Source organism: Fulmarus glacialis, unplaced genomic scaffold, assembly GCF_000690835.1.
Source record: "Fulmarus glacialis isolate BGI_N327 unplaced genomic scaffold, ASM69083v1 scaffold975, whole genome shotgun sequence".
NCBI lineage: Eukaryota > Metazoa > Chordata > Aves > Procellariiformes > Procellariidae > Fulmarus > Fulmarus glacialis.
In genome coordinates, this window is record NW_009210994.1 from 1 (window position 1) to 55,327 (window position 55,327).

Consider the following 55,327-nt stretch of genomic DNA (forward strand, 5'->3'; position numbering starts at 1 on the left):
TTAATGATTCTGTGATTCTATGATTGAAACTGTAAGACTGATCACCTCTTTCACTGATACACAAAGTAACTTAAACATGACTTGACTAAAACAGAAAATATAGGTATAAAAAGAAATAATTGAAAGACAAAATTCTTTCTGGGTTTTCTTTGTTTTATTTCAAACATACTTTGTAAACAACGTTTTCTTAATTGTAATAGTCACCTTGGTCCCTCCTCCAAGCTGCAGTGGCTCTGTGTAAGCACAGCTAAAAATTATTGCTAGAATTACTAAAATCTTGCAGATAGAAGTCCAAATGGCTAAGATTGTTACTCTGTGTTGTCTGAGTTTGTGTAAAGGAGAAATCAACTTAAATTTCCTCCCTTAGTGGGGAAGCAAATGCTCAGACTTTATGTGAATTATTGAGGGACATTACATTTTTTGAGGATATCAAAAAGCGCTCCTTTTGTTCACACCTTGTGCATTTGAGACCCATAAAGGCATTTTTGTAAAAAGCAGTCTCTCAGAAAACAGTTCTTTTTGTTTGAAACAGCATGAGACTACATAAGTAATAGTTGTAATCTCTTTGTTCAGTATGGTATTTTCTCCTGTTCTGAAGTGTTTTGAGGAGATTAAAGAAATGACAAGCGCAGAGCAGGAAAAATTACTCCATTTTATGGGATTATACCCATCTGCCCTCTAATACTAAGATACACTTTTTTCCTGATAATGACATTAAAAAAGATATGCCAGGTTCCCCTCAAATCTATCATCAGATCCTTTTCAAACAAACAAATGCATTAACTGACAGGTGACTTTTAATCTATTGATTAAATTTTTCTTCGCTACCACAATGAGCCTGCTGCTGTCACCAAGCTAATCTCGAGTAAGAACACAGTGAGAGAAAAAGCAGCTACCATGCCTTTTCTGAAAGGGTGTCACTTCTCATCTGGCTAGTGTTCTGTTCCCTTCTCTACCACCCTTGAATTCTGCATCTATTTTGGCTAGAAATTAGCCTATTTTTAGTAGCAGGTGTGTGAGGATTTGCTTAGATGGCAGATACCAGAAATGGAAGAGAGCTCCTCTTCTTGCCAGTACACAGGCAAATATCATGGACTATGTTCTAAAGCTTTGCCCCTTCCTGATTTTGCTGTACGTATTTTAAATAGGAATACAAAATTGTTAAACTAGCTGTGTTGGTCATACTGAAAGGTTCTGCTAGACTAACACAATATGAAGAGTGAATGCCAAGCAATGACTGTAAGACTAATGAAGGCATGTAATGGTTTCCTAAAAAACTCTTTTATCTCTAATGCTTTTAAGTTCAGGGATCACAGTAAAATTGAAGAATCCTTTATAGTTTTGTCCTACTTTTCCGATCTCACACGAAATAGAGTGTGATTTAATTTATCAATGTGCCTAGTAATAGAGACTTCTTTTCCTCCTTTCCATTAGTAGGCATGGATTTAACAATTACTGTAATTTGCCTTTTGCCAAGATAATAAATAATTTTAACCCTGTTTCCTAAATCAACCCTTTAGCACATTTTATTGGTTGTGTCAGCATTTTATTCTGTAATGAATTAATATTCTACAGTAGGAAACAAAAATAACTAAGGAAACTTACGAAGCACTGTTAGCTGGGTGCCCTGTCCAAAGTACAGTGGTGAGTTTGCACAATATTTTGAAGAAGTACCAGAATTGTCTGCCACTAGAAGCTCTCAACTGCACATAAAGCCTGTATGATATCATGATATATTTTACCTTTCATGAGGTCACAAACAGAGGGAACTTTTATGCTCTCATCTGTGTTAGAAAATATTGTCCTTTTGCAGAAGAATATGCTGAAACAGATGGTATATTACTCCAAGACATACTATATGTAGTGAATCCAGTCTATCTAGGAAGTAGCTCTTTCCATCTCTATCTGTGTCCTGTTCTTAGTCGTAGTTTCAGAATTCAATGAGACACCTTTTGTAAATAAAAGCAGAAACAATAAATCTGTCCCCTTTCTGCCATCACTAAGCTGTGCTAAAGAAGAGTTCAGTTTCTGGAACTCACCCATCCTGCACCTATTTGCCCTGACTTCCCTGTTGCCCAGTTTTCATAGGAAAGTTTTCTTTTTGTCTTAAAAAAAAAATTCCACTGTCATGTATTTGTTAAAAGTGTAGGCTTCTTTTCCTTACCTAGTATTGTTACCTGGATCCCAGGACCAAATTGCTGAATATTTATAGCAATACTACAGAGACTATCTCAAATATACCCCTCCCCATAACAAAAATGGGAGGGAGAAATACAAACATCCTATGTGAAAAATCCAGGAAGGAGAAGTGTCATTCTAGGAGACAGTCCCAGGGACTGATGCTCACAGGAGACATTGCAGGACTGCTGATAGTGCTAACAAGTAGGCCACAGAATCCACTTCCCAAAAAGAAGTGGTGTAAATGCTGTTTTACTGGAAACTAGCCTGGACAACATCCTAAGGAGTATCCTATTGGGTATGTTGTCAAAAGGATAATATGGGAGTGGGAGGGTAGATACAGTAGACATTCTTGTAGCCTCTTTCCTAGAAGTCACTTGCCTGACATGGTACTTTCTCCTAGCAAGAAGAGTGTTTGTAGACATGTTGAAATTACTATTTTTTCTTATGATGATATTGTATTCATTTCTCCTCATCACTCAACCAGAGAGAATCTTCCAAGGCCGCATGTGGGAGAAGAAAGACATTCCATGAAGCAATATGGTTGGCATGTGGCTGCTCATTTCTGCTGATTTCTGTTCAGAGGATGTTTTGCTTGAGACTGTCCTGTAATGGTGAAAATATTTATGGAACATTGATGGACTGAGCAAAATGGTTTTTTCTACACACACAAGCTGCAATGAAGCTAGGCTAGAAACCCTCCCATGTGAAGACAAACAGGAATGCTGCCAGGATTTCGTTACTGACTGCTGCCAGTCTTCTACAGTATTAGACATTCTTTGTCTGGAGGAGCTCTTGTCTCAAATATTTCTCTAACTTAGATGGTTAGCATAAGTCAACATTGGCCTTCCTAGTCATGCCACACCAGGCTGATCTCTTTGACTTTCTCCATATCTGCAGTCAATTAGCATTTGTTACCTGGGTGACAATCACCTTTTTTTTTTATGTGGGTGACTTCTGGGTATCAGGAGGCGAGGATTCTCTATGTGTTGTCCACCTGTTCTTGCTGGGTACACTACTCAGAAGTATGATCTCAGAGTAAGCTTTAGAGTTTATCCCTTCTCAGGGAGTTTTTTTTTTAAAGGTCTCCCAAAGGAATGCATCACTGTCTCACCGGTATTCCCACAATGGTTGAGCCTAATACAAAACCAGGTTTTTCTTCAGGTCTACCACCAGTGGCTGAGGACAAACTTTTGAAAATGCAAGAGTCTGTGCTTGTACACACAACTTTAGAAAATAGATGGTCTTTGCTATGTTGCATGTCTCTGTATTGCAGAGACATCTGGAAAGATAGAAGGGCTTCTGTACCTCTGTATGCAGAGTTGTACTGTGTTATTTGTCTCCTATGACCCACTACCAGTCACCAAGCCAATCTTGTATTTATATCTAATGAGAAACAGGAAGGGGAGATGGCTGTGATATAGGCTGAAGCCTAGGGACGCACTGATAGGGTATAAGCATATAATACAGATGCTAAATACTAGTAGGAGGCTAAGCAGCACAGATGCAGTAACAAGGGAGAGTGCAGAGTTGTTGTCATGGGGTGATTTAGGGGTGAGGTAGTCACGAGATGAAAACACCACTCAATCACATAGAATCTAAAATGTATTTACTAAGTAGGCTGGGTATAGTGGGTGGATAGCAATTTCTATTTTAAAATTTCTGGCGTGTACACACACACACACACACTCTGTACAGCAAACACATCAATCAAGCCCCCCAGTGCAGCTGTGGCCAGCACCCTGGACTCAGGTGAACAGGCCACTCACTCCAACTGATTGAGGTGTTTAAGTCCAGGCTGGTCACCTGGATTTTAATGTGGACCTCAGGCCAGTCTTCTACAGTATTAGGCATTCTTTGTCTGGAGGAGCTCTTGTCTCAAATATTTCTCTAACTTAGATGGTTAGCATAAGTCAACATTGGCCTTCCTAGTCATGCCACACCAGGCTGATCTCTTTGACTTTCTCCATATCTGCAGTCAATTAGCATTTGTTACCTGGGTGACAATCACCTTCTAGTCTTCCACTGTGTATGTAACAAGGATGTCAATTTTGATGGATGTAGTCTGGAACTCTCAGGTAAGCGTCTCCAACAGTTGTCAGTGCTTTGTTTCTCAGCACATCCTGGAATCACCTGATAAGTGAGAAAAGGACAGATGTAGTCAAAGTCTCATTCAATCTTAGTGACACTTTAAGGCGGGCATGATTCTGTGATACTTTCTGTGCTATAAGCGAAGAGTAACTCAGTCTTCATGGCTTATTTAGGACTTGGCTTCTGTGATGAAAAAGGTAGCAGTGAGGCCCTTCTGTAACAGCAGTGGGGATTACATTTCATAATAAATGAATGGGGAAGCTGTGCTGGTGTGTAGATGCTTCCATACTTCCCAGTTGCCAACATGCATGATATTGCAGGCAATACCAAAAAAGACTAAAAACTTCTAGTTTTTTCCCTTCCTCTGCCCCCAGTAAATGTATGACTGTAAAACCACAGGATCACCCCTTCTGCCCTCCACCCCATTTTTCTTTTCTTCATTTAGTCTAAGACCTGTCTTCACAGATTCTGAACTGCTGTGGCACAAAAACTATTGACAAGGTTGGTATGAAACGCAGGAAGCCTATTTTTCCTAACGCTGACAAAATGTACCGCTGTCCATCTAAATAGTGCTGTGCAGTAGGCATGGGTTGGTTGATGTCCCAAATACTCTAAGATGGCTATAAGTGAAAGGTAAGTTCTAACTATTTTATTGCGGTTACTGAATCCAATAGCCCAATAGTGGTGAGGCTGCTGCAGCTCCCTTTCCCTAGGTCCATCCACTAGCAAGGCTAAGTGTGTATTCCCAATAGCCATACAAACACACACACAATACAAATATATACGTATGCACACAGCCAGCCACACAAGTCAATATAGACAGAACACTCCGCAAACACAGATGGCACTAACAGACCTGGACATAGGAGCCCCTGAGGCCTGCAGCCCCACGGCACTTCCTGGTACAGACTCCCTCACTCATGCACAACCCCTCATGCACTCCTTGGCATGCGCGCACACACACTCTGGATCCCAGTTACTGGCCTTAGTCTACCCAGCAACTGGCCCTGAACTCCCTGGTCCTCCAGTTACCTCACACACCCACTGGGACCTACACTTATACATTATGGATCTTCCAGAAACTAGCCTTAGACATGCAGTCTGCTTGCTAGCTGGCCCTGGATGCTCACGCTTCGAGTCGCTGGTACTGCAGTGTGCAAGCCTCTGAAGCCTGCAGCCCCACTCCAGTTGTTGGTACACAGTGTAAGTACTGGATGAGCCTTCTACTGTTCTCATAACAGATAAGCTATTCCTGTAAGGATTGTCAGTGAATGTTCTTTAATGCGAGTTCCTTATGATACTACACATCACTGAAAGTTGTGTTGTAGGACATTATTGCTACAAAAAAAACAAATTAAAAAAACAACTCATGCTTCGTGAATGGAAAAGAAGCTAAAACTTTATTCCTAATTGAAGGAGCTGGGCCCTCAGCCTCTGAGCATTAAGAAGGTGTTAGTTTTAAAGGTATGATACTATATGATATGATATGATACAGTATGATGTGGAAGTACAGAGAAAAACCCATCAGTGATTACAACAAAGTGGGAAGAACAGGAGGGGGGACAGAGAACCACCAAGAAATAATATTCAGAAGTTCTTAGACAGAAGCATAGATCCTTTGCTATGGAAAGGTAATTTGCTGTGTTTCTGCTGATGTGATGAAGAGGATTCTTCATTTATTCTCTATAACTTGCCACCAGCCTAATTGAAAACAAAACAGAATAAACAAATTTTAAAAAAAAGAAAGAAAAAGGAACAAATACAATAATCTAGGAAATAGTAGACCATATTTATCAGTGTCCCAACTGTTGTGTCTTCTGAGAGCATTAACAGAAATGACCATGTCGTATCTCCATGCTTTCTCCCCTTTTTGTACCAAGGAAGTGTCTTAACCAATACAAATTATTTACTTACGTACTGAACTAATATCTTTACACACAACTTTGTGTGTTAGATGACTAATCTGGTGGCCGCCTATAATGGAGTGACTGCATCAGTGGACAAGGGAAGAGCTACAGACATCATCTACCTGGACTTCTGTAAGGCCTTTGCTACGGTCACCCATAACATTCTTGCCACTAAATTGGAGAGATATGGGTTTAATGGATGGACTGTTACACGGGTAAGGAATTGGCTGGATGACTGTGCCCAAAGAGTTACAGTCAATGGCTCAATGTCCAAGTGGAAACCAGTAATGAGTGGTGTTCCTCAAGAGTCCATACTGGGACTGATAACATTTAATACCTTCATTGATAGTGGGATTGAGTGCACCTTCATCAAGTTTGCAGATGACACCAAGCTGAGTGGTGCAGCTGATATGCTTGAGGGAAGGGATGCCATCCAGATGGACCTGGACAGACTTGAGGAGTGGGCCCATATGAACATCATAAAGTTCAAGGCACCTGGGTTGGGGCAATCACCAGGATCAGTAGAGACTGGGGAATGAATGGCTTGAGAGCAGCCCTGTGGAGAAGGACTTGGGGATACTGGTGGATGAAAAATTGCATGTTAGCCAGCCATGTGCACTTGCAGCCCAGACAGCCAATTGTATCCTGGGCTGCACCAAGAGAAGTGTGGCCAGCAGGTTGAGGGAGGTGATTCTGCCCCTCTGTTCTGCTTCGGTGATACCCCACCTGGAGTACTGCATCCAGCTCTGGGGTGCCCAGGACAAGAAAGACATGGACCTATTATAGCGGAGCCAAAGGAAGGCCACAAAAATGGTCAGGGGGATGGAACACCTCTCCTATGAAGAAAGGCTGAGAGAGTTGGGGTTGTTCAGTCTGGAGAAGAGAAGCCTCTGAGGATACCTTCTTGTGGCCTTTCAATATACAAGGGGGCTCATAAGGAAGATAGAGGGAAACTTTTTATGGGGGCCTGTAGTGACAGGACTAGGGGCAATTGGGTTTTAAATTAATACAGGGTAGCTTTAGATTAGCTATAAGGAAGAAATTTTTTACGATAAGGGTGGTGAGAATCTGGAGCAGATTGCCCAGAGAAGTTGTGGATGCCCCATCCCTGGAAGTGTTCGAAGTCAGGTTGGACAGGGCTTTGAGCAACCTGATCTACTGAAAGATGTCTCTGCTTATGGCAGTGGGGCTGGACTAGATGATCTTTAAAGGTTCCTTCCAACACAAACCATTCTGTGATTCTATGTTTGTGATCCAATAAAGTACAATCCTACTCCCTCTAGTATCCTTGAAAACAGACAGAAAAACATAATTGGGATTGTGTTCATACTTGCCCTCAACTCTACCAGGTCACTTTTCAAATATATCTCCCAGTCCTGCTTTTAAAGGAACAAGTGCCGAGATTTCCACTAGCCTCACTGAGAATATCTTTCAGCCATATGAGAAACTTACTGATAAACAGTATTTCCTGGTAGTTAGTTAAACTTCTCCCATTTGTTCAGATTTATCCCATTGTTCTTAGTAAATCTTTGGAAATCTGATATTTCCCTTCTTTACTTTCTGGAGAAGTTGTCCTTAATTCTCATCTTTTTCCATGTGTTTAAAGAGTATTTTGAGAAGGAATTGCTCTGCTAGATAGCATTTATTTTATTTGAGTTCTGGAAAAACAATAATGGAAATTTCATCACTTGTGATTTTCCAAACTGGCCTGCACAAAGCCCAGCAGAGCATGTGCAGAACAACCCCATAGCTGAGAACAGATTTAGTCTGTATCCACTGATCCTTGTACTAGTGAGTAAGCTCAACCTTCAAGTGGCCCCAAGCCTACCTTAGCTGTCCGCACCAGACTGCTCACGAAAACTGCATAGAGGAAAGCTTTGCCACAGAGAATGAGGTAAGTGAGCTTCAGAGAATTTCCATACCACAAGTAGGACGCTGCAAATCAAACATCATTTGTGTATTGATTTATCATCATCACGAGAGACTAGATCTAATGTAGCTTTAATCAAATAAGAACCCTTGAAAGCTTTAGCTGAGCGACACAAAGAAACTAAAGCCAAATGAATGGCTCTGTTGACAGGAGATAGCAGGGGATGGGAAAGAACACTGTGATTCAAAGAACCAGAAGTGAAGGCAAGTCTAGGAAGGAGAGAGATTGGCTTTATGCTAAGAAAGTATGTCCTGATTGGAAATGGAACAACCATCGTGTTGCCACTTCTACTGAAAAACTATGCTGTTCGTGTGAATCCCCTTTTAGGAACTCAAATTAAGCTAAATCACAAGATATTAATTTTTTTCGCTCATTATTGTCAGTGGCCTTGTGAGTGCTGCTGGTACATCAGGGAAGTTTTACGTAGCTCAGAATAACATGGTATCTAGAATTTTTATTCTTATAGATTTTTTGTTCTTAAGGAATTGCAGTTGTATTGAGACACCAGCCAGATCTTGGCTCAGCCTTAAGATTCCTGAAGCATTAAAGTTGGTGAAAAACAAGAGTGTGTAAATATATATATAAAGAAAAGAAACATAATTTTTAATATGGGTATCCTTGTGGTTTGGAGGGGAATGTGACTTGTAATGAGAAGTATTCTGAATTTGATATTAAGAAATATTCAGAATTCCAGATTCTGAATCTTGATGTCATAATCACTTGACTAAGTATAAATTTTTTCTTTCATGGCTGAGCAAGCAGCTTCCCAACAGAAGGCAGTGTTAATGAAGGAGATGATAAAAAGAGCAAATTACATTCTATAGGAAGGTTCCACAATTTCTTCTGTTATTTCAAAAGGGAATCATAAAGAAGAGCTAAAAAAAACCCAAAAAAACCCACAGCTACATACAGCATGCACATACAACCCTCCCAAAGTCTTTTTTTTTTTTTTTTTTTATAATCTAACATACAAACCACTTAGATGAGGAAGTACAAGTTATTCTTGTAGTAGAAATCTCACACAGCTTGTACTTAGCGTCAGTAAAACTGGAATTAAAATACATACAAGATATTTGCCTGTGAGAAGACACACATACCTTCCGTGAGTGCACAACCTGAAAGACAAAAATGAACTGAAAGTCATGTTTCTCTTCAATACAAACAGAACACAAATTTTAGAAGTTTCAGTTTACAATATACTGCCTGATTCATTTTACTGTACTATATATTTTACTATACTACAGAGATTTCTCAGTGAAAATCTGAAGAAATCTTTGAAAAACTATGGATGTATAATGATAATGTAGATACAGAGGCCCAGGAATATGAAGACATATGCAAATACCTACGTATCTACATATATATTTGTGCCATAACAACACCCTGTATACAAGTTGTATATATTTGTTTTTCACATCATAACCCACACCCTTTTTCTAGTTTGTACAGCATGGTGATATGCATTTTTTACTCACCAGCATCACCGTAGATTAATTTGTGTATTGATTCCAGTGTGTCATTCTTAAAAAAATTGGCAACACACTCAAAACGGTTTAAAGGGTTGAACCATTCCTGGGCTGAGATCCTCAGGCGGCTGGTCAATGAATAGGTACTCCCATTCCGTGTGGAAAACTCATCTGTCCCCAAACCTTCTGTCCTCTTAGCACCATTCACCTTCCAGACCAGATTCAGGTGGTCAGGGTAGAAACCAGAAGCCAGGCATACCAGCGTGGCCTTGCTCTTCTGTTGGATCTCTTGCTTTGACGGGGAAAAGATGGCCACAGCTGGAGGTATGATTTCATCGTTCTTCCCTGAAACAGAAAGCAATATGGCCCGGAACCTCCATTACTGTCTTCAAACAGAAACCCCTTAAAATTGTACTGTATTTGTGCTGTGTGACTCTGGCCTTTTAACAACTCTCTATTAGACAATTAGTATCTATTAGATAGGTAGACACCAGGAAACTGAAAGCATTTGTCTTCACTCATTGCACAGAAACATAAAAGGTCTGGGTACAGAAATGCACGAGTGTTTGAATTTCTAGCATCGTCTCTGTCAGAAGAATAGGAAAGCTGAAAAGAAGCTGAGCAAAAAGGTAGGCAGAAAAGTACCCAGTAGTGCTATAACGCCTGTATTTGTAATACTGTACTAATAGGTAAGAGTCTGTGTTATAAAGCACAAGTATCTTCAATTGACTGCATTACATTCCTGGAGATGTAGTAAGACATAATGGTTATTGCAGTGTTCAGAATTATAGTGCCATGTGGTACCCTATCTGCACACCCCTCAGCCCCCCATCTAAGAGTGACTTGAAAGGAAGGAGCTAATCTTTCTCACTGTCTGAAGTGAAGAACACTTTAGGTAGGTAACTTGCATCTGCCTGGGACAAGTTTTGCTTTAGGTCTTAACTTGCCATCCTTTTTCAAGACTATGAAATATCTCTTTATGTTATTTATTATTTAGGTTATCCTAGGTATGAGAAGCCTTCATCCTAGACTATACATCTTCCCAAAATGATGCAAGCTTCTATATACTCACAAACCAAAATATGTCCCCTGTCCTAGTTTAATACCTACATATAAGACTAAAGACAACAGACTTCTACAGTCAAAAGGAAGTACAAGGCAACAATGAGATATTACTTAAAAGCTAGGCAGTGACCCTAAAAGCCACCATTTTTTTCCATATACTTTATTAGAGTGTCTTTTTTACTCATCTAGTATGATAAATCCACCGGGTCTGCAGAGTGCACCTGGAAACAGAAATGCAGAGAGAACTATGGACCCAAAGAGAAAACTTTTACTTTTTTCGGTGTGAAGGCACTATAAATTGTAGATGTTCTTCCTGATCACTCCTTCCTTTCTAGAGTGGAGAGAATTAGCAGAATTAGCAGAAACTTATACCTTGCATAGATCTTGACCCCTAAGCCCTAGTGTTTAATTTCAACTGTTAGCCTTAATCATGATTGTCAGTGCTTACTCTACAAAGATCCCTGGGGTGCTTCTGTGAAAATGTGTGAGCTTGTACAGACTTCAGAAGAGGTAACTAGATAGTAATGGAGATAACTTCCTAGAAGGTTTGGAACTGCTTTGCTTTCCTTCCAGTGGACATGAGGAGAGGTTGATCACTTTTACTGCTCCTTTCTAGTACTTGGCTTTATGAATTTTTTTCCTATCCTAAAAGTATCTCTGACATAAGTTCATTGTCTCATAGCCTAAACGGCTAGTGAGTGAAGACGTGGAAACAGATAGGGAGGACCCAAAAGAAAAATAAGAGCAATTTAACAGACGGAAACAAAAAAAGACAGAGAGGAAGGCCGGTGGAAAAGGCAGACAGAAAGAATGATAAAACTACTGGAAAGACAAAGAAAGCTAGAGAATGAGCATGCCTGAAATGAAAAAAGGAGATTGGTACAAGCAAGAGCAGAGACAATCAGAAAAAAGTGTTGTCAACAGCCCATTCTGTTCTGATCTTCCACAGTATTCATGGCAGACACTGGCACAATGCTTAATCACTTCCATGCATAAACTCATGCATTCCCTGTCACACATTTTTAACCCACCTAAGAGAAAAAGTACCACAGTTCTTCCATTCCTATCACGGCAAGGTCAGTTTCATGATTTCTTGTTATGTCTCACTCCTACTCTCATTTTAAAATCATCTGTGTATATGCTAGATACCATTAATGCAACAGAAATTTTCAAGTGTCCTCCACACTGAGCACTTGGGTTAATCACAGCTACTTACTTATAACTGTGAGCACAGCGACAACTCCAAAGGTACGTAGCACAGTTAAAAAGCACAGCTGTACAAGATCAGACTATAACCTGCAGTGTCATTATGCTCTTCTTGCCAGCCACTTAGTTCCTTAAAATGGTACTGTTTAAAGGAGCAGGCACCAATGTGTATTTCTATCAGATGTGGCAGCAGCAGATGGAAAAGGTTATTTTGCCCTGTGATTCCAAAATGCCTTGATATAGGTGATGTTAAGTCCTTTCCTGGGAGGGGAGAAGGTAGAGAAAGCAAATGGGGAAAAAGAGAAAGAATAGAGGAGAAAAGTGCACTGAGAGAAAAACAATATAGACCTTTTTGGGAATTAGAAGTCATGAAAAGGACTGTTAGAGGAAGCCAGTGTCCCAAAGCAACTTCAGGCAGCCTGCCCACCATCTATGGAGAGGGGAGAAAAGTACCAGCAAGACTACTCTGTCCCTGCCTGATTCAGCAGGTACAAGAACCCAAACTCTACCTCTGCAACATTGGTTTTGATTGTTACATAGAAGAACTGTAAAAACTTGCAAACCGAAGAAGGATATTTCATTCCCAACCTCTGTAATGTTTTCTTGGAGAATGGGAGGAAACAGAATTATTTCTTCCTTTTAAAAAAAACCTAGTAGGGGAAGATAGAGCCAATGGACACAAGGATCTCAAAATTCGTGCCTGCAAATCCTACACTTCTATATTAGCACATCTCATTTTAATAAGCAACCAATAAAGCATTAATCCTGTCCTCATGGCTGTATGAAAAATGATCATTATTCTGCTGTTAATTAAGAATGCTCTTGTCCCCTAAACCAGTATCACATATATCACGGAGATCTGACTTCTGTCTTACCTAGGACTTTGAGTTTTGTCCCGCTGCCAAAGTACAGTCTTTCATTATTCACACTGTTTTGCAGCTGCAGGAAAACCTCTCCTCTACTCTCTGTGCTCTGAGCCAAACCTGTGGACTAACCTTCCCTTCATGCGGTACCAGCAAAAGAAGAAACACAAAGTATATTAATTTATGGTCCCCTAAAAAAAAAAGGAAGGTCTGTAAGGAAACACCACCACATCTGTGTTTCCAACCAGATGAGATCAATCTCAGAAATACCTCTTCCAGATTCCTTTTGCTTCAGGCTTAGGTGAATAGGTTGTTGCAGCTTTCACCATTTCTTTAGAGGACATTTATCTATTTATCTAGGTGTGCTATTAGAAAATATTCCCATATGCAGACAGAGTAATTTTCTGTGCTTATTTTCAACTGAACAGCCTCATTTCCTTATTTTACTCATTTCCTTTCAACATCATGAATATTCTTCTCTTGTAAAATAACTGTCCTTTTTTTTTTACAAAATAACTTGTAATATATAACACAGGACCCTGGTCCACTATCCCCATTGTAGCAGTTCCTAAACATCCCTCCCTTTCTCCTTCCCTGGAAAGAAGTTTTTGCTTTTAATGCCTCTGGTCTCTTAGCTATGATTATTAAAGTTAGCTGCATAATTGACTATGGTCAATGACACAAAAAATGTGCTAATCACTGAATTTTTCGTATAGAGATTGAATTTTATCCCTTGTAATCATTTTACTCTGCAGCAGAATGGTGTGATACACCATTCTTCTGACTCCAGGAGCAATACAATGAGAAGAAGAGATTACCATTATTTGTCAGAGTCTTAGAAGCAGCATGGTTTTCCCCTGGATTTGGAGAGAGTCCAAATCCAGAAGTGTGACCCAGAGAGAAACATTCCCTGAGAGCTACTTTTATTTGAAATGAACCGCATATTCTGTTTCTGTGGTTTTCAGTGGCCTTTTAGCCTCTATTCTGAAATAGTAAGACCATTGTCCTAAATGATCTTTTTATCACCATCCTGACAAGCCTGTTTTGTGGAGAGATACTTGCTGTGCTGGGGAGAGTTGTTTTCTATAAAAACAAGGAATTAAACAGCTGCAGAGAGCTGTTAGTATTCTTTATGATAAAGTTGGGTATTTATTTGTGGCTTCTAATTTGTCAATTAAAAATGCTAGTACATTTATTTGTCTTTCGCAGTTATCTGAGATAACACATGCTTTAGTTTACCCTGAAAAGATCCAAAGTAATTTAAGTTTGTAGAGTCTTGATTTTATTTTCTAGACCTGTCCAAAGTATAACTGTAACTCAGTTCTTTCCAGACAGATAGCCTTTCATGGACTTGTCCTTAATCACCTGTAGCCCCAGGAGAACTAGCATTAGGGAGAATAGTTATACTTTTGGGGAATAGTGATTTTTGCAGATGTCGATTTATTAAGACAATATATTTATGACATGCACATATTTTTAACCCATTCCTCATCCTAATTCTTTCTATGGACAGCTTTTTATTCACTGAAAATGCATTCATTCAGTTCTCCAAAGTGAAATGTGTGTCCCTACCTAGAATACTAAACTTAGCCTATTCTCCAAAGTAGACTGGGTTACTAGCACATCAGGAAAACACCAATTTAATCATGAAAGGGAGAATAAGGTTGAAGTGAAGTTCTCTAAAGAGAAGACTTGGAATTTGAAATTATTTAAAAGAGAAAACAAAAATTTCTTACCCATTACTGTAAGTCTTGTGCCATCGCCGAAAATCATGTTATTGATGGTCACGGTGACAAAGTGTTGTATCATAAGCTAAGAAAAGGGATGCACTGCAGTTTTACTTCAGTAAGCAGAAGCTTAAGCAATGTTTACTGTACCTGGAATCCCAAAGATCCCTCAATCTCTGTCTGAAGTGCTGTGGCAGAACACCAGCTTGAAATCCCATTGTATAATCTGTAGCATTTATAAAAGCATTCCCCAGAGTTTTTTGGTACTTATTTTTGTTGTCTACATTTCACAAGTTGTTTTACAACCTTTCTCTAATCTCCATGTTATCTCATTGATATTACCTGCTGTTCTTGTTTTGCAGATGTAGAAACCATGCAGACGTACCCAAAGTGGTAGAGGCTGTCATTGTCTAGAAATATAATTCATGTACAACTACAGCTTCCTTAATGTCAGTCTTGTACTCTAAGCATTGTGAAGCCTTCCTTCCTGTAACTTGTGGAGTTAATAATCAAATAATACTTGCTTTGTTGTTGTCATAGTCACATGCCTTTCATATAGGTGGTTTGCCTTTGTGGCACTGAACTAAAACAAATCCATTGGTTTTCCCTTCAATGGCAGGCCAGCCATCTTGAATAGTCCTTCAGGATCCCATTTAGTTTTCTGGTAGGTTAAAAGTAATCCACACAAGGAGAGTCCAGAGTCCAGAGACCAGCTGGCTGGTCTCAAGCAAACCCTTGATATCCATTAGGAAGAACTGCAGTGAGACAGTGTGGAGAAGGGTTAGAGAAAACCTTTGTGCTTACAAGCATGAGTCAGTCAGTGGACACTGGAGACTTATTTAAGAGAGAAAACCCAAACACATTTTATGCAGTGCCTCTGAGAGACACATGCTTCGTGTCAGAATTCTTTTTCTTACACATTTATCACATTAATAAAGACCGAAACACTATCACATCAGAAAAAAAAAATTAATTCTTTTCTTCACATACTCTGATAGGTTTTAGGTGCATCTGCAGTCAATCTGGTTTGCTGAAAATTATTTCAATGTCTCAAAATCTCCTGGCTTGTTTTCCAGAAAGGGCAGGCTCAGTTCTCAGATGATGAAAGCAAATCCTAGCATACTAGGTCTGTCAAGAAAAAACAAGACAGAACATGCCCGCTGTGCTGCAGAATTCTCTGTAGCTGTCTTAACACACTCTCCCATAAGGCTTATGCACATACGGGTTTTTGTAAAGGCCTCGTGGGGAATGTATCATTGTGGATCACCTGTCCCCACAACGATACAACCTCGTACAAAAACAATCCCACCTATGGCTCTGCTGTCCCATTTTTGTCACCCAGTCACCATGAAAGATTGCCATGGGAACCACAGGCCACATCCTTCCTCTGCCATTGCTGTTTCTCTGTGGTGGTCTGATTACCTTTTAGTGTATCCATTACCCCTGAATTTATAATCCTGACATTTTTTTCCTATAGACAAAAAAGTAATATTTTTTTTCTTTTATTATCTGGTTTTAAATGCACTTATTTTTCAATTGGTAACTTCATGACATTGTTCATGCTGCTTGCCTTCTCACCCTCTTTTTCTTCTGCCCCAGGATCATAAACAGACCTCAAGCCCACAGTAACTGGTTTGCACTGAGAGCGATTTGCTTGCTACAGACTGGTGTTTCTGTTTGTAGCCTGGCCTGATTGTGAATATCCTCTTTGGTCTGTGCTGCACTTGTCGTGGTTGCTCTGAAAGGGAGGGAAGTAGGATGCTGATCTCTTAAGTTTGTATTCCTCTGACTGCCCTGTTACAAGAAGCAGAAGTACAAGCTTCTCCCAGGTGCCTGTGACCCTGACTATGAAAAGGCTTCAGCTACAAATAAGAGCGTGCCTTCATTTTGGAGACTGTCTGAAGGGAGTGAGGACTGGCAGTGACAGGTAACAGGATACTTTTATCTCCCTCCTTTACACATAACTAAATGGAGACACAAACCAGTATTTTTCTTTCCCCCATAGGTTTGTCCAGGTACGATGTCACTCCCAAGAGGGAAAGATCTGTGCCAGTGAGACTGTGTGTACCAGCACACATTGAGGCAATACAGGGAAAGGCAGGCACGTGAACAAACCAGTTTAGGTTTGGGGCATACGCAGCCCATACTGGCCTAGTCTTCTCACATAACAGGTCAACACATAGTCAGCAACATGACCAAGTACCTGCAGTAAACATGTTGTTCATATTGCTCTTTAATGGTTTCACTTCAATCTGTCTTGATATAAAAAATAGACTTTAAGTGCAGGACACAATACTTCGAAACAAGGTAATTCTGCTAGGAAAATCACAAATTATTTTTTCTTCTTTTCAGATATCACAGAAGAACTCATAGTTTCTTACACAGCCTGTTCAGATGGGAAGAGCTGTTAGTGTCCTAGGGAAGGGAATGAGAAACACAGACGATGCTGAAACATTTAGGACCAAGACATAGGACTACAGAAGGCAAGATATTGGACAGGTGATCTCAGGGGCCCCTGCAGTATCCTCTCTTCTACAACAACAAAACTGTGTGTTTAAGTCACTAATTATGGGAATTACTGCAGACATTTGTCTTTGTTTAGACTGAAATCTTTTTAAAAATACATTTAGTATTTTATTTGTCTGGCTCTGCCTAAATAATAACACTAACAGTGGGCTATTATTTGCCCACCTTGGTCTTAGTCTCCCTCTGATCTCAGCACTGTTTATTCAGGGTCTAAAACCATTCTACTAAAATTAATTTAAGATTATTCTGTCTCTTTCTCCAGTCTCCAGCTCCATTAGTGTCCTTACTGTCACTAACAGACTGTCTCCCATATGGTGTCTTTCGTTTAAAAACAAGCAAATCACCTCTGTATTAATTTTGAAGGGGTGTGTCTATGTGGTGTTAACATTTCCTCAGGGCATGTTCATAAGGCAATTTCCAAGACATGCCAGCAGAGACCAGTCTTGTCCCACTTTAATGTTCATCTGTAACCTGTCAAAAGGAAAGGCCTTGTAGGCCATGAATTCAAATGAGTAAGAGGGAGAGACAAGAGGAAAGACAGTGCCTCGATTTTTATTTCCATGTCTCTTACAGGAGACTTCATGGGCTAAGCTTGAAAATATGCAAGCAAGCGACATTTAGGGACATATTTTCTAACAAGGTATCATTTTAGTGGGAGAATTTCACAGGAGAGTAATGATTGTATCACTTACATCAGTCCTGGATTCTTCTTTAGAGTTTACAGAAGGAGCCACGAAGAAGAATCTACAAAGAAGCAGGCAGAACTACAGAGATGCCCTGAGCTTTACAGATTTGTTTTAGGGACACTAGGAAGTTCTTTTCATAAACATCAGTACTTTTGACCGTGAACCCCTAAAATTAAGCAACAGCCCCTTTTCAGGTCATATCTGTGTACTAAGAGGGAAGGAGAGGATGTGTAAAATCACATCCTGTGGTGGGTTTACCTTGGCTGGCTGCCAGGTGCCCACCAAGCCCCTCTACCACTCCACCTCCTCAGTGCAGGAGGGAGGGTGGGGGGAGAGAAAATAAGATGAAAAAGAACTCATGGGTCAAGCTAAAGGCAGTTTAATAAAGAAAAAGCAAAGGCCGCGTGCAGAAGCAAAGGAAAACAAAAAGATTTTTTCTCTGCTTCACATCAGCAGGTGATATTCAGCCACTTGCTGGGAGGTAGCACCTCAGTACACGTAGTGGTACTCTGGAAGATAAATACCTTAATAACGAATGTCCCCTCTCCTCCTCCTTTCTCCTAGCTTTTTATTGCTGAGCATGACATCATATGGTATGGAATATCCCTTTGGTCAGATTGGGTCAGCTGTTCTGGCTGTGTCCCCTCCCAACCTCTTGCCCAGCCCCAGCCTTTGGAGCAGGGGCAGGGCGGGGGCGGGTGGGCAGTGGTTGGAGAGACAGCCTTGATACTATGCAAGCACTGCTCAACAGTAGCCAAAAAACTGGTATCTTATCAACATCTTTCTAGCTACAAAGTACAGCACTATGAGGGCTGCTATTGGGAAAGTTAATTCCATCCCAGCCAGACCCAATACACATCCCTATGCAGATAGTGATGCTATACCATCCTATGTATGTATATTTCCTTCCCTTTGTTTCCCTTCCAGCCTGTGTTTACTCAAGCTTCTTGTTAGAGGCCATTTGATTTGGCCCAAGTTGTTCCACTGAAGAACAATATTGCTTCCCAAATATTCATCTTCTGCTCCCAATCCAATGCCTGTATTGGATGATTAACAAAAGGTTTTATGTCCTGTTATTTCTGTTCTGAGTCAGTTCTTGTCTCACAGGAAGCTTGAGAAACAGCAGCTGTGGTGGGAAACATCTTCTGTTTAACATTCATTAATGATCTGGATGATGGGCCAGCAACTTTGCAGACAACACCAAACTGGGAGGATTGGCTGGTACACCACAGGGTCATGCTGCCATCCAAAGGGACCTCAACAGGCTGGAGAAATGGGCCAACAATAACCTCATGAAGTTCAACAAGGGGAAGTGCAAAGTCCTACACCTGGGCAGGAATAATCCCATGAATCAATATATGCTGGGGGCAACCCAGCTGGAAAGCAGCATGGCAGAAAAGGACCTGGGGCTCCCGGTGGACAGCAAGTTGAACATGAGCCTGCAATGTGCCTTTACTGCAAAGAAGGCGAATGGTATCCTGGGCTGCATTAAAATATTGCCAGCAGGTCGAGAGAGGTGATCCTTCCTCTCTACTCAACTCTGGTGAGGCCACACTTGGAGTCCTGTGTCCGGTTCTGGGCTCCCCAGTACAAGAGAGACATGGACATACTGGAGAGAGTCCAGCAAAGGGCCACAAAGATGATTAAGGGACTAGAGCACCACACATAGGAAGAGAGGCTGAGAGAGCTGGGACTGTTTAGCCTAGAGAGAGGCGGCTTAGGAGGGATCTGATTAACGTATATAAGTACCTGAAGGGAGAGTCCAAAGAGGAAGGAGACAGGCTTTTTTCAGTGGTGCCCAGTGACAGGACCAGAGACAATGGACACAAACTGAAATGCAGGAGGTTCCTTTTGAACACAAGGAATCACTTTTTTACTGTGAGGGTGATTGAGCATTGGAATAGGTTGCCTAGGGAGGTTGTGGAGTCTCCATGCTTAGAGGTATTCAAAAGCTGCCTAGACACAGTCTTAGGCCACTGGCTCTAGGTGGCCCTGCTTGAGCAGGGGGTTTGGGCAAGGTGACATTCAGAGGATCCTTCTAACCTCAACATTCTGTGATTCTCCGACTCTCTGATTCTATGAAACCCTCCCAGTAGTTGCAGGATGACCACATCACATAGTATAGCATCATTATCTGCATAGAGATATGACTTTACACATCCTCCTTCCACCATCTTATCTTTTAAGTAGCCAATATAACCTCTAGACTGCAGGTAGCCTATTATTGACAAAGTGCTATTCATTACGAATATACAGCTATTTACACAGATGTGCCTGAGATGCCACTGCTGAGCATCTAAAACAAGTACCTTTGACTATGGTTTATGTAGCTATAGCTCTCTTGCCACCTTTTACAGCAGGAGATGAAGGAGAACAGTGACAGGACCAGAGACAATGGACACAAACTGAAATGCAGGAGGTTCCTTTTGAACACAAGGAATCACTTTTTTACTGTGAGGGTGATTGAGCATTGGAATAGGTTGCCTAGGGAGGTTGTGGAGTCTCCATGCTTAGAGGTATTCAAAAGCTGCCTAGACACAGTCTTAGGCCACTGGCTCTAGGTGGCCCTGCTTGAGCAGGGGGTTTGGGCAAGGTGACATTCAGAGGATCCTTCTAACCTCAACATTCTGTGATTCTCCGACTCTCTGATTCTATGAAACCCTCCCAGTAGTTGCAGGATGACCACATCACATAGTATAGCATCATTATCTGCATAGAGATATGACTTTACACATCCTCCTTCCACCATCTTATCTTTTAAGTAGCCAATATAACCTCTAGACTGCAGGTAGCCTATTATTGACAAAGTGCTATTCATTACGAATATACAGCTATTTACACAGATGTGCCTGAGATGCCACTGCTGAGCATCTAAAACAAGTACCTTTGACTATGGTTTATGTAGCTATAGCTCTCTTGCCACCTTTTACAGCAGGAGATGAAGGAGAATAAATATGAGGCGGGGAGTGCGATAAGGAGAGTAGCTCTTTCATGAGAAACTTCTTAGAATAGCTGCTTTTTGTGCAGTGCCACTTCAAGCTGGCAAAGTAGTACTGCACAGGAGAAAATTGTACCTCAGAGCTGGAACAGGGAACTGTGACTGCAGAACTTCAAGATGGCAATGACCATTAGAGATCTCTGTGGTTTTTTACTACCACCTGGAATTTTCACAGCTCAATAGCCAGCTCATTAGTCTGCTGAATGTTGAAGTCTACTGATAAGTTTGTTTTCACAAACCGGCCAACTCCCCCCAGTTTTTTTGTTCAGTATGATGTCATATGGAATGGAATATCCCTTTGGCCAGTTTGGATCAGCTGTGCTGGCTGTGTCCCCTCCCACCTTCTTGTACACCTCCAGCCTCCTTGCTGACAGGGCAGTATGAAAAGCTGAAAAGTCCTTGACTTAGTGTAAGCACTGCTCAGCAACATCAGTGTGTTATCAATATTATTCTCATCCTAAATCCAAAGCACAGTACTATACCAGCTACTAAGAAGAAAATTAACTCTATCCTAGCTGAAACCAGGACAGGATCTTTTACAGGACCTGCTCTCAGCTGATTCCTGCTCCTTGCTCTCAGCAGCTATTCTCATCACCTCCACTCCTTTTTTGGTGTAATCAAATAGTCTGTTTCACTTCAGCATACCCAGTTTTGCCACATCAGTGAGCAGTATAGTACATTTGCTCCCTATGATAGTTATGTGCTTCATATGCTATGTCTTCCATATGAGCATATGAGACAAACAATTTGTTGGTGCTCAATATTATGCAGAATGTCAAAGACATGACCTAAAAACAGAAGCCCAAAGTACACAAATGGCCATACTTTCTTAAAGATACCTTTTACTCTTTTATGTGCTGTTTCCCTTTCTTTGAAGAAAAGGTAAGTCTTAGGTTATGCGATAAAAGTCAGGAGCACAGACAGGCAATGGTAGGTGGGGGAACGCTAATAATACCCTGCCTTCACTTTTCCCAGGCCTGTCACAGAAGAGCAATTAGTTCATCAAAAGCTCGTCTCTGCAAGCAATGAAGACAGAGGCAAAATGGGAGGCAATTTCTGCCTTCAGCTGTCCCTTACAAGGGGAGCACCAGGTGATGGCAGCTTTTTGTGGTTGCCTTTCCCTGCCCATGAGGTTTTTTGCCATGAAGAGATGCCTTGGTCCAGCTCAGAACTGTATGCATTTCTGTGGCAAGGAAGAGAGGGATCCTGCAATTAAGTGGTGTTTGGAACAGATAAATGAAAGTGCTGCAGGGCACACTGTTTCTTGTAAAGCTGCCAGAGGGCTGTCCCTTCCACAATGGAAGGTATGCCTGGTCCCCTGGGCATGTTTCCTCCCACCTGTACTGGTGCCATCCTCCTATGTCCATAATCAGAGGCTGCGCTCTCCTCCCACACCAACCAATCTCTCATTGGGCACCTCTGTCTTTGGGTGGCTCATCAGTATGTGGAAGAACCTTGAATTCTCCTTCTGCTTTATACTCTTTTCTTGGTGCTATGGTGGGGTCCATGGGGAACTAGTGGCCCAGAACATGTCTGTGCACCAATCCCAGGAAGTATCTGCTGCCTTTCACTAACCACATCAGCAGTGCCTCAATTCTTAAAGCTGATCTATGGTTTGTATTTCTGAAGGCTTTTTGTCTTTGAAGCTAGATGCTGCTGCACTGCTTTGTCTGTGCCTCTTCCCTCCAAAAAGTCCTGGCTCTATTCCCCCAGTTTTTCCTTGTCTTTCTTCTGCTCTTCCTCTGCCCCTCTCCAATCTGCCTCACTCACATTTTTCAGAGACTCCATCTCTCACTCAGACAAGGCGGGGATTTTATCTTAGTGCTCAACCCCCTCACTGTACCGTGTGATCACTCGCAGCACAGAAATACGTGGCTGCATCCTTGGATGTCACATTCTTGATAGTCATCACTGAGTGATCATTATTGTCTCTGTTTATCTCAAACTTGGCCTCACTGTAACCTTCCTCGTAAGAATTCTGCATCCATGTAGAAGTACTGGCTACTAACTTCAGACCATTTCTTGGAGGCTGCTGGTACCAGAACATATAGGCAAGTGTGGTATAATTCTGGTAGCAGGCGATGTCCACAGTATCTCCAGCTCTCTTAAGCATTTCTTCTGGCCACTGTGTGATGAGGTTTCCAACCCCAGCACCTGCATGAGTGAGAGAGAAAAAAGAGAGAGGGAGGAGAAGAAGTACAAATGGCGGCCAAAAAGGGTCCTTTACCTCACACCAGTCCTGCATGGCCTGGATGAGAGCTGTGCTGCAGATGGGTCTGTTGTTTCTCACCAGGTAAAAGAGCAAGCAAAACAGTCAGCATGGCCCGTCAGTTGTCCCAGAACAATGTGTTAGTGCTCAGTGAGTTAAGTGAGAAGAGGCTAGAGAGACTGATGCCCCTCCCCTTGTTCTGATTTTTCCATCAGGCTTGGGTAGAGAAGAGACAGTCCAATCTGATCCTTTTCTCGCTAGTACTTTGAATTAAATATACATACTTAGTTTCAATTATCTTCTTCAGTAATCCTGATACTGCATCTTCCAAACAATAAGCAATATTACTATTTTTCTCTTTTTCTTCCCATTTTGTTGATATCCCCCCTCCCATATTTTCCTGAAGCTCTAGAGAAAGTCATATCTTCCCTTGACCTTTATATATTTGTAGAAAAGGCATGTTCTGTCTGTGAGCCTGGTGATATTGTACTTTCTCTGGGCCTAATGCTGAGTCCCTAGGGTCATACCAGGATTCAGACCAGCATGAATCTCAAAAATTTTGGTAGTGAATTTGCCCTATCTCACTTTTTTAATCCTGCTTTTTTAAGAAGTTATTAGAAATTACCTGAGAAGCTATAGCTTCATCCCAGACAGGAAAGAAAATATATTCTATATGATGTATAAAAGTTTTGTATGATCTCCAGTGTCATGGACACTTAGCATATGAGAAGTAAGGTTTTTGACCATGAGTCCTGTTCAGTCCCTGCCAGTCCTTGCCACTGCAGGTTTTGTCACAAGAAATTATTCCTTACCTGTGCTCCAGTGAGGTTGAGCCTTGTGCTGGATGTATTACAGTTTCAGTGACTTGTCAAGGAATTCTAGACAATACAGAATTTTTTTTTAATTACCTTCCATATCTTTTACATTTTTCTTTGAATTTTTGTGCTGCTTTCAAAGTCCATACAGCAGTTAGCAAATTAGTTTGATCAAATTTAATATGCCTTTATAGTCTTTTATGGTTTTGACAAAGATTATGCTGACAAAGAAGATGCATATTTTTAGCATTTACTCCCCAGAAACTATTGTTCTTTTTTATCTTTCATGCAAGTCTTGTCTTGATTTTGCTTGTTCTCCATCTGAATTTATTGACATTTTGCCCTTTCACCTTACTGCTAGGATGGGACACCTTGAGATAGTGCCACGGGCCATGTTGAGACAGTTCCATGGTACACTGCTGTTTTGATGAATGTCCTAAAATGACCCTTACATATCTTGTGCATGGAGACGCTACAGGATTTTTAGTTTAATTATTGTCTGTCTGCTGGACCTCTTAAAAACCTTTTCTTCCAGTTGTAATCAGACCTCAAGTCCTGGAGAGAGAAACTATTTCAGAGACTTGATGGGAAATGGAACAGACTATGGAGACTGTGGAAATTAATTCTAAGATTACGCTGTGTAAGAACTCTGAGACAAAGCAAAATCATTTCAGTGCAGCTGGGCTGCACATTCTTCTCTAGTCATTAGAGAATTTATTACTCATTCCGCGATGAAGATTTTTATTCAGAGTAACTTTTCTCTCTCAGGAAACAGAAAGGATTGCACACTCTCTGAAAGAAGGAAGTATCTGGAAGATAAAACTCAGGACCTCTAGTGTGTCTCTCAGGAATTGCGTAAGATGTTGCTGCCTTCTGAAGAGTAGCTAGATTGACAGGTCTTTTGTTTTTCACTTCAAAACATCTAATTATTTCAGTCTATTTTCTTTTAAGATTAAAGAAGGAACAAGCAAAAACAAGAAAGTACCAAGATAAAGGCAGGTATGGTTGAGCTTCCCAAATAAGACCCTGAACTACTGGATTTGGCAAAGAACAGATGAAGGAAAATAGAGGAATAGTTATAAAAGGGGCCAGTCACAGGTAAACAGGTTGCTGGTGAGTATGCTTGTCTGGATATGCCTTATGCCTTCTTAGCTCAGTGTATCTGTGTCTGTCCTGGTTCCGGCTAGTACAGAGTTAGCTTTCTTCCCAGTAGCTTGGGCGGTGTGCTGTGTTTCGGGTTTGGTATGAGAAGAGCGTTGATGGCCTATTGATGCTTTGGTTGTTGCTGAGTGATGCTTGCACTGGGGACTTTCTGTTTCTCTTTTCGGCCTCCCATGCCCCGCCAAGTGCAGGGGAAGCTGTGTCGGGGGGAGCCTAGTTGGGGTGTTTGACCCAGCTGGCCAATGGGGTATTAACATCATGCTCAGTATAAAAACTAGTTGGTGGGGGGGCTCAGCCCGTTTGTGACACGCATTCAGTGGTCAGTGAGCAGTTGCATTGTGCATTGCCTGCTTTGTTTATTCTGTTATTGTTGTTGTTATCATTGTTATTATTGTTCTATTTCATTTTATTTCAATTATTAAACTGTTTTTATCTCAACCCACCAGTTTTCCTGCTTGTGCCCTCCTGATTCTCTCCCCCATCCCACCAGAGACGGGGGGGTGAGCGAGCGGCTGTGTGGTGTTTAGTTGCTGGCTGGGGTTAAACCACAACAATGTCTTATTAAATTCCGTTTCTAAGTATTTCCCTGAGGGAGGGACTGTCTATTCTGTGCGCATGTGTTTTGTGTAAGGAGGTCTAAGTGCTGGGACCTGGAGTCACACCACAGTTACCAGCTACTGGAGAGTGCGTGATCTTAAGCACCAGAAACTGGAGTACAACCACAGGTAAGAGTGGCTATGTGTTCATCATGCCAGCAGCTGGGGCAAGGGACGGTATGTGAGTGTGTGTGATCATTAGTGAATATGAAGCCAGACTAGCTGGCAAGTAAATGAAGTGACTTGGGTTCCAGGTGTATCTCTAATGGCAAGACCAGTGGGAGGTGGCAACCAGAGGGAGCAGGGGAGTCCCAGACACCTATTGGAGAGGGGGTTGTGTGGGGTGCACGTGCACGTACCAGCTATTGGACTGGGACTGCAGGACTTGGGGGCTCATAGGTCCAGGTGCCGGCAAATGTGGTGACTGCGATCCAGGGGCAGCTACTGGGCAGTCTCAGTGTCTAAGCACAGCTATGGAAAGGATGCACATTGTACATATGTATACATACATTTCCCGCTATTGAACCTTCATCCAGTTCAGCCAGAGAGGGACACAAAATGAGGCCATTGGTGCTGTTTCTATTTGTGTGAGTGGTGGGTGCGTCTGTCAGCATTGATCTGTGTGGTCGGCTGTATATATATGTATACAGGCATTGTATATATGTGTGTCTACTGGGAATACAATCTCAGCCTTGCTACCGGTTGGTCAGGGGGCATGGAACTGTGGCAGCCTCCCCCTGTCAGGCTACCAGATTCATCCCAGCCTAGCAGTGAGCCTCAGGAAAAGCAGTGAGATCTCCTCCTTAGGGGAAAAAGAGACTGTAGAAGAAAAGCGACAATGAGGAAAGGGCTGAAGTACCCTGTCTACATGGAAGAGAACCAAAGGAACAAGGAAAGGCTTGTACTGGAGAGTGTTTAACAAAATTTGGAAACAATAAGAACTAGCTTAGCAGAGATTTGTGCTGGATTTGGAAACTAATGTCATGAAACAAAGCATCAAGCAAAGATTGGCCTTCCAATCCAGAATGATAGAGAAAAATGACCATTGCAACACAAGGAAGGCACTGGCAGCCCATTTTCTGAGGCTTAGGACTTAAGGCCAGTACTGGGACTGTGTCCAGGTCAACGGTGACTGTGTGCAATTACCATCAGATGGCTTCTTTAGTCTTAGCGGATTTAAGGCATCTCAGGCTGGTTTCTTTCAGTAGCCTACACTGGTACAGAAAGTTTCTCTAAAGCCACCTGTTTGCAGACAATTCTTAGAGTAATCCTTCCTCCTCAGGGTTGTCATCCCAGATCCCTTGCCAGTCAGACTTGTGCTACTCCTTTCACACCTCTCATCCGCAACCAGTCCATCCTAATTCCATTTCTAATCCAGCTGTGCCTGCTTGTCTGGTGCAAGTTCCCCTTCCTCATGCATTCTATTTCGTTGTGCCAGCCTCACTGGCTGCCACCACTAAACTCCTTCCCCAGCTTTTTCAGACCACCTGACTTTCCACCTCACCACCTTTACACTTTTTCCAGTCCCTCTTTGACCTCCCTTTTCTTTCCCAAACTCTCCATCCCGTATTCTCACAGCAAAGAGGCAGTTTCTAGGTTTGGAGGTGTTAAAATTGCCCAGTAGAGGCCCAGTTTACACAGGCTTGGGGTGCACAGACCCTTCAGGGGAGTTTTTTCTGGCTGCTCTCTACAGATCGTGTGCTGGATGAGGTGGATTAAATAAATACTTTAAAATCTCATCTCCCCCATCTGCTATGTCCTTGCAGTGCTCTTCCTTTCCTTTCTGGTCCAGCCATTTGCTGAAGATTCCTGGGACAGAGTTTGTTTCTCCCTCAAAGGCTGAGGCTGTGTATCTGCTTCTGGCTCCATGTAGGATCACTGTTCTTCTCATGTTTCCTGCCCTTCTCCCCAGTACCATGATCTCTCCTTACTTTGTTATTCCCCCAGTGTCTCCGGCCCACAGTCCTCCAGGACCCCTCCCTAGTTCCTGAGCTCAGACACTCTGAAACAAGGCACGACTTTCATTCTTCCCAAAAAAAGAGAACTTAACAAAAACCAGAATAGCAGCAGGGTAAACATAAATATGCAGCTAGCGCTGCCCCTCCCCTCCCTTCCACTCCCCATCCTTCCTTTCTTAACCGATCTTGTTCCATGCTTTACACTGCTATGAGGTCATGGGCCTTTTCCCCACCTGTTTGCTATTGTTTTTCTTTCCCATCCCTGCTAGATCTTGGTGGACCCAATCCAATCCACCTGCCTCAGATGTCCCTGAGGAAGTGAAGGGGAAAGCTGATGATCATTGGTCACAGCTGTTGCCCATGGCATGATTGCTCTGTGCCTGTGGTCTCGATTGCTGTTTGACCCACCACCATAGCCAAAATGACCACCATCAAAGCTGTCACAGTACCAGTGAGATGATAACTTCACCATTGACAGGAGCAAAATGGGACTCCGCTCCACTGCTGCAGGAACCTCCTCCCTAGGGACCTGCTCCCTCTCCTCCCTTTCTCAGTAAGAGGGCCAGGAGTAAAGAAAAGGAGGTGCGTGGCTCAGCAGACTTCCTAGATAGTTGCACAGTTCCCTAGCCCCTTGCTTGCTAGACCAGCAGCTCTAGGGGACTGCTCCCAGCACACACACCTAAACCAGAACAGAAGGGAACGTTCAGGAGGAGCTGGTGTAAGGCTGCAGGAAACCCCACTTGTATATGGTGGTCATCAGTCCCCAGAGCAAATATCTGTAAGGCTCTTTACGTAAGACTTTTATTTGTGCTATTATCTTCTTAAAAGGAGTGATAGGGCAGGAGGCTAGTGGCCAAGGAGCCAGCCAGTCATCACTAGGCTGCAATGGTTTCTTCGATTCAGTCAACATAATTGCAGACCTTGGTGTAGACACTGGGATAACCTTTCAGAGCACACTCAGTTCCCCATCACACGATTCCCTGGAGTTTTCCAATGCATACAGCTGGGCCACCTGAGTCACCCTGGAGAGAAAAATTTAGAAGCATGAGCTGATCTCACCTAGAAAGGTTTGACCTGGTACAAAGAATCCAGGGAATGCAAAGTGAAGTGCAGCAAGTCTTGATATGGGAGCACAGAAAGATAGCACCCCTTATTTGCTGACCTCCCCTACCTCCAACAATTCACTGCTACTGCACTCAGTGCGCAGCAGATGTGGCTTGGACCTGCTAGTTTGGGTGAAGTCCACCCTGTATCAAAACTCTGCTGGCAGGATATGGTGTCAGAACAGAAAACCTGGAGATAAGGAAGCTTAAGCACCCTGCCAAGCTCTGACATATACTGTGCAGCCTGAGGCACCCTGGGGCATGTGACCCAGGGCTCTGTGCAAATATTAATGCTTACCTGATGAGTCTTTCCCATCATCCAGGAATCCTACACAGATCATGTTGCTGGTGATCTGGCCTGGGTAAGCCTCTTGCTACTTTTGGTTACTCAGAACTGGAGCTCTCAGTCACTGGAGAACCTTAGAGAAATTGGCTGCCGGGACAGCAGTGAAAATTAGGTTTCATCATGGGACTCAGCACTGTCAGTGAACAGAAAGACCTCTAGACGTATATGCAAGAGCCATCCAGCAAAGCAACCCTTGACCTGCATGAGCAAAGGCGAAAGGTGTTGATTGAGGAACACTTGCAGGACAGTTTGGGGAACTCACGAGCAGAACATGGAAAGGCTGCAAAGCAGGAGTGAAATGTACATGGAACTCATGAACCTCCTGGTAGAGCAGGAGAAGTGTGACGAGAAGTGTGACAAGAAGTGTGACATGCACTGATACTCACAGCCACTGCTCAGTGTGTTTCCTCACCCTGAAAAAGGCACTCAGGACCCTCCTTGGCACAGGAGATGGGCAGAGCTGTGGGTTGAATGTCAGCACTGTAGTCAATGGTGGTTGCTAGCTTGATCAACATAATGTCGTTATCAAGGCTTCTTGAATCATATCTAGGATGGTGAATGATTAATGCACTCCTGACTAGTTCACTGTCTTCCTTCAAATCAATGTTGTACTCTCCCATCCTCAATTGTGTATAAGTGCAAAATTACCAGCAGAGAAGACCAGCAGTTAACCATGGGTAGAACAACTTGGTGCCACATGGGGGCACTTGGAATAGAGTCAGGGAGAGTTGCCCTAATCAAAGGTGTCACAGAGCTCTGGGAGATTTAGGATTTCATGAAAGACAGAGTCTGGAGAGCCTTGCTAATTGGGCAACTGGCAACTGTGGCAATGGTGCGAGCATAGATGGAGCACTTCACACACCTAGAGCAATGCTTAGAAAAGGAAGATTACATTTCGTATTGCAGAGGAGCATGAGCCTTGATCTGTGTTCTCTCTGCAGAGGTATGCCCTGAACTCAGGACAAGAAAGATCCATGGAGAAAGTCTGGAGGAATGAAAAAGAAATAAATGGTAATGGTAAGCCACAAGAACATGCAAATGTGCACAGAAAGGCATGTTAGGATATACAGAAAAGGATGCCAAGAGTGCAGGAATATTGGAAAGATCATGTAATGCAGTAAGACAGAGGGTAGTGTTTCTCCTTTGGTTTCAGATACACCACGCATTGCCACGTTGGATTCTCTTCTTTTGCTAGGCACCAAATTCCAAATCTGGTGGCTTTGCAAGATTTGACAAGAATCCAGATACACAACCAAAACAATACTTATGATTTCTGGCAGTGAGCAGCTGACAGGACCCACTGGTTGTTGATGAGTGAACTGCTACAGAAGTGATACCCAACATTCAAGGACACTGGTAGGGAACTGAATGCTCTGGGCAGTTGGAGTCCCCCACAATCTTGTCATCATCAGCATCCCCAGGAAAAGCAACTGAGAGAAAGAGGATTGAGTTTCACAGCACCAGGTCTGAATCCATTCTCTTAAAGTGTAGCAGCAGCCAATAAGCTACAGAGGAATTAGCAAGCGCCAAAAGAATTTGTAACTTCAGAAGTCTTCACAGCAACTCCTGAAATATCCTTGTGAGTTCTTTCTGCACACTGAAACATGAGGCTTTGTCTTTACCACACTGAGTCAGGAAGAGAACAGAAGAACAGAAGCTGCCAAGGAACTTCACAAATGAAATGTGTGCAGCCTTCACACTGCCACCTTCACTTCCGTGGCACTTTTGGAACAGGATGCAACAGTTGTGTCATGGTGGAAAGCACATGGTACACATTTGTGTAGGCTGAGAAATGGAAAATGGCAAATGCAGTTGAGAGAGTCAGCAAAATACTAATTTGCTGTGGGGGGAGCCAGGGATGAGCAAGAGAGGAAGGAAGCCCTGGTAGTGAAGAAATCAGAGACAACATGAAGGCTCTGCAGAGTTGGAGGCTGATGTTATAGCAGAATGTAAGAAAGAACATGTAAGGTATTTGTTGAAACTACCAGAACAGTGTCTCCAATCATTTTTGATCACACATCCCATCAGTAAAATATTTTTGAGCCTGCACCCCCAGTATATGTCTATTTAGTAATTGGTAACTATATGCATAGACTACTGAAGTTCTAATGCTTTCTTCCCACATGCCAGTGCATCGTCTTGTACACACCCGGGCATGCATGCACCCCACTTTGGAGACCACTGCAGTGGAACATCGTAAACCAGGATAGAGTCTCTGACCGGCGATTACAGATGCAAAGAGCAGAAAATGCAAAACTCTTCCCCAGACACTCTCCTGGCCTCCAGCAACTGGGGACTCAATGTTCTTAGGTCAGATGGGGTATCTTTCAACCAGCTCCTCCGAGGCAGGGGAAAGAGAATCAATGGTGCCTCCACCACCAAGATCTGGAAGATGTACAGGGACTAGCCTCAGAAACTCCTCTGCTTTATGCTCGCACCTCGAATACTGTGTTCAGTTTTGGGCCCCTCACTACAAGAAGGACATTGAGGTGCTGGAGCGTGTCCAGAGAAGGGCAATGAAGCCGGTGAAGGGCCTGGAGCACAAGTCTTATGAGGAGCAACTAAGGGAACTGGGACTGCTTAGTCTGGAGACGAGGAGGCTCAGGGGAGACCTTATCGCATTCTACAACTACCTGAAAGGAGGTTGTGGCGAGGTGGGGGTTGGTCTCTTCTGCCAAGTAACTAGCGATAGGATGAGAGGAAATGGCCTCAAGTTACGCCAAGGGAGGTTTAGATTGGACATTAGGAAAAATTTCTTTACTGAAAGAGTGGTCAGGCATTGGAACAGGCTGCCCAGGGAAGTGGTTGACTCATCATCCCTGGAAGTATTTAAAAGACGTGTAGATGAGGCGCTTAGGGACATGGTTTAGTGGGCATGGTGGTGTTGGATTAATGGTTGGACTTGATGATCTTAGAGGTCTTTTCCAACCTTAATGATTCTATGATTCTATGATTCTATGATCTTAGGCACCACAGCCTCCCTTGGCCACTCTCCTCTCCAGATGCTTGGATTCTGTGCTTTGGACGAGGAAGAAAGAGAAGGGCAGGGAAAAATATCTATCAAGGCAACTGGAGAATTTACAGGACCCAGGGAAATTTCGCTCAAAGGCTGGAGAAGGAAATGTGCATCACAATCAGTTGCTCTCTCGGTCAGATTTAAAGATTTATCCAAGCAATATAGGAACCAGCTATAGGGGAAGGAAAGCAGAGTGGATCTCTACCTGGGGAGCCTTTCTGAGAGATCCTAGTGCCTGAACACAAAAGGAGTCATCTGGAAAGAGATGCTCTGAGGATTCTTTATGTTGCCTAGGAAAACTAGGTATTTTACTCCCCTAGCCAGACCCTTCCAGAACTAGGAACCATTAGAGCAAATGTTCCCATAATTTAAGCCCTATCCTCGCTTCCCATCTCAGCCTGAACAAGAACAGCACAGCAGCACTGTCAGATAAACCCAGCTTCAAACACACATCTTTGCCAGGCCAGCCCTGACCTGACCCCTCTCATCCTGCTCAAAAGGGGCTGAGCTGCTCCCAGGACTCCCCGTCTATGCTCCAGCAAATGAAGGGATGATTTTGGGTAACACTCCAAACTTTCTTGCAGGACTTTGGCAGCCCTGACTATCCCTCTCTGGGTCATGGGAAACAGCCTGGCAGATGGCTGAGAATCCAGAAGGCTCTGCACTTCTCTTTGGTCTCTTACTGGGATATAGTAGCAGTGAACTGTCCAACACCAGGAGGTTCCTGGGAACAATGGAGGTCAGATGGGGTGCCTTTCAACCTCATAGCCCTCAATGGATTTTTTCTTCCACAAATGTGTCCCTTCACTTTTTGAGGCCATGTAAACCTTTTGCATCCACAAAAACCTGTGGAAAGCTTTCCTGAAAGAGGATGAATTGTCCTTTGCTTGTTTTGAACCTGCCAAACCCCCTGGCTTTGATTGCTACCCCCTAATTCTTGTACAGGAAGAGACAGCAAGCAATCCATCCTTCCCCAGTCTCCCCAGGCCACTCATAATTTTAGACATCCCTGTCATGTCCTACCTCTTCTGTCTCTCTAGGAGACTGAGAGTCCAAGTCTCTGACATGGATGGAAATAGCAGAAAAGCAGAATGCTGTGCCCTAGGGGAAAGAGAAACGTGGGCAGAGAGGACAGGGCAAGAGGCTGTAACAGAATGTTTGCTCAGGTGTGGACAGCTGGAGTATCAGAAGCTTTGGAGAATGTACCAGCTGCTGCCAAGCAGGACAGACTTGGGAAGAGCGAATCAGTGGTCCCTCCGCCACCAAGGTCTGTGAGATGTACAAGAACTAGCCTCAGAAACTCCTCTGCTCTATGCTCCTGGGAGGCTTTACCACTGGCAGCCCACGATCTTGCCAGGTTTCCCTTTCCCAGGATCTTGCATCAGCCTGGACAACCGTATTTACTTTATCTGAGTCCAGTGGTGATACAGCTGACTGAAATACTTGAACTAGGAACATGGATTTCTAGAAATGCAAGCTGCCACTGCTTGTCCGTTGCTAATATCTAACACAGTTGCCCTCCATTCACCAATCCTCCTCCTTTCCGTGCCCCGGGAGCCGCCAGCATTCTGCTGCAGCATCATTGCATTAAATGAGAGACTTCTTTGCAGCTGGAGATGTACCCCCCAGAGTGTATTTTTTTGAAAGACCCTGAAAAAAAACACCTTACAATGGGTCTGTGGAATGTTCAGCAGCATTGAGCAGAAGAGGGTATTTACATTTCAAGCAGAGATTCATCATCTCAAAGAAAGGAAGGAGGTGCGGGAGGAGGTGTTCCAATGTCAACCTGAATGCAAAGGAGGTCTGTTCATCCTTCACAGCTCTCACTGAAAGGCCTGGAAGGCTGTTCTGAAGCAGCCAATCTGCTGGATGACCTCGAGGTGTGCATCACAAACACCCGGTTTGCCTTCATTTGGGATCGGTTTGCTCCATGAGCTGCCCTGCTGGCTCACACCCTGGCGTTCTGGGATTCACGGGAGCCTCTAGAAGGGGCCCTGAGAGGCAGATAGGAGAATGGGAGGGACACACCTCTAGTGAGATATGTTCACTAGATGTCTGCCATCAAGGACTTTGGAACACAAGGACTATGACCCAGGACTTTTGCCGTGAGCTCTGGCAGTAATCTAGGAAGAGGTCAGTAGTGTCCTCTTGTTGATTTAAGCAAGTAGCATAGAGTCTCAGAGAGACCTTTTTCTTCAAGGAGATTACCAGCCAGCCCTATATGATGCCTTTCCTGCTGTTAAGAATAACTGATCAGTTAAGATCAGAGTAGGTTAGATAAGTTACAAGGGAAAACAAAAAAGTACCAACATAAGGGCAGGTATGGTCGAGCTTCCCAATTTGGATTTTTTTTTACTGGATTTTCCTGACATTTAGGTGGATACTAAACCAGATATTAAACCCTGTGAAAAGAAGGAACAGGAAGATGTCCTTCATAGCCTAGGTGTTACCTAATAGGTTAGTAGAGCTATATCTCAGGAAAAAAATTGTTTTAAAATATCTCATGACAGCCTGTCTCTGTGCCAATGGCGTGCTTTGGATAAAGAAATCATGAATCCACAGGGACATCAAATTATACACTATTCTAGATTAGGAATTGCTCTTTCTCAGCTTAGTTATGATGGAATTAGATAGCTTTGGTAACTTTTGCCATGCTTAGTACTATTACGGATCTTTCTCTTTTCTACAGGAAGCCTCTAATCCTTATTTGTTTCTCAGGATAAAACATGTTTGCAAGAAAACCATGCACTGATACAAGTTTAAAGCCCAAGACAAGTCATGCAGGTCCTTGGTGGAGTCCCTGGCCTCAAACTTGTCCTTTAGCATGAAGGAAAATTTCCACCTGGACAGTGCCACTGCGTGTGCCAGTCCTCCAGGGCTCTCAAAATTTGGTCAAGAAACGGAGGAGAAAGATTATTCCTATTTAGTCTGTCATGCCATTTCAGCATCTCAAAGCATATGACTTCTGTTTACAGTCACTTGAGGCTATCCCATGTCTTTCAGGAGCTAACATGATGAAGTTGGCAGCTGCTTGGAAAACGATTATTCATCAACGTATTCAGCTTTAGCAAACTCATCGTCGTGACAGAAATTATCACTCTTTCAGAGAAGGATTTCAGAAGATCTCGTTTATTTGTGTTCACAGTATTTTTTTTCATATACATTACATCCATAAACATCAATGTTATACTGCAATTCTTCTGAGGCAAAAATGAGTCTCTACAGAACATTCCAAAGCTAAATTAAAAACATGGTTCAGTACTTAGGCCGATATTACATATAGATTAGATGAGAGAAACGCTTTCAAAGAGATATGGTGCGCATTCCCACATTTGAACAATTTAACTTGGGAGGTGGGGGGCACAGAGTAGTTTTTTCATACTCACTTATTGAAATTGCTTTTGAATAATTTTATTTGGGAAAACACTGTGTTCTCTATGATAAAAATACACATGTTACTCAAGAAAAGGAATTTGCTAAAATAAACTTAACAACACTGGGCGGTTTTGGGTTTTTTTCCCAAAATAAATGTATAGCATCTTACTGTCCATTACCAACAATATTCAACTTCCGGTAAAAAATATGCATTTTTAAGAATGACACCATAAGTGCAGAGGAATCGCAAAGGGGTTTGAGGGTTGTTCTCAACAGGTCCTGTGCACAAGAATGAGGCAGGCAAACAACTACACATCTTCCAAACCCCAAATGTATTTTTAAATTGAAGGCTGCCCTCTGAAATAATTTAAAATTGCTCGCTATTAAGATAGGTTTAGGAAAGTTTTTAAGAAAGGACTCTATTAGGAAAGGTCTCTATTAGGAAAGGTTTATGATTAACTGATATGTTATTTGTACTTTCTACCAGTGCCTATTAATACCCACATTTGGATGTTCAAATTTTCCACTGTGTACTTTTTGTCTGGAGAAATCCTTGGACTAGAGATAAGGCCATTTCAAAAAATGTATTTCTAGCAGCTCACACTTCCAGTCCACAGGCTGGGCTTGAGGCTGTTTCAAGATCATGAACTACATACTGTTTGTCACCTTTGTTGGCGTGGCTGGTGAGCATATTTATTACCTTTATTTCTGTAATTCATAAGGAAGCTCATTTTCTGAGCAGATTTGCAAGGTATCCATTGTGGGAAAGTGAAGTCCAGTTTCAACTTGCAAAAGTTTTAAGGCAGAGCACTGCAACTTCCTTTGACTGCTGTCTGTTCATAATAGCTTGTTTCACAAAATGGGGAATGAATACCTTCATAAGGCGTCTTAACCCAGGAATACTGAAATGTGTCCATAGCTTCAAAAAAACCCTCTCTCTTCATACGGACTATGAAGTATAAAGATGAAACCTCTGGCCCAAGATCCTAAACCTGCAGTAAATTTTTGGACTGTGGGCAAGTGCTTGCCCACGACTGCTACTGTGAGTTTTTAATAGAAGTAGAGCCTACAACTAAGGCTCACATGTTGACATATGCCACTTCTTATCTCCCAGTTGCCTTCCCCATCAGTGCTCCTGCTGATGATGATGATGACAAGATCGTGGGAGGCTACACCTGTGCAGCGAACTCTGTCCCCTATCAGGTGTCCCTGAATTCTGGGTATCACTTCTGTGGAGGTTCCCTCATCAACAGCCAGTGGGTCCTGTCAGCTGCTCACTGCTACAAGTCGTAAGTGGGAAAAAATATATTCTTCCATAACCTACTTCTTTCTTACAGTTCACTTCTAGCAGGGACTCTGAGCTGTGAGATCCAAATATGTAAGTGACTCCATTCTGACAGGAGACAACCAAGGAATGGGCGGCTCATTCAGGAAGATGGGCTGAGGCATCATAAGGGGTTTTCCCCTTCTGCAAATGTTTCTGTGAACGCAGAGCACTTTCTGCAATGACAATGTGATAATCTAGCAATGAGTTACAGGCTGTGATTTCTTATAAATTGCATTAATCTTGCTAAAACTTAGTCACTGGAGAATAGGAAGAGGAATGGGGTCAGAGTTATAGCAGTTTGCCTTTTTCCAGAATGTTTGTATAAAGCACTGTTACATATTCAACTTGTCTCAGCTCAACAAAATAAACATGCAGAAATTCACCACCTCTCCTGGGAGTGGGTAAATCTCAGTGTGGATCCCCGGGACTTACTGCAGGACAAGAAAGATAACCTGCATGAAAACAGCTACTACGATAGCGATGTTGAAGCGAGTGCATACGGTGACGGGGAGGTTCCTCATAACCTGTTGGTAGCAATAAAGCATAGGCCATTCTTTCTCTTTTCCAGTCGCATGCTAGTGCAGCTGGGGAAACATAACCTAGCGCTCACAGAATCGACACAGAAGTCTATTAGTTCAGCTAAAGTCATCCGCCACCCTGGCTACAGCTCCGCAACACTGGACAATGACATTATGCTCATCAAGCTTGCCGAACCAGCCCAGCTCAACCAAGCTGTCCAAACAGTTCCTCTGCCTACCAGCTGTGTGACTGCAGGCACCACATGCCTCATCTCTGGCTGGGGCAACACACTCAGCAATGCCAGTGAGTACTCTGTGGGAATGTACAGCATCATGAGGGCCCGGGAGATGCTCTAAGACTTCACAATTAACTCCAAACAGTACAGGGTAAAGCACAGAGAAGTGCTTTACTGTGGGACAGGCCTTTTTGAGTGATCAGTCTGTGTAGGACAGTAACCATTTAACTGCTTTAAAGGCAAGCCTTTATAAAGTCCTTCCTCTTGTTCTGTTATGCACATGGAATCACTTAAGTCATCCATGTGCTGTTCACCAGGATGTTCACACTGCCATAAATTTTGTGGCCTGGCGCTATCAGCTGTACAGTGCCAAGCACTCGCAATTTAACTGATGTCAACAGAGTTGTCGGTTCTCTGAGACCAAGATCAAAATCTGTGATTGTGGAGCTAAAATTACTACAAGAGAGCTCCATTCTCTTACACCAGTGGTCAGAGGTGTGGATGCTGACTGGTCGTCTAATCCACCGACGACAACTAAACCTGCACCAGAGGAGAGGATGGTTTTCCTGAGGCACATGTGCTACAAGAGTAGCTCTTAGCTCCACACTTGCCAGTTGATGATTTTCTAGGTATCAAAAAAGTTAACGTGGCTGCAGTGTAGAACAGTGGACCATGGATAGAATCTGTTCCATCTAAACAAAAGGAATCCATGCTGTGATTACTATTCAGAGGAAAAATGACAACTGCTAAAACAGGATGTTCAGTAATTGATTACTTTTCTGCTAAGAAAGATCTTCTCCGGGTTCTGAAATGAACTCAGAGGTGTCATCAACCATCTCTCCCTATTTTCTTGTAGATCTGTATCCAGATACCTTGCAGTGCCTGAAGGCTCCTGTACTCTCCTCAAGAGAGTGCGCCAAAGCCTACCCTGGGAAAATTACCAAGAACATGATATGTGTAGGATTCATGGAGGGAGGGAAAGACTCCTGCCAGGTAAAACATCTGCCTTTCTTTTCCCATATGTTTCTCTCCTGCCTTTTGCTAGTAGAAGAGGGCATCATATTAGAGAATCTGCTTTGCTCACTGCACTGGCATGTCTGAATGTTGTTTTTTTGAACAACAGCAGAGGCTTTGGATGAAAGTTGCTTAGTGAATGAGCCTAGGTTTTTTCCACAGTTAGTCTTTGCCCCTTTTTTGAGATAGCGCATACCTCTGCCTTAATTCTCCACAAGCAGACTATACCACCTCCTACACCTTAGGCTACTGAAAATGGAGGAGTGCTGCACCAGAGAGTCAATAGTAATCACAGGGACTTTAGAGCTTAGGACACAAACGTTAGTTTTGGACTCACTGAAAATGAAGTAGCCAGTACACCAAGATCCAGGCAGTCTGGAAAATGAACATAGCTGACAATTGCTCTGCATTTTACATGTGCCTAGCTCCATGAAAATATTTGGCAGAATAGCGTTTAAGACATACATATCCTAAGTGTTTGCCAAGGACCGCATCTGTCAAAAATAGGCAGCTTACTCATGCTTACTCATGCTTACTCATGCTTACTCATGCTGTGGTGTCCTTGGAACTAAAGTAAGGCACAGTAGCATCAGGTGTAGAGTGGTAATCAGAAATGACTTTTGTAGAACTTCTGTGTAGAAAAAGCCCAATGGAGCTTGACTCAAATGTCAGTGATTTCCGGGATCTCTGGCTTATCACTTACACTGATACCATTTGCTGAATTTCTGTATCCTTTATGTGCACAGGGGGATTCCGGCGGTCCAGTAGTCTGCAATGGGCAGCTCCAGGGCATTGTTTCCTGGGGTATTGGATGTGCGCAGAAAGGCTATCCCGGGGTTTACACTAAGGTTTGCAATTATGTCTCCTGGATCGAAGCAATTATGTCTGCCAACTGAGACACTCTTGTTCTATGTGACCTGCTTTTTCTCCTCGTCATTTTTGTCTGTTTTGGGACTGGATATACAAAAATTATCAAAAAAAATAAAGACTTTCAAGCACCCCTTCTTTGTGCAGCGTTTCTCTGGGTACTTCCACAGGCTATCTTATGGAGGACAGAGGCAGGGAATGTCACTCTGGGGAAAATATTTAATATTTGTAGGGTCTCTCAATTAGCAGGATCTTGGAACATTTTGCAGACTCATCTTCGGGAGTCTTTCTGTCAGTTACAGGCAGCCATTTCGGGAGCAGAACATCTTTTCTGTTTATCAGTGTGTACTCAGGTGCTACAAAAGTGCCTAAAACAGATGAGAGAATGCGCTGAATCACACAGGCATCATAGTCCTACTGTAGAAAACAGCAGGCAGCAACACAAGCGCTCCCCATCGCCCCCACTCCTACCTCCAACAAGATGACTGAACATTTCCCTCCCTGAAAGCTCTACTTGGGGAATGAAACAACCTCTTGCTAAGGCTTGTTCTCTTCACGTACCACTGCCACTGGGGCTGCTGTGTATACTTTTTTGCTCAGTTAACTGGTCGTACTGGGCTTGCTTATTTTTCCTGGAAGAGTCAAAAGTACAGAGATGTTCCTGGCTTCTGGTTTTAACTCCTCCTAACCCCAACTGGCACTGGGGTTGAAAGTCCATGAAAAAGCTGCCAAAGTTGCCAATAGACTGTGTAGGTGTCTCCTAAAAAAGAAAAGGGAACTAGACAGTTTGAGTAAAATAAAAGGAGAGAAAAATCAAAGAATAGGCGAAGTGGGGAGAAATTTACAAGAAATCTGATGCTGGAGGAAAGGGAGGGAGAGGAGAAGAGCAGGGCATGAAGGAACAAGTGCCATTTGCCTACAGAGAAGTTTGTGTCTGGCTCTCTCAGATGTTTTGTCACTGAAATATCTCTTAGGAGAGTAATATGTGCCTGAGTCATTGAGATAGGCACAACATACGAACAGGATCAGACTGTAGCTTTGTGTCCCATTGCTCTGGAAGCACTTGCTGAATTTCTTCTCTGCATCTGCCCTTTTCCAGAAAAAGCCCTGAGCTGTAGCCTGGCATCCTTTCCTTCATCCTGTTTTCACCAAGAGACAGAGTTCTTATCCCGGAGCAGTTGAAAGTCACAGGATCTCCCTCCCTGACCACTGTGAGTGGAGCGTGGTTGATATCTTTGCCTGGTATGTCAGGGAAAAGAAGAAGAAAATGTTGGAGGACAGAGGAGAGGATGCGATGAAAAGATGACGAGATGAAAATGGAGGGAAATAAATACTTCTGTCGTCAGACTGAGTGCATTCTCAAATATGACAGCCAAGGATGTTGAGAAGAGCAGTCTGGAAACAGTCCCAGTCCTCTGTCACTATCCCCCCGATGTGTCAAGGTCTCCAGTGGGTGAAGAAGAAATTCTACTTTCCAGATTATAGGCTATACTTGATTTTCAAATTGTTGGAATATCCTCACAGGATCTCCCCTCTTACACAGCTGGAACATCACTAATGCCTGCGGTGGACAGTGCGATGAAGTGGTCGCTGACAAAGTTGTTCCCTCCTTTGTGCTGTCTAATAAGAGCAGCAATCTGCAGAGCACTGAGATGTGGATACTGTTTTTCTTTCTCTCGCTCTGCTGACATTTCCACATACTTTTACCACACAGCTCTGCACAGCAGGAGCGAGAGGATTACAGAGCTGTGAGCCCTGGCTGGAGCCTGAGGGTCAACAGGACAAAGTGCCCTATACTTTATTTTTTCCCAGGAAAAAGTCCAGTGGGATCAAATGCAATGTATTTGAATGCATATATGAAGGCATGAAAACCTTGCACCAACCTGGCATGGCAGGAAGGGAAGTAACCAAGTGGCAGCAGCACTTAACTAAAAGGTTCCAAAGGTGAGACAGAGCTAAAACCCTCAGTCAGTCCAACTTCTCCAAAGAGGCACAACACTCGGAAGAAACGTTAAGATGAGAACTGGGCAACAAATTATGCTGGTTTGTGTAAAAGTTTACATGTCTCTTGGGGAAGGGTGGAGGGGAGGATCTGTGACTCAGAGATGACGCTGTTCTAGAATAAGAAGGAATAGCTCCTGACAAAATGACAGCAGGAAAAACGGAAGTGAGAAAAATTATCAGTTTTTCAAGAAGCGGGGATTGCAACACCTTTTTTAGCCTGTGGGTCACAGCTGAGATGTCTGCTGTTTGATGTATTTGGAAAAGGAGGTAACAAGATTTCCGAGGAGATCTCAAATTATCCCAGATAAATCTAAATACCACCGCAAAAAAGGGGGAGAATTCCGGAGAGAAAATAAATAGCAGAAGAAGGGAGCAAAACATATTAAGATCCAAAAAAAGGGAAGAAAAAAAAAAAGAAGAAAAAAGTGACACAGAGATAAAATCTGCTAAAGGAGCAATAAGGTCATTAATGAACAAGCTTGTCTCCAGACAGCTGGTGTGAATTGATCAGTGGAGTCTGAGAGCACACGTGGATCTATTTATTCTGTGGGCATATGTCTGTAACTGGGAGACTTTAGCCTGATAAAATAGCTTTGATATAATAGACTCCTGAGACATCTCACTCTTGGGGCCACCTGGGTTTGTGCTTGGATGACTGCAGTCTCTGTTACTGGGAAGGGCTTCATGCACAGTCTATTAGCTGCATGCTATAGCTATGCAGGTATTACACAGCTGCATGATATGGAGAAAGACATCCCTAGCTGAATAGAATGTTCTGGTCTCTCTTGAGTTTCTTATATGCTTCATGTTGAAGTTTTCCTTCTGTCTGTCTCCAGAAAAGTGGGAATAGTTATCTTCCTCTCAAAAATTGCTAACGGTTTCCTCAATCACGTGGTGCTTAACAAAAAAGGGAAACAGAGAAAGCATTGTGATGTACATGCGATGTGCTGGCAGTATCAGCACAAACATAGGCAGCACAGAAATTCTGTGTGTTTCTGCTGAGACACAAAGAGACACAAAGTGTGTGAACCTGGTTACTTTGCTTCAGTGAGCAGGTGAGGTGCTGGAAGAAGCTGGGATCCTCCACCCTCGTACAATGAACAGGCATGGGTGTCTTCCTGCACCCTTCCCTCCCTTGCATGAAGGGATGGACCTGATCCCCTGCAGCCTGCAAGGTGTCAGTGCTGCCAACGAACTGAGGTTTGCATCATGGTCAGCATGCTGAACTCTGCCATGCCCTTTGCGCCAAGTAAAAGAGGTGGTTTAGGGCTGCATTACCATCTTTCCCTCCAGCATCAGCTCAGTTTCACTGCCTCCTGCACATCTGCAGGTTCTTCCCCTCCACAAAACGTCCTCAGTTTTTCCAATGGTTCTGGATGGTTCCAGGAAGTGCAGCTGGCCTTGGGCGCTCTGCAGGTCCTAGCTTCTGCACAGAGACAATACCTATGCAGATCCCTGACAATCAGGTACTCATTTGCCTTTGGAAATAACCCTGTCTCATCACTCCCCACTCTGCTCTCTACAGAAAAAGAGAGAAGGCTGCATCTTGTGATCGTGTGAGGAAAATTATAGTTGAACCCATACTCTCCCAAACTGATTCTGCAGGGACCCCTGGCCTCAACTCTGTGGGCAATGGCCGGCTGACCATACCGAGAAGGAAGAGGCAGAATCTCCCCAGCCATCAGATCACTTTCTGTACAGAGAGATTTGTGCTCAGCTTCTTCAGCATCTGAATCAATGTGTATCTTAGCACAGTAATATGGGCCAGAGTCATTCACTGAGGCAAAATCTATTGAAAAGGACAAGCGATAGTCCATACTCCCACAGCTCTTGAAGTGATTCTGGAATTCGGCCTCAAACTCTGCCTTTTCCCCTTGCACTGAAAACACTAGCAGCTGCAGCATGGTATCCTTTCTTTGAGCCTGCTTATACCACAGCATGTAGGAGCATGTGGTTCCCATCTGGAAACTGCTGAGAGTCACAGCTCCTCCCTCTTTGATGACTGCATGTGGAGACTGTTGAAGGGCCTACCCTGTCAGGAGAGGAAAAAAAAAAAAGAAAAAAAAAGAAGCGGGAGGCTAGGCAGAAGGTGAAATGATTTGAGGAGGAAGGGGATGAAAAAAAACCCACAAAATCTAGAAGGGCTAAGGGATGGGATGGGATGGGTTTAAAAGCTATGGGCAAGTTTCTCATCTGTCTATGAATCACCAGCAGAAAAAGCTGAATATGTTAGAAACGTTTCAAATGGGGAGGAAATCAGAAAAAAATACGAGTCAGCAATGGAAATCTGCCTGTGGTGGCAGCACAAGCAGCACAGGGACAGAGACGTGTGAGGAGGAAACGCTGCGGAAGGAAGAGATGCATGACATTGGGGGTGGGCAGGGCAATGTGAAAGCACCTGAAATGTGAGAAAGTAGTTGGCTGGCTGGGAAATAACACTCACATACAGCAGTGGGTGGTATGAACCCTGCACAGCTGTCTTTATATGTGTGTATATGTGTGCGTGCAACCACAGGAGCATAATGGGGCTGGATGGGAGCCTGAGTTTGAGGCAGGGCAGGGGGGATGCTGTGGAGTTTTCCTTTCTTCCTTCCGCATCAGCTGAGATCTCCCGAAAAGAGTTATTATGCAAAGAAGACAGATATGGGGCGTGGATTTTGCTTCTCTGTCCCACATCTGACACTCCATTCCAGACTCCCTGGAACTTCACAGGCTCTGACCCCACAAGTCGCACTGTGGGATCGTCTCTGCTCAGCCCAAAGCTATTCATGCTGTTGCCCCAGGCACAGAGCAGGCTGCTGACATAATGATCCTGGTGTGCGTCGTAGCTTGACAAAGAGGATTTGAACAAATGCACCTTCCTCCTCCAAAGAGAGATCTGAAGGGAGAAAAAAACTGCCCTTGGCCTTCCACTGGGAGTGAGAATGATTATTCGGGGGTGAGGGTAGTGGGAAGAAGCTGGGCAGGAATTCCCCCTCAAGGACACAGAACAAGGTTACATCTAATGCCTGCCTCCTCCTTGTGGGTTATTTGTGGTACAACAGGAGACTTTCTTTCCCTCACATGGATCGCATCCACTTCAAAACATCCAGTGCTCTTGATGGTACGTAACATAAAAAGCAGTGTGCTGCTGGAAAGACTTGCATAGCTTAACATGGTGAGCATGTCCACGAAGCCTTGTTTCATCAAGACACAGCCACATCCATTCACCTGCATCCTTCCCGGATGACTCAGTCCTTGGGCTGATGCCTCCCTTTTCCCTAGAAGCTTTCTCATTCTTTCAGTCTGGCTCAGGGCTCTGGAGGCACTGTGATATGCAGCTTTACAAGCATAGTGCTCTGTGGTCCTGTTCATGGGTGAAAGGATGAGGAGGAACTTGAAAGCAGCTGTTCAAAAGTTCTTTCGCTTCTGGGTTCTCATAGGTGAAAGATGTGTGCGCTGACAGACCTCCCGGCTTGCACAGAAACGTCTCCTGCGTGCAAAGCGCCATCTGGGCCAACACATGGAACCTGTTACTGTGGGTTTTGATGCTCATACTTTCCTGTAGCTCCCTGGATGGCTGAAAGCAAATATGTGAGCTGGAGGAAAGACCTGTGTCACTGCCCACCATTCTGTCTTTTCTGGGAGGACAGACAATCCATGGCATTGTATGAATGAGGGAAGGGGGAGGACTGGAAGAGGGGAGAGGGTAGTGTTTTGCAGGGAGGTCAGAAGGAGGCAGGGCATTGAAACAGAGACTTTGGATCTGCCACATGGAAGAGTTGGTTCTTGCCTGGAGACTAAGTGGGACATCGTGTGCTGTGCTTGCAGAGCCACAGAAGGAGGCCTCGCTGGCCCAAATCCCACTTTCCTAGGGGTGGAGAACCTGCCTGGTCTGTTTCTTTTCCTGATGTGCCTACTCTTGGTCACAGGGAGAGCTGGTGGCCCCTGCGCACCTCTTCACGGTATGTCACTAAGCCCAAAGTGATTTAGGAGCCTCCTCAGTAGCTTAGGAGCCTAGGGCTCAAGTAAAACATCCTGTGCTCCCAGGAAGTCACTTGGGAGAGCAAAGCCAACAACCTGCCCCATAACAGGAGCTTCTGCGCTCATCAGGGGTTTACCCACTGAGTGTCTGAAAACTGCACCACAGAGGGTGTCTGGCATTACTGCTTACCCCTGGCGTCCCCAAAGAGGGAATCCAAGGAGCCATCACACTCAATACAGGGACACCGAGTCCTAGGGACAATCGAGTCCTAGCTCCATGTATCTCTGGGGACTGGCTCTGTGTAATCTGGTTCATATCATTCAGAGGGTGGGTCTGGGGAAAGGTCAAGATCTTCCATGCTCTAGGGAAACATGGGGCGCACAACTCCCCATCCCCTCCACCCCCACCCATCACCCTTTCCATTGCATGGCAAGAGCTTCCATGGGGGGAGTCCAAAAGCTTTCAGAACAATGGCGGAACCAGAAAGGTGACCATGGGCAGGCAGCATGCAGCTGTGGCACCTCTCCTCTCCTTGGGCTGGGGGTGTGAGTTGGTGGTGGGAGACCTGCTTTGCTCCCTGTGTTCCTTTTCAGAATTTCTATGTATGTGCTGTGAACCTGGATTTCACATCCTCTTCGTGCTGAGAAGAAAACAAACTTGCCCCCTCCTCCCACCAGGCTGAGCACTCTGCATAGGGTCATGAAGTGGGGCTAGGGCCTCTCTACCAAGCCCGGGTGAAAACACACACAGCTCAGGGCAGTGGTGGGGTGGGCTGAGGTGAATCTCTGTCTCTGGGCAATGCGCAAAGAGTAATGAACCTGTGTGTGGGCGGGTGCAGACCAGAGACACAGAAGGAGCCAGGAGGTAGAGAGAGAGTCTCCTCGAGGACCTCACTCTCCCCTCTTCTCAGGGCAGGGCTGGGCCCAAAGCTGAGGACTCGAACTGGGACAGGGGGAGCTTGAGACACAGTGAAGTCCTAGCTGTTGCATCCAGATTCCAGAAATATCCAAGAAAGTAGAATAAAAAGCCTGTGGTCTAGGTGTCTGGGTGTGGGGAGAGGATGAGGGGAAGGGGCAAGGGTGGCTATTCGGCTTCAAAACCCCTGGGACGCTTCAGTAGGCTCTTGGTTAGCTCTATCCTGAGCCCACTGGGAACCTCTTAGATGAGATCCAAGGCAAGAGGGTGTCCATCTGGGCGGGAATGTGGGGCTGGGAGTCTGGCTGCCTGGGTTCCTTGAGAGGCAGTCTTGTGTTGCCACTGGAGCTGCGGGCAGAAAAATTAACCCCTTATATCTGCTATGTAAAATTGCACAAAAGGGTTCAGGCATCCTGAACCACCCTATTTGCACCCCTGTGATTCTTCCTCGGGGAAAAATGTGGAGGCCTCTGTCTCGGTAATATTTCTGGTTTCTCTCCTGGCAGGGATTATGGGATTATTTCCCAGTCTATGTGAGTACCACAAAGACCCTCTCATCCAAACATTCCCCCATTCTTCTTGAAAGCTGTACCGCACTGGGGAATACACCAAAGGCTCACAGAGGTGCTTGTGGAGGGTGGTATCCAAGGGTTTCCAGTCTGCCTTCTGCTCAGGTAAGGGTTGGCTCTAGAATTGGAGCAGGTCTCTCAGGGCCTGTGGACCAGGGCAGTTCGGAAAGTTCCCCAGATGCAAACCAGGCCCTGTCCCAGGGCTGCCTCACTCCTCTGGCAAAGGATTTGTCCCTCTGCCTCAGCAGAATTTCCCCATCCCAGCTTGTGCCCATCATCTTTCAGTCCTTTCCTGGGCACCTCCAAGAAGAGTCTGTTACTAACCCGCCCTCAGCTTCCGCCGGGGAATGAGAAGCTGCAGCTAATGCTCCCCTGCCCTCTCATCTTCTGGCCGGACAAACCCAGAACACTCAACCTCTCCCCACCTGCCCTGTGTTCCAGTGCTCACCAAGCTTACTCTTCGAGGTCCAAGACCTCTGATAGACATCTCCCTTGTCCTCAGGACACAAGGTAGTTCCAGTCCACAGCTGTGGCCTCCCCAGTGTGGAGCAGGGTGGGGGAATGATCCCCTCCTGGCCCTGACAGCTCCATTCTGGCTAGTAGAGCCAAAGGAATGATGGTTTATTGCCACAGAGCACCTTGCTGACTGGGGGTAGTCTGTTCTCTCCTGAGGTCCTTCTCTCCTGAGGTGCTCCCTGATTCATTCGTCCTAAGCTTGTCCAGTGAATGGGGTAGGTCCATCCAAAGGTACCTCTTGAGATCCTACAGTCTAACACTTCCTGCTCAACCAGAGTTAGGCAAAGTAGGTTATCCAGGACCGTATCCAGTTGGGTTTGGAATATCTTCAAGGGTGGAGATGGCCCAACCTCTCTGGGCAGCCTGTTCCCAGTAAAACAACAGTAAAAATGTGTTTTCTTACGGTCAGATGGAATTTCATGCGCTTTAATTTGTGCCAATTGCCTCTTGTCCTGTCACTAGGCCCCACTGAGAAGAGTCTGGTTCCCTCATCTTCATCCACACCTCCCTTCCGGTATTTATACACATTGGTAAGATCCCACCTGAGCCTTGCCTTCTCCAGGGTAAGAGGTCCCGGCTCTCTTTGCCTGTTGTCATATGAAAGATGATGCAGTCCCTTCATCAGCTTTGTGTTCCTGTGTAAGCCCACTCCAGCAAGTCCATATCTTTCTTTTACTGGGGAGCCCAGAGCTTGGGCCAGCACTCCAGATGTGGCCTCACCAGTGCTGAGAGGGGAGGATGGATCACCTCCCTTAACCTGCTGGCAACACCCTTGCTAACGCAGTCCAGGACACCATTGTTGGCTTTTTTTTTTTTTGCTGAGCCCCGGGTGACCGGCGAGGCACCTGTAGTCTCGGAAACTACAGCGTGAGCAATCCCAGGACACCCTTGAATCTCGTAGACACATGAGCACACACAGGAATGCTCAGTCCTGGGATCCCTTGCCACATGCAACTCCAGGTTGGCCTTGGACTTCCAGCTGGTGGAGAAGGAAAAGGCTGTGTGAACTATTCCACATCCTGCTCACCCATGAGTTAGTGTAACAGACTGAAAGGGAGAGGAAATGGAAGAGGATGTAGGGAATAGGAGGGGGACAGGTGTGAAAGAGGACAGAGAAGACAGGGGAGGGGACAGAGAGAGAGTAGAGGAGGAAAGTGAGAGGCAGTCTATGGATGGCAGAGAAATGAGGCAAGGCAGTGAGTACAAGAAGAGAGGGTCAAAAGGTGATTTAGAGATGGGAAAGAATAGGAAAGAAATTAGAGACCAGGCAGAAGACAGACAGATGATACCACCACTTCCCTTAAGTAGATAGAGCTGGAGGGCAAGACGAGAAAATGGGGTACTGCCAAATACAGGGCTGTGTGTGTGCTGGAGGCAGATCCCTGTTTGCATGGCAAGGTTTGTGCTATGCTACTCCAGCTTTTGAGTCATTGTGGGTCTTGCTCAGCACAGAAATATGTGCCTGAGTCATTGAGTAGGGCATGATCTATCGCCACAGACAAGCGATTGCCCTTAGTCCCATTACTCTGGAAGTGGTTTCTGAATTCCTTCTCAATCACTGCCATACCACCTTCCACTGAATATGCAACCAACTGCAGAGTGGCATCCTTCCCTGTGGGCAACTTGTACCAGTACATGGTCGAGAATGCATTCCCCTTTTGGGAACAGTTCAGAGTCACAGAGTCTCCCACTCGGACAACTGTGTCTGGCGACTGCTGAAGTGCCTGGCCTGGAAAGAGAAGGGAAGAGATGTGAGGAGTGAAACGTGTTGAAAGGGACACGAAAACACTTCCTTGAAGTATGGCATGGGATGGGGTGGCATAAGGATGTCAGCAAGCTATGGGACAGTGTCCCGTTTCTCTGAAAGAGACACATAAGAGAAAAAAAAACACCACAAGCCAGCTTCAAATACAATAGTAAATTTGTTTTGAAAAATAATGACTTAGTACTCTCAATTGAAGTATTAAAATGGGACAGAAGAAACAAATTTGTGGATCTGTAGAGTTTTCTGAGTTAAGAGGTTGAGGAAAAGCTCACCTTTTTCATTGCCCATCCTTCCCCTGGGAAGTCTTGGGGTATGGGGCACTGCCAGCAACCGGGCACACAGCTGAGGCAGCAGTGGCTCCAGTGGAGCTGTTCAAGCAGAGGGGAAGCTCACCTACCCATATGGGCCAGGATGGCCACAAGGAACCAGTAGAGAACCATGGAGAAAGGCCACCTCCTTCCAGCAACCTGCCCGTGGTGGCAGCACAAGCACAGAGATGTGTGAAGAGGAAAGGTTGAGAGAGGAAGAGACACATCTCTGTGGGTGGGCAGGGTAGTGAGAGCGAGCCTGAAATGTGAGAAGGCAGTTGGCTGGCTGGGAACAGTGGGGAATGACACCTGCATGCAGCCATGAGGTGCATGTACCCTGCTCCACTGCTTTCCTGCTGTGTGTGTTTATGCGTAGGTGGGAGATAAGTGTTATCACAGGAGCGTGATTGGGATGTGAGGCAGTGAGTGTGTGCGCACAGCACAGAGATGCACAAAGAGGCACCAAATGAAAGGAAGAGAAAGAGAGCTCAGGAAAGCATGTTTGTGTCTGTCCCCTCAGTTGAGTCTCCTTTATAGACACTCTCAGACTCACAGACTCCTAACCCTGCAAGTTGCAATGTGGAATTTTCTCTGCTTATCCCAGTGCTGCTTGTCGTGTTGCCCAGGTATGGGAAAGGCTGCTGACCTGTCATCCTGGTGTCTGTTGTAGCATGACAGAGAGGAGTTCTGTAACTGTTCTCTTCCTCCAAAGGCAGATATCAAGGAGAGAAAAGGCTGCCTTTGGCTCAGCACTGGGACTGCCTCTTGGGAGACTGCACCACGGAGTGATTTCTGAGGAGAAGGGTATTCACCGTGCGATATGCTGGTACAGAATTACCTCCTCCATGCCAGAGAAGAGCTAATAGTCTCCTTTTTGTAGCATTCTGCAAAGGAGCAGCAGGACGAGGATGGACAAACATAGAGAAAAATCCTGTCTTCTTCTCTACATGGTGCACAGCCTTGTTCACCAAAACAAGGGTGTGGGAAACCACTGCAGGCAGGAAGTGAGGCTTGCAGTTTGCATACACTGACACGCTCTCTGTGTGTCAGAGGCCTGAACAGAGCCTTTACATGTCTGTGCCGTACTGTGGGCCCAGCAATGCACAGCAGTGGAAGGCTGACCCATACAAGAGAGCAAGTGATCCAGCTGCTCAAGGCTGTCATGGGCTTTACAGTGAAATTGTTCCCCTGTGTCCTTTTAGCAGAAGGGTGCAGCAATGTTTCCAGCTCCCAGACACTCTGTTGCAGTTCCAAGTGTGTCCTATTGCATTCATTTCCACAAACCGCCTACAGAAGAATCAGGAATGACCCCAGTTTCCTCAAAAGAAAAGGGAGAAAAGAACAAAGAGATGTTGTGCGGGCAACAGGAAGAAACCCCACAACACCCCCAGCACTCCAGCTGCGAGGAGGCTGTGCTTGATGTGTCCGTGGGAAAGACCTCCATTTCCCATGGGGTTCCCTGGGGTGTGCAGGTAGTAGGGAAGTGCATTGGGAGCCTTGCAGAACACATGGTATTCGAGGAGTTAGTGATCTCGGACAGGCCATGCCTGCTCTCTTGGGCCTTGTGCTTAGGGCTTGAGAAGCCCCTATGTTAGCATCAGAAACTGCGGTATAGGAACCTGCTGGAGTGCCCCATGCTGGCCTGGGCCGCGCAATGGGTATGTTATAACAGAGGTAACACTCTAACCTGTCAGGAGACTTTCTGTTAGCTGCACAGCTTGCTAACATAATCTGTAATTTATATAATATCTTTGGGAAACGTAAAATGTGTGGGGATCAAAGGGTGGAAGGTAGTGATCCTAGGAGACCACTGTGCATGGAGGAGTTAGTGATCCACATAACAGTTAACCTGAGCAGGCGCAGGCCTGTGCTGTGCTGTGCTGCTTATGCAATGCGGCCTTCAGGCCTGTGCTGTGCTTGACATATCCCTTGGCCACAGGATAACCTCAGACAGGTCATTGTAACGGAGGAGCACGTGGGCAGTTCCCACTTGTACCGGCTATTACTCCACCTGTCTGGCCTTCTCTTTATCTAAAGGTGCGCCAAAAACTTCTCATGCGAACATCCTTTCTGTTTGACATTGAGAATGACGAGCAGGGTGGGCTGGCGTTAAATGAGTTAAATTCAGTGTGTGGGGAGCAGACTGAAGAGAGACAGAAAGAAGGTGGGGAGAGAAAGGGAGGCAGAGAGGGGAAGAAGGGTTGACGGAAGTGAATATAATGTAAATGAGAGTTAAAGAGGGAGGCAAGGAGGAGTGGGGTGGCAAGGAGAGAAAGCAGTACAAATAAACTCACAGAGTCTGAGAAGAGGCGGAAAGCTAGGAAGCAGAGGAGGTAATGAGTGGAAAGGGATCATCCTGCCTTGTGCAGCACCGACGAGGAGGAAAGCAGATCCCTTTTGTGCAGGGGGAGGTTTGCGCTCAGCTCCCTCAGCAGCCTAGCCACTGTGTTTCACTCTCAGCACAGTAATACGTGCCAGAGTCATTAAGAAAGGCATGCTCTATCAAGAGGGTCATCTTGTCTCCTTGTATCTTACTGCTTTTGAAATGGCTTTGGAAATCCTCCTCAACCTTTTCTTCACTACCTGAGAATGCAGAAGCCACTAGGATCAGCCTGGAGTCCTTCCCCAAAGGCAGCTTGTACCAGTACATAGCTGTGCTGGAGGATTTCATCTTGGAACAGCTCAGATTCACAGACTGGCCTTGTCGTATCACTGTGTCTGGGGACTGTTCCAGAGCCGATGCTGGAAGGGAAAAGGAGGAGCATTGAGGAGGAGGAAAAAAATGGAAGAACATGAACTAGACACTGTGGGTTGGTAGAGAAGAGGATGAGAAGGAACAGGACAGGCTAGGGAGCAGCGGAAGGGATGGGACAGCATGTGAGTTTCCAATCTCTCTCCAACAGGCAAGAAACATTTCTGGGCAGTTTGTGTCCAAAAAAGGAACCATTTAGGAGCTGTGCAGAGAATGAAAAATAGACAGCCATTGTAGGAGATTCAGAGATACCTGCCCACTCATTTATTGCCCATCCTCAGCACACGAAGCTTTGGGAATGGAGCACTGCCAGCAACTGGCTACGCAGGTGGGTAAGCAGCAGTGGAATTGATGTAGGTGCTCAGGGGTGAGTTGAGTTCACTTACCCATAGGGGCCAGCATGGCCACAAAGAACCAGCAGGGAACCATGGGGAAAGAGCCTCTGTCCTTTCAGGGACCTGCCTTTTGTAGCTGCCCGGAGATAGGTGAAGAGGAACCACTGAGTGAGGATGAGACATATTGGGGTTGGGCAGGACATGAAATCTGAGAAAGCATTGGCTGGCTGGGAACACCGGGGAATGACGCACACAATCACAGGAAAGGATAAACCCTGCAGAAACATGGGGCAGAAGGGGATTGCATGGACAGAACTGTGCTGATGTTGCATGGGAGCCTGAGTGTGTGCAAGACAGAGGAATGCTGAGGGTTCTACTTCTCCTTCTGAAGTCCTTGAGAGATAGAGGAACGAGGTACGAAGGACACACATAGGTCCCTTGCATTTTCCCATGCATTTTCCCTCTCTCCCCCAGCCATGGCTCGTTCATTTTTTATTTCCCCCCGCCCCAGCTGTGTGAGGGCTCTTTTTCTCTATGTAGTACTGTGACCACAACAATTAATGTCAGTGAGAGGCAGGAGCAGGAAAGACACCGCAACACTCTAAGCATTCTGCATGCTGAGGGCTCTCACGGGCTTTGCAGTGAAGATCTTTGCCCTTTCTCTGAAGAGCAAAACAATGCCTGCAGCTTCCAACTGCTCTCCTGCAGAGAACTGTGAATCCCACTGTGGTTAGTTTCTCTTAATCTCTGCAGCAGAGTTGGGAATGTTCAGTCCCAGTGCTGGGCATGTCTGGTTGCTGGCTGCTGGGTGCTGGGTCCTGGACTCTGGGCATGACTGGTTGCTAGGCATGTCTGGGTGCTAGGCAAGTCTGGGCGCTGGGGGTGCTGAGCAGCGGCAATGTCCATGTGCTTGGCACTGGGGGTGCTGGGTGTTGGTGCTGGGGTTGCTGGGGGTGCTAGGAGCAGGCCTGACCGGATGCTGAGAGATGGGCACTGCAGATGCTGGATGCTGGGTGATGGGTGCTGGGCACTGGGGGTGCTGGCTGGTGGGCATGTCTGTGTGCTGAATGCTGGGCGCTTGGGGAGCTGGGTGCTGAGTGGGGGCATGTCTGGGTGCTGGGCATGTCTGGGGGCTGGGTACTGGGCACTGGCGGTGATGGGCACTGGAGGTGCTGTGTGCTGGGCATGTCCGGATGCTGGGTATTGGGCGGTGGGGGTGCTGGGTGGTGGGCATGTCTGCGTGCTGGGCATGTGCGTGTGATGTGTGCTGGGTGGTGGGTGCTGGGGGTGCTGCCTGCTGGGCATGTTTGGGTGCTGGGTACTGGGCACTGGAGTGATGGGTGCTGGGCACTTGGGGCAGTGGGTTGTGGGCGCCAAGGAAGTTACCTGCTAGGCATGTCCAGGAGCTGGGCATGTCCAGGTGCTGGGTACTGGGCACTGGCGGTGGTGGGCACTGGGGGTGCTGTGTGCTGGACATGTCCGGGTGCTGGTCATGTCCATGTGGTGGATGCTGGGCTCTGGGGGTACTGAGCTGAGTGCTGGGTGTGCTGGGTTTTGGGAATGTCCAGGTGCTGGGCATGTCCAAGTTCTGGGTGTGTGCTGGATGCTGGGCGTGCTGGTTTGTTGGCATGTCCGGGTGCTGGGCGGTGGTGTTCCTGGGTTCTGGGCATGTCTGGGTTTGGGTGCTGGGCCGTGGGGGTACTGGGTGCTGGGGGTCCTGGGTTTCGGGCACTGGGGGTGCTTGCTGCTGGGTATGTCCAGATGCTGGGCATGTCCTGGTGCTGGTACTGGGAGCTGGGCGTGTCCAGATTGGGCGGTGGTGTTCCTGGGTTCTGGGCATGTCTGGGTTTGGGTGCTGGGCCGTGGGGGTACTGGGTGCTGGGGGTCCTGGGTTTCGGGCACTGGGGGTGCTTGCTGCTGGGTATGTCCAGATGCTGGGCATATCCTGGTGCTGGTACTGGGCGCTGGGCATGTCCAGCTGCTTGACATGTCCATGTGCAGGGTGTTGGGCACTGGGAGTGCTTAATGCTGGGAATGTCCAGGTGATGGGCATGTCTGGGTGGTGGGTGCAGGCTACTGGCAGTGGTGGGCCCTGGGGGTGCTGGATGCTGGGCCCTGGGCATGGTGGTTGATGGGCGCTGAGGTTGCTGGGTGCTGGCCACTGAGTGTGCTGGGTACTGGGAATGTCTTTGTGCTGGGCATGTCCTGGTGCTGCGTGCTGGGTGCTCGAGTTGTTGTGTTGTGGGCGCCAGGGTTGTTGCCTGCAGGGTATGTCCAGATGCTGGGCATGTCCAGATGTTGGTTGTTGGGCACTAGGGGTGCTGGGCATGTTTGGGTGCTGTGCATGTCTGGGTGCTGGGCGATGGGGGTTCTGGGTGGTGGGTGTTTTGGGTACCGCTGGTGTTCTGGCCGCTGGGGGTGCTAGGTGCTGGGTACTGGGGATGCTGGGTGCTGGGCATGTCCAACTGAGGGTGGTGGTCACTGGGTTTGCTGGGTGCTGGACATGTTCGGGTGTTGGGCACTGAGTGTGCTGGGTGCTGATCATGTCCCGGTGCTCCACATGTCCGTGTGGGCACTGGGAGTGCTTGGTGCTGGGAATGTCCAGGTGATGGGCATGTCTGGATGGTGGGTGCTGGCTACTGGCGGTGCTGGTCTGTGGGGTTGCTGGGTTGTGGGCCCTGGGGGTGCTGGTTGATGGGCGCTGAGTGTGCTGGGTGCTGGGCACTGGGATTGCTGGGTATTGGGCATATCTGGGTGCTGGGCATGATCGGGTGCTGGGTGCTGGGCGCTGTGGGTTCTGCTTGCTGGGAGCTGAGAGTGCTGGGTGTGAGTATGTCCGGGTGCTGAGCTTGGCTGGGTACTGGGCGCTGGACGCTGTGTCTTCTGCTTGCTGGGCATGGCTGGGTGCTGGGCATATGCGGGTGCTGGATGGTAGGCATGTCCGGGTGTTGGATGCTGGGCCCTGGGGGTGCTGGGTCGTGGGCCATGGGGGTGTTGGGTGCTGGGCATGTCCAG

The 55,327-nt window shown here is 45.2% G+C and overlaps 3 protein-coding genes across 3 annotated transcripts; 1 reads left to right on the forward strand and 2 right to left on the reverse strand.

Annotated features, from left to right (window-relative positions):
• Positions 1–8,004: 8,004 nt before the first annotated feature.
• On the reverse strand, positions 8,005–22,964 carry LOC104072407 (the record flags this gene model as incomplete). The annotated part of the gene is made up of 9 exons (XM_009577340.1): positions 22,934–22,964; positions 22,487–22,797; positions 16,637–16,685; positions 15,856–15,904; positions 14,443–14,474; positions 12,719–12,826; positions 9,582–9,917; positions 9,204–9,221; positions 8,005–8,111 (listed from the first exon to the last, which is right to left on the reverse strand). Coding segments are annotated over exons 1-9 (1,041 nt in total), but the record flags the coding sequence as incomplete, so codon positions are not given.
• Positions 22,965–29,226: 6,262 nt separating this feature from the next.
• On the reverse strand, positions 29,227–32,613 carry LOC104076463 (trypsin II-P29-like). The gene is made up of 3 exons (XM_009577341.1): positions 32,531–32,613; positions 30,100–30,153; positions 29,227–29,467 (listed from the first exon to the last, which is right to left on the reverse strand). The coding sequence occupies exons 1-3, from the start codon at positions 32,611–32,613 to the stop codon at positions 29,227–29,229; spliced, it is 378 nt and encodes a 125-aa protein (XP_009575636.1).
• Positions 32,614–35,865: 3,252 nt separating this feature from the next.
• On the forward strand, positions 35,866–39,213 carry LOC104071222 (trypsin I-P1-like). Its single transcript, XM_009577339.1, has 5 exons — positions 35,866–35,905; positions 36,337–36,511; positions 37,118–37,371; positions 38,160–38,296; positions 39,064–39,213. The coding sequence occupies exons 1-5, from the start codon at positions 35,866–35,868 to the stop codon at positions 39,211–39,213; spliced, it is 756 nt and encodes a 251-aa protein (XP_009575634.1).
• Positions 39,214–55,327: the final 16,114 nt, after the last annotated feature.

Bases quoted from the DNA above. Each gene is read 5' to 3' on its own strand.
- LOC104071222 (XM_009577339.1), top strand. From the start codon at position 35,866: ATGAACTACATACTGTTTGTCACCTTTGTTGGCGTGGCTG. The intron at 37,372-38,159 runs GTGAGTACTCTG...ATTTTCTTGTAG, and splicing joins CAACACACTCAGCAATGCCA to ATCTGTATCCAGATACCTTG. The intron at 38,297-39,063 runs GTAAAACATCTG...TTATGTGCACAG, and splicing joins GAGGGAAAGACTCCTGCCAG to GGGGATTCCGGCGGTCCAGT.
- LOC104076463 (XM_009577341.1), bottom strand. From the start codon at position 32,613: ATGAGGTTGAAAGGCACCCCATCTGACCTCCATTGTTCCCAGGAACCT. The intron at 30,154-32,530 runs GTAAGAGACCAA...TCACTTCTGTAG, and splicing joins TTCACTGCTACTATATCCCA to CAGTTCACTCATCAACAACC. The intron at 29,468-30,099 runs ATAAGTATTGTT...GTAATTTTGCAC, and splicing joins GCTGCTCACTGCCAGAAATC to TTATACACAATTGAGGATGG.